A 72,089-nucleotide genomic window follows, 5' to 3' on the forward strand; every position below is an offset into this window, starting at 1 on the left:
AAATACTTTATTTATCCCCGAGGGGAAATTCAGGAGTCACCGCAGCATTTAAGAAAACAAAAGTAAGAAAGAGTATAGAAAGTGCAAAAAAAGTCCATAAGAAATTAGATGACAACAGCCCGTCCACCACTCGTCCACCGCTCTCCAGCCCAGCCAGTCTCCACCTCCACAGGGTCCAGGACTGAGCCTCCCCAAGAAGTCTGTTCAGTCTCTGTCTCCTGGATCCTGTCTGCTCACAGCAGGCGAAGCTCCTCCAATGTGGCGCCGGCGTCCGATGTCAGCTCCGTCAGCCACGTCCGTGAACAGCACGATGCCACTGGGTTAGCACAGCTAGCTCGTCCATCCCCCGGGGCTAGATGGATGGAAGGACAGGTCCACGTCGTCACCTCCCAGCTCACATCCGAGAACCAGCACGTCGTCCTCACCTCCTCCTCCTCAGCTCGAGGGAAATCATCAAGCCCTACTCTAGTTAGCATTGACATGCTACAGGCTGCTAACAGCTAATTTTGCATGTAAACAATGCAGCCATGGTTACATGTAGGATCTCCAGACAAACACAGGAGAAAAGTAGTAAAAAATATCGCCGAAACCACAAAAAGTTTGGTGTCCGTGACCGACAATGAACCATACAAAGTGATGATCCACTCCAAATACAAAGATTACGAAAAAGAGACAAAAAAATTACAAGAAACAGACAAAGACGAGAGAGCTGCTGCAACAGGCAGCTACTTGGGTAGCGCCTAGCAACGGAAAAGAGGGTTTCAGTCTTATGTTTACAGGGTGTATCTGTTGTAAAGTCAGCAACCAAATATTTTCAACCTGATGAGCTCATGACATGGTCCTGTACAGAGAGCTCCCTTCCCAGGAAGTAGTCAATCAGTGTGAGAAGTACTCAATCAAATTGTTCTAACTTTTGACTGTATAAGTTGGTCATTATGTTTATTGAAATTAAAACAGTAAATATGAAGCAATTTTTATTCACATTAAGCAGTGACGTAAGATGGGTGAGGTGAATGTCATCAAAAATATTTTATTTTACTGAACTGGAGCTGCTCAGAGCCAGTATCTAAGAGAGCAAGTGGTTTGATGGAGGAAATCAAAGATTTGTTTCTATTAAAGGTTGGCTTCATATGCTTTACATCAGGGGTGACGGCTGACGCAGACTTCATGCAGTTTACAAGATGTGTCGGTCAAACAGATGTCCAAACAGACGGAGGGCCAGATGGAGGTAGACTCTAAACCTACACTGCTGCTGCCTGAGGTAAAATGTCACCAACAGACTGTCGTGTATTTACAGAACCAGAGGTGGATGATTCAGCTGAGTACTGAATATGTGTCTTGGCCTTTTTGTTCTGGCAGAAGGTGAAGAATAATTGGTTGCCGGGCAGATGACCCTGACCTGGATTGGTAGGAATGTGCAGCATTGTGACCTGGTTCACTTTGGGTTGGTGTGACCTGTGGAAACATCAGGACCATTTCATGAGCAAACACCCGACACTCCTTCACCAACACAGCCTCACATGCAGCTACAGGAGCTGAGCTGCAAACATATACAGAAATATGATGTGGCATACTCTGTGACAAGGATCTAAATTAAATTCAACTCCAAGGATTGTTTCGATATGGACGGTGAAACATGTCTGTAATCCCTGATACAGACTGATTATAGGGATGAAATCAACGGGTGATGATAGCTAACAGAGACACACAAAACTGTATGATATGTTTTTAAACCACTCTGCCAAAAAAATGACTTCCCATTCATTCATTCAACCCTCTCCCTACATGGTGAACTGCACAGATACATCAAGCTGCTGCAGGCAGCCTGGACAATGACAGGAAAACCCTTTAATTTGCTTTCAAAATAAAAGCAGAGAGTTTACCCTTTGTGACATTTCTTTAGCTTTTAACCAAGGTTGGAAAAATTAAACACTGGCACATAAATATGTTAAGGTTGACACTTTTATCAAAATTAAGGACATGCTGCAGACTTTTTGTTTTGTGACATACCATGCAAATTTAAGGGTTCACCAAAGCCTTCAAGTCTGATATAATATTTTAGTAGATTTTATTCATTAAGATCTCTACCATATTTTTTTATTTTACTAATTTTAAAATGAATCAGGTTAACACTGAATTAATTAGTGTGTGTCATTTGACAGCAAATCCATGGTTTAACTTGAGGAATTTGTTAATTTGTGATTTTATTAGGTCATTTTGTGGATTAATATCAACCCCACAGAGATGCCTGAAGGTTGGGTGTAGCACTCTGATGCTTGAAATGTGTTTCTTTTTCCAGTTCAAGCGCCTTTTTAGCTATGTGGGCTGTTTCAGAGAGACTCGTCATTCAATTTCTGACCACCAGGAAGTTTACCAAGTTAAATTTACTGCATTCATTTGATAGCAAAATCAGGATTCTGGTGAGGATTGTTTTACATTGCCATAAAAATGGCTTAAAAGCTGTTTTTGAAATAATTTTGCAAAATAGTGGAATTTTGATAATATATTACGAGATAAGTTGGAATAAAACTATTTAAAAAGTCAAGCATCAATTTGACAGTAAATAAAGCAAACAATAGAATATTCTTTTATTTTCTTTTTCAGGAAGAAACACCCTTTGTATGGTAGCATGTGCATTATTTTTTTTTTACCAAAACTGCATTTTTTCTACTTTTATTGATCAAATGGACAATTCTGTCAGGAAAAACAAGATTCAGCTCAGACAGTAAGTAATATTTTTGTAAAATTATGTCAGAAGATGCAGATTTTATATTGGCAGGTCAGACCGGAAGCAGTGTCGTCATCTCTGCACGGTATCTTAATAATAAGAACCCCTCCCTTTCTCTCCATTCACTCCTGTGCAGTGTTTTATACTGAAAGGTAAAGATGCGAATTCACATTGCGCCTCGTGCACCAGTGAGCGGGTCCTCGTGCAGGCAGGCTGTCCCCTCAGCCTGTGTGAACACCTCCATGTGATGTGATCCCTTCATTCAGCAGCCGCTGACCGTGTGTGCAGGTGAGACACCCGTGTCGCCTGTTGCTCCTCTCTACCTGTCTGTGCTGTGTTGTGTCTGTGCTGTCTGTCTGCCACGGTCGCTGCCTCTAAGAACTGTTGCATGGAGGACTTAGTGTGGATTCATGTGAGGATGAACGAAAACAGGGCAGGTTTTTTTTTTTAATGCGCTGTTTGTTTTCTGCATTTTGCATCCTGGTTTTCCTCTCAGTTGGATGGGATGAAGCTTTGATTGACAGGTAGGCTGGTGCGTGGTGTTTTCACGGGAAAATCCCTCCAGACGCCCTTTGAAAGAAATGTATTTCTTTTGATTTTGGTTGTAAAAAATGTAGCACGACATGTTTCACTCTAATAAACATGCATTGTAAGCGTATGGAGCCACGGAACAATTCGGCGTGTTAAGATTCCACAGCAGACATTTATTTTCATGCGAAATACCAACTTTATTCCTCATTCAGCTGCAGTTTCTTTCCACCTTTTCAGTAAAAACGCGCCGCGGAGGGCGGGAGCGACCACTGCGAACTGTTAATAAAAGTTATAATACTACAGCAATGAACCCTGCAGGGTGTGTTCAGCGTGAGCCGACACATTAATTTGATTATTCGGATTAAGAATCGGTGTCTGATTTAATAAAAGCCAAACTGCTGCTCCCTGCTTTCTATGAATACATCCATATATCACATTTTCACAGTGGGTTTTGCGTGACGTCTCTAATTCCGAGGCGTACCGGGGCCACAGCTGAAGCATCGTTTGGTTTATTGGTCTGGAAACGCTGATAACATTACGTCTGTTGTTGAAGCAAATAGCTGTGTTATCTGCTGCTGTTTGCGCAGGTCATAGAGACAACAGCAGGCTGTGTTTGCACAGGCATGTCTGTCATATGAGAGCAGAGCTGTAAATGCATCAAATTCATGCGGCATTTAAAAAGCTGTGTTATGACAGAGGGGGGTTTCCAAACATGGGGGAACAGCTGGAGTCCCTGCAGAGCTCAGGTACAGTCAGGGTGTTTTTTAAAAATCTTTTTTTCCCCATGAATTTCAAGGCAGTAACCACACTCCTCTCAGACGAGGAAAAGCCAGCTACAGTCAGGCAATTCTGTCTGATTTGCATTCGGACAAACTCATTTAAATATCTCACTTTAATGATGCATTAGTTTGTCAGGCACATAATGAGTGCTCTGACCCAGAAAGGTTCAAGAAATGTCTTTTTTTCTTCTGATTTTTTGACGTATGATTATTACAAATGTTTCTAAGCATGTGTGCAGACTCCTTGTGCAAATTTTAAGATATTGGAAGAGCTGTGGATTGTTTCAAGGTGCCGATATTCAGGTTGTTTAATCAATTCCTTGTTTGGTCTTGAAACAGTCAGAAGTCATTAGCTTTACACTCAAATTTATGTCTTTAAATGCGCAGTTTTGTCTGGAAAATATCCAAAGCGTAAAGTTTCAACATGCAACCCTTAAACTAGGAAGCATTTTACATTTATTTTAGTGTAAAACTCGGAAACATATTCCGAGTAATTCCCAATTAGCATTCAACAACTGGTCTCACTGACATCTGTCAGCATGCAAAACAGCTGTAGGACATGATTTGTGCTGGATTGATTGTTTTCAGGTTTGGCTATTTATACTTGGTTCTATAATAGTTTCCCAACAGATTGGCAGCCTTAATGTATGTTATTTTATACCAAGAGGCTCTATTTCTATTTACTTTGTGTTACGAAAGATGCACAATCTCAATTATGTTGAACAAAATAAGAAGAGATAGAAACTATTGCACTTCACACCAATTTTTTTAAGCAGTTCGATACATATTAGTATGGAAGCCATGAAGGATCTTACTCTAACATTATTATGATACTGTTCATCTTGATAATGAAAGCCAATAATGAAAACAGCATCAAGATACAACAATAATTGATTCTGCACTGACACATGATCCATCACAGCATCTGATTAACTGGAGAAAGGTGAAGTGCAGGATGACTGTCATTAGTGCCACCAGGAGGGGCCATGAAGCAGCGAGGCACTAGAGCGGAAACATGTCCTGAATTTTGTATTATGTTATAATGAAAGTATTGATATTTTGCCCATTTAATATGATTTAGTGTCATTCCAGTGTTTTGTCTCATCTCTAAAAGGTCAGAGTGAGAGGAGACATGATTAGCATTAGTGTCCTATTCGTCTTCTCTGGATGACAATGATGACAGCAGTATCATCATCATCAGCGTAAGTGCAGGTTGAAAAAACATTAAACTGAATGTTTCTTTTAAGTATGAAGTCCAATCATTAGTTTGCTTTTCTGTGATTAATTAAGTGCTGCAGTCAAGTCACCAAGTCAGAGTCTTGTAGCCTAGCAGAATCAAGTCTGAGTCAAATTCCAAGTCCAAGTCTTTATTATTAGTTCTCTTAAGGAGGAGTGCTGTTTCACTCCAAATAATTAACTGTCTGGCTTCTCAGTAACAGTGTGGGACCTTTTGGTTGTGTACTTTTATTTTTTAATATCAAATTCTGTGTCTGCAGACTTAAATTGTTAACAAGGTTTCAGTGCTGTGCTGAATGTAGATGCATCACTCTCGATGGGGGGAATGCATTCGTTGAGTCTGTTGTAATGGGATCATAAGGGTGTTAAATGTTGCAAAGAAAAAAAAACAGCAGTATATTTACATATCCACATTGTGCAAGTACAAAAAGTTCATGAGTACATGCAAAGTTTGCGAATTGCACAGTCAAAAAAATTATGGAGGTAAATGGGGCCGATTTATAAAACACAGCTACTACTTGAAATCTGAACTCCTGCAAATCTTTTGTGCTACAACAGCTGATCAGAGTGAAGTAGGGCTCGGCGACAAATCAAAAAATAATCAAAACCAACATTTAGAGCTTCTGACCAGCATAAAAAGTCATTTTCCCCAGAAAACATTTTTATTCTAGCTGTTTTCAATCCCAGTGTTTCAACAAACAATCTCTAATCGTTCATCTGTGCATGTTCATTCAGTTACTTGTTTCAAAATTATACAAATATTTACAGAATTGATTGAGATGAGAGTGGGACAATTGTGCATTAATTTAATTGAGGTAAAAGATTCAACTGTAACTGTGAGGGGGCTGAGAAGATCCTTCACTGACAAAAAAAAAAATGAACTGACCGGCAGAGATTCATTCACCTGGAAATTACGAGACAAATCCACTGTATCCATGTGTGGCTTCCCTGGACTCGGTGACTCTACTAGCTTTTGTCATTACAGGAATATGAAGGAGCTCAGATTATCAGATAACTTGTGAACTTTTTTGCCGATCATTTTAGTTGAGCTGTAGACTGTACTCGTGGCTAGCACTGCCCCAAACACAATTGGCTTCATCAGACAGGAGTGGCATTTGATGGGAACTCCCCCCTTCTCTCACAACATTTGAATTTTAGAGCTCACCAACAGAGCAAGTTCCCAGGGAGGCACAAATTAAGCAATGAACCTAAAACATTCTGGTGAATCAGTATATACAAAACTCTTTTTTTTTCTTTTTTTCTCTGCATTGTTAACTGGACACACAAGCAATAAATCATTCTGTAATATAACCAACACTACTGTCAACCTATAAACTATTCTTTCCTCTAGGCCAGGCCTACATGTTATGATGAAATGAGATTAATTGATGCATGAATTGATCAAAATAGTATATCTTTATATAACTATTACAATCACATTTGAATATTGATTGATTTAACGTCAAGCCATGTTGATGTGTAATATAATCATCATTTATTACATTAAATACAATCAGAGAAAGAAACAAAGCGCTGCAGAACAAGAGGCCTGGTATGAACAATAATATAAAATAAATATGAATCCTCTCTTCTATAAATCTCACACTAAGTAAAGTGTAGAAATGTAAATAAGACCAAATCTCTGGCACAACCACTGAAATATGTCAACATGTGGAGTTCACATTTGTATAAAATGAAAAAGAAACACTGTGTGAACATTGATATTTAATGTTTAAAAATCTCACTGATGTCTCACCACTAACAAAACACAAAATAAAGTGCAGAATATGAATAAAAATAGTTTTGGCTTAACCACTGAGATATAGAAATGTGTGGATTGGACTCTTCAAATGCACCTCCAAGCTTTTTTTTTTTTAATTGCAGCCATTGTGATTTGAAAATTGCATTCTATTACAATGCGATGTCGGTTTAAATTTGATTAATTGTTCAGCCCTACTCATTGATACAGAAAAAAAAAGGCAAAGGTCAAGCCAAATCACAATCCTAGAAATGATTCAGACTTCAATCTGAGTCCTCGACTCAAGTACTACAGCACTGCATTATTCACAAAAACTTCAAATTTCCAAAGACAGAACATTTTCTGTCCAGGTTCAGATTTGATGCATTAACTGACTGCAGCACCTGATTAAGGTATTCTGCTCCAGCACCTCCACAGTCTGTGGGGATGTTTTGTTCCTTCAACCACTCCTGTAACAGTGCCAAAGCCTGTCCTGTGCTCCCGTCTGTGTTTACCTCTGAAATGTGGTCGACACATCATTCATTCAGCTCCCTGAGTCTTTCACCTTGAGCTGTTTCTGAGCTGCTCTTCTTTTATTTTCTCTGCTGCTGATTGTTCAGCCGTTACCCAGGAATCTGAATCTTTATCCCTTTCAGTTAACGTTAGATATGAAAAACATCCTCTGTGTTTGCAGATTCAGAAGCCAAGGTTTTAGCCACAGTGTCAACAGGTTGAAGAGAAACTTGTTGGACTGCTCTCCGCTGTAGTGTAACTGAGTTTAAAGCTGTTTATAGTTTGACAGTTTTTACATCAGGATAAATGTAACACATACTAGAGAGATAGTTTTTTCCCCATCTTTGTCGTTTTTAACAACCTCCTGCTGCTGTACAGATCAGGCAGATTTATCTTCTCCCTCAGAAATATCTCATCCTAATGAGGACATGATTTACTATTAATTAGTGAACAATCTCTTCAGATTATTTCCAGTGATCTCGCCTCATACCCAGTAATCCTCTGCACTGACGAGCTGCTGATTTTAGAGCTGCACTGATTGATTCTGTGTCTTTTTGCACTTTTTGTCAGTTAAGAAACGTGAAACATGACACATATTTAATCACCTCAGGAAGTTGTTATGATTAAAGTCTTCTTAGAGGAATATCTGTCTTTTAAGCTGGTAAAGCCACAGTTTTTTCTTCATCTAGCTGCTGATTTTTTCCCACTCACGCTGAGTGTTGGAGACGGACTGTGTCTGTTTCATGGGAGGAGAGAACAGCTTGATATGGACTTTAGTTTTTAAGCCTGGAGTTTTGTCTTTTGGTTGTTGCAATCTTGTATATTTGTGGTCAGAGGGGGCTGTGTTTAAGAGAAGTGAGACATTCTGCATCTACATTTCACTAACACTGAAATTTTAAAGTGGATGCTAATTTTGTGAGCAAAATGGGACAGTGATGCTAAGTCGCTGCAATCTACCACACACTATCATTTGACCCACTTTAGATGAATAGCTTTTGCAGATTTTAAGTATATGTTAAGTTGTGTTCCGCCACCAATGAAAAAAACATTTATGGGATGATTCACATTTAAAGTCATTCCAAATTTAAAAATGTGCTTATATTGTGATATGTGAAAATATAATCACTAACTGCTTTTTGCTTAATCTTGTTTGAAACAATCATTTTACATGATCTGAAGTCAGTGTACTTACTTGATAATACCTCCAAAATTTCCTCTTTAAGCTTATTAATCAAGTTAACACATCATCTGTTCAAGTTTATTTATGCAGCTTGACAGAGTAATTCTGTTATAGCGCTGCCACCTGGATAATCAGATACCAGATAAAGCAGTTTTGGCCTTAAACAACTGGTTTAGCTGGATTTGGCCTAAATTTATGTTCTTCCACCCAGTGAGATCTTGATAGGCCATACCACCTCTTGTAACACCTCAGAATTAAATAAACATCATGAAATGTACCTCATGATCAGGTGTCTGCAACCTTTACTTTCATAGCCATTTTGCCTCAGCTCACCAGAATTAAAGTCATTCCAGAGCCACGAAACCTGCTTTAACTTCACAATAAAAACTCAAAGTGTACACAATTCTTTACATTAAAGTTCAGATCTAATGATTATTTTTCTAAACAAGAAGTTTTTTGAATTAATGTAATTGTACATGTGATGTTGTAGCTTTTTTACTTTAAAAAATGCAAAGATTTAAAAATTGAAATAATAAAAGAAAAAATAATGATCTTAAATTGTTTAAAAAGGAAAAAATGAAAAAAGAAATTGGAAATTCCAAAAAATTTTAAAAGTTTACTTTTATTTTTATTTTTATTTTTTGAAATTTCAAAAGATTTGCAAAATTGGGAAAAAAAATGAAATTACAAAAATGTCAAGTTTATTTATTTCCCTTTTATTTAGAAAATATATAAAAGTTTCAAACAATTTTTAAATATCATAAATTAGCAGAAAATTTCTGTTGAATATGGCATTTAATGAATTTGCAAAATTTGCAAATTTCTGAGAGAATACCTAAATTTGTTAAAATTTATTAATTATATTGCTCAACTATTCATTTTTGAATCCATCCACAGAATTTAAATCTTTTTTTTTTTTTTTCCAAGATTTGTTATTTGTAGATATAGTTTTCTTATCAGGGTGTGAAATTTGAGGATAGGCACAGATGCATGGAAAGTTGGTTGGCTGTTGATGTTGTCGGAGGTGAAGTAGAGCAGTGGCAGGCTTTTATTGCAAGAGGTGATGCAGATTTAGTTCAACAAAATGTTAACCCATGATTTATTTTGTGTCTTTTGTAGAGCCGGTCGATTATAGCCTGTCACCGATTAATCAACATCGGCCAAAGTAGCCGATTATAAAAAATTTTTGCCCCGCAGAGATTCTGTCGCTCCTGCTCCTGTGTGTTAATTAATATAAGGCTACTACACAGAATCTCACTTCATAACTCCATGCAGGATTAACCTGGGCTTATCAATTCACAAGTTACTGTTTTGGTTGAAATAATTTTTGAAAATGTTTCATTGTATTTTGTTGTAATTGTATTTATTGCATGTTTTGAAAGCAGCTACATTGTTATTTAAAATCTAGTTTAGTCCCATGCATTAAATGGAAGATGGAACTTTTCAATAGCTTGTAATAATTTGTGTTCATAAACAGTATTTATCCTGTGTATATCAATGAATTTATTATATATGTCAGCCGATATATCGGATATCAGCCGATATATCGAATATCGGCCTATATATCAGATATCGGCTTCTTTTTGCCCCCAATATCGGTATCAACATCGGCCCCAAAAATCCCATATCGGTCGGGCTCTAGTCTTCTGTCATCAATACCCTCTGTAAGAAAAGTAGAAATTCTTTATTTCAATCAAATTTATTTAAGCTACAAGGAGCCAAATCAGTCAAAGAGCCGCATTAGGCTCCAGATAAATACCGGACTGCTAAACTAGCGTTCTCTGAAACCATGACTTAAAGGGCAACTCCGTTTTTTTGACACCTGGACCTTATTTATAGGTGTGTGCATGCTCATATACTCACTCAGACAAACATCATGCAGCTCGGAGTCCTTCAGAAGTTATTTGGATCCAACCGATTTTAGCCGCACCTAGCGGGGGCCACGGCGAGGGAGCTTCAGCGCGGGACATAATCTCTGCAAAATCGCTCATTTCAGCTATATTTTTTCATCCATCGCTATCCATCTTTATCACAAACACACTCCTCTTCTGTTGCCATAGGCGAACACTGTCCACAAGCGCATCACCAGTTTGCATTGAGTCGTGGACGTGCTCTTGTTTGTTGTTCTCGAGCCAGCTCTTCGTCTCTCTCCCTCTGCATCCTTCTTTCATGGAGCTCCTCGTCCGTGTACTCAGGCTCAAACCGGTAAGGACAACCATCAAACTCGAAGTCGTAGTCTGAAGACGGTAGACGAGCTGACTTTATGATAACACTGGCGATGGATGAAAAAATGTAGCTGAAATGAGCGATTTTGCAGAGATTATGTCCCGCGCTGAAGCTCCCTTGCCGTGGCCCCCGCTAAGTGCGGCTAAAATCGGTTGGATCTAAATAACTTCTGAAGGACTCCGAGCTGCACAATGTTTGTCTGAGTGAGTATATGAGCATGCACACACCTATAAATAAGGTCCAGGTGTCAAAAAAACAGAGTTGCCCTTTAAAGGCGGGACACATCTCCAGAATGATTCAGCTGCCCTGTCACAGCACCACATCAGGTTTCCACTCAAGTCAATGTGTCACTCACACTGGATCCGCTCCGTTGCAGTCTGGCTGCTTCCCTGCTCCGGCAGGTTGCATCAGATAATGCAAGCCTCCTACATTTTCCAGATGACAGAGCTGTGACATGTCAGTCTACAAAAAGGAGATCAAGTAAGACAGGAAGTCGTGCATGGAAACCACCTAAAACCACCCAGTGACTTTCAAAATCAAACAAACAATGACTGAGAGAACACAGTTTACACGGAGGAGAGTCAGATCTGAGACGCATCTGTATCCCTGACGTCACACATATCTACACGTATAACATGCTCTATCAGTGTTGGCATTGTGTGCGGTTATTCTGAGACAGCTTGATGATTCACTAATGTCCAGTGATTCCTGGTTAATGCAAGCATTTGTATTTTTCAGGAGTTTCAGTCTGGTTGTTCCCTTTGTTTCATACAGCACCTGTAAAGGTGAAACTTATCTACCCATGTTTCGTAAGATTCACTCGACACAGCTGCAATGGAGCAGGGAAGGGTTGGTCATGGATTTGGTGTGATTGTCTGTTAGACTGAAATCTTCCTCAGTATTGACTGCCCTGCAGCAGGAAGTTAACTTCACTGATCCGTTTCATCCACTGGTCTGTGGTGATGTGGTTGGCTGCTGTCATCAGTCTGATTAGCTGTGTGCCTAGCTCATAGGTGATAACTCTGTTTGTTACAAAGAGATGTTACCTTGTGCTTAATAAATGAGCTGTCTGTGAGTTTGTTAAAGTGAAATGAGCCTCTTAAAGCTAATTTTCCATTGTGATGGCAGCATTAGTGAAGTCTTTACTGTGATGTGCCAAAACAACAAAATGGTATGTGTTACAAAAAAAAAAAAAAAAAAAAAGCGGAAATAATGGATCAAAAACGCATCATGATAGATGTGTCAATACTGTCAGCTCTAATTGTGATATTTCCTAATGTGCACAGCAGGCTGGGGAGCAGGAGGCTTTAAGATATCGCTGCATGCATAATCCTGTATAAAATCAAAAGCTTCAATAAAACCCTTTTTATGAAGACATTCAGTGTTTTTCAGCACAGCCTAAGGGTTTCTGTGTCTGATGCTTGGTTATGCTTGATGGTGACATCTCTGTGTAACGTTAAGTAATCTTCCTGAGGAATACATTTTGAACAACAGGCTACAGCTGATGTGTTTTTTTTTCCTCCATTCTACTTGTGTAAGATAACTTCTGTTGTATCTGGCTGTATGGTTTTTCAGGAAAGAAACATTTAAAGAGGGGGTATTACACTTACCCATATTATAAACATGTATATTAAGTGACAGTGCTGGATGTTGACACTAAATGTGCAGAATTTCAAACCTCTCCATATGCTGTAGAAATCTTTGAATCTGTTTGTAAAATGATCAAAACAATCTGTTCCAAAAAATAGCACAAGATCTTCACGAGACTAGCTGAGCTAGTTCATGACAAGTTGGAGGAGAGGGCCTCAAAAGAGACACCAGCTAAAATATATTTCAGACAAAGGCTGAAACAAGGGTTTTTAAGACGTTAGTCTGAGAAAAAAGGGGAATATTTGGGGATTTGAATCATGTATAGCTTCTGCAGGGTACCAGAGAAAGTATAGAGCTGAAAAGAATCCCACAGTACCCCCTCTTTAAGGATGTGCAAACATTACATCACTTTAGGCAAGAAATACAAATGTAGGCACTGTGTTTCTGGTGTAACAGAAGACACTCTGGATCATTATTTGGGTTGTGGATCTTTGCATTATTCAGGAAAATCAATCGAACAGGCAGATTTTTATACCTTCACAGTAAATGTTTGGTTACTGTAGCTGGATTTTTTTTTATTGTTTATAGATACACTGAGCTTTTAAAATTGGGTTAACACATTAAGCATTAGACTCTCAAAGAATAGACTTGTTAAGTAAAAAGAAAACCACAGCCACTGATGGATATTTCCTCTAACTGATTTTACGGTGTGAAACAGGTCTGACCTGGTGGATTCACAGATTTCAGCTGCACCTTTTATCCTGTTAGCTGATCCACAGAATGTAATCCTTCATTCTCCCAGGTGAGGTGACCTGACCTCCCATTACTGAACCTGTATGAAGGTGAGGCAGCTTTCCTGAGAGGTTTAAGAGGTGACAGGCCTCACCTTGTTAATCATCCTGCAGAAAAAGAACTAAATAATGAAAAGGGTTCAGAGCAGAGGGACCACACCAGAGTCTCTCACCAGCAGACTAATGAGAGTGATTGGAGTGCCTCAGTGCACAGGGTAAACAGTCTGATTGCAAACAATTTCAGGGTGAATAGGAAGCATCTATTTTCCTATTAAAGCTGTCAGTCAGTCACTTACTACACACAGAGAGACAGAAAGCACCAGTGAGTGAATCAGACCTGTCCACTGTTCATTGATCAGGTTGTGTCAGTTGGTTATGTGAGGTATGTTGTAGGAAATCAGTGCCACAGACTTTCTGACTCCAGATGATCCTGATAATATTGTAAGGCTCGAACTTATTATTATTCAATTGATTAACTTTATTTATTTATTCAATTATTCATTCATTCATTCATTCATTTTGTAATCCATTTATTTATTTATCTATTTATTGATTTGTTTATTTATTTATTTATTGGACATAAAGAAAACATTTTTCTTCCAAATTCCCTTTATACAAAAACTATTTTTGAGAATGACAGTGACAAAACAGTGTAACAATAGTGCACACACAGATAGCAGGCCATTCCTTGAATGTCCCTTAGCTCTTGATTTAAAAGTCAAAATTAAACTACACCATAGGATCTCTACAGCATAAAAATGTCACAGGTGAGGTTTGATTTCAAAGGTCTGTCACGATGGCACAAGTATGTTTGACCTCACTTAGTGACTGTTTTTACAGGAATCACAGAAAGAAATAGTGGATTAATAGAGCTTTCATGTGTTACTCTAATGGCTGGTAAATATGTCAGTAAGAGCTGCTTGTCAATTCTTCATTTTCCTAAAATCAGATGTGGACTTCTGAAAAAAGTTTGGAAATGCCTGGCTTAAGCTGATCAAGTTTTACAAAGAGAAAGTGCAACCCAAATAAAACTAAATCCTAAACTTTGATGTAGCCCAGTGTCAGGAATGAATGATATGGGATAAAAGAGATTAGGGGGCAACTTAATAAAAATGTGTCCTCAAATGCGTTGATTTATCAGTTTTTATGGATTTTATGGATTTGTTGTTGAAGTCCCATGAAGTTTATCTTACCATAATAGTTTTCCATGATACATAAACACTCCTCTCTACAAAACACTTGTTCTCACCTGAGCCATGCACCTGTTAATAAAAATAATAATAATAATAATAATAATAATAATAATAATCTTTTGTATACCACTTTTCAATACATGTAACAAAGTGCTTCACAATGTACAGTAAAAAATGAACAGCAGACAGTAAAAACCAATAAAAACAAATCAGACAAGCAGCCATGCAATAAGGTAAATCAGTAGAAGCAAAAACAATGAAATGCAGGTAGAATAAGATAAAAATAAAAGATTTTCTTTAAAAATAAGACTTCAATTGAGAAATAGAAAAGGGACTGACTGTGTCTGAACTTCTCGGCAGGCTTTTCAGAAATCTAGGGGCTCTCACTGAGAAAGCTCTGCTGCCATTGGTCTAGAATCTAGATCTTGGAACAGCCAGTAGAGCCCTGCCAGAGGATCTCAGACTGCGTGGGGGTACATATGGGGTTAAAAGCTTGGAAGTATAGTGAAGTGCAAGTCCGTGCTGTGCCTTAAATGTGAGTAAAAGAATCTTAAAACCAGTCCTTAAAGCAACAGGCAGCTAGTGTAGGTCTGCTAAAACTGGAGTTTCATGTAATCTGATTTTCCATATCTAAGCCTGTACAAGTGTGTCCATAATCTAACACTGTGAATATTCAAACTTCCACAAGATGCTAACTCAGCTACCGTTAAAGAAGCTAACATTAATCATTCACTCAAAGTTCAATAAAAGTTACCCATGTTTAGTCTTTCTTTGTGGTTTTGTTTTCCACAGGAATGAAAATTCTGCACATTTTTCAGACAGCTCACTAAAAAATGCAAATTACAGATCTTTTTTTAAATACCTCTGCAACCTTTTCATTTCTCCTCATAGTGCTTGTGTCCAGGTGTTCTCTGTTTCACCCTGAGCTGTGAAGCTTGAGTAGTGGATTTTCAAAGTCTGTAGAGTCCTGAGTCAGGGAGACTCATATAAACTTTTTATCTTTTTTATTTTAGGGAAGTGAGTGTCATAGATGCTTTTTGTTTCAGGAATACCTCGAGCACCCCTGTATGACCTCTGGATTGCACTAAGGAGAAGTAATCCTCCTCCTCTGATGGATCTTGTTCTGCTCACTCCAGCCCATCCTGGGCAATCTGGCCGAGTTATATTCTCACATCCACCAAACAAGTGAACACACATCAACACACATTTCATCTTCCTGTCCGTTAGGTTTGATTTTCCCTCAGAGTTTAATTACACACTCTCCTTGTTTCTAGAGATGTCTGAAGATTTGAATGTGACAGTTACAAATACTGTTAGATGTACATTTATCTGGAGACGGCTCTTTTAACCTCTACACAGTATGTAATTATGGCTGGAAGTCCTTTTCCATTATGATATTCATAGAATAATGACAGACTACACCGAGGTATGAGTGATGGGGCTTGACTTGATTTCAGAGAGCACAAGAAATTCTGTTATTAGTTTAATTGAACACCCAGGTGAAATGTCTCATTTCTTTAACCATTTGTTCTCTGCCTGAGCCAACTATCTTTAACTTATCCTTCAGCCATGTAGATTTTTATCGTCTCATTTAGTTATCTTGTCTCAGTTTAGTTTGTTTTTTGTTTGATAATTTGCATTTAAGCGAAACAGCCAAAAGTAACTCCTCCTTACCTCATGCCATCCCAGAATACAGTCTTGAATCAACCTCATTTTTTCAGTATTTTTCATCCTAATCTTGGTTAAAGTTTTCGCTTATTCAGTAAATGAAAACAAACCATCCCAGTCCTTTATTTGCTATCCACAAAGTCTGATGATCTTACCTGCCCCTTCAGAGCTCCTCTTTATGAAATCCTGTCATGGATTTACTCTAACAAGTATGAACCTCTGGGATGTGATGATCTTGGCTCATATGCCCATCCAGTCATTACACAACAGGATCATTAGTCATAACGTGCTGTTATAGAAGGCCCATGTGTCTGCAGCCTTAGCCGCTTGCACAACTGCCACAAGTCGGCCAATTAGATAATTGCGCCTTGAAAGTGAGGCAGGTGCAGAGAATCATATGTCCAGGGAACATCCTGGAAAACTCCTGTCACTAAGAAAACAACAGGAAAAACAAACTTTTCTGCAGAAGAAATGAACAATTTATCAGACGAATACAGAATGAACAGCCGTTGTCAGCTCTTCATTTGTCAGAGATTGGCTTGAGTTTGGCTAAAGATCTCAGATGGGGAACAGACGGGACGGGTGTGGTATTTCCGAGCACTCAGTTTCAAAAATAAAGTTAGCAGCCTGAAAGTGGCTTGGGAAGGATTCAGTTCATACCCATAGTAATGCCAGTAAACTAAAGAATTTTTTCGTAACTCTTTCATGTAAAATAATATGCAGAATAGTTTTACTCTAAATAAATCAGGAGTATATGTCTACAAATTCTGAAAAAGGACATGAAATTGTAGAATATTGTCAGATGATAAACAACCGGTAACCCTGAGGGGTAGCTTATTAAGTAAAGAAAACAAATGAATAGACCTTTAACATGTTTACATTTACAAAAGGTTAATCTCCAATTCTGCTCTTCAAACCAATCAATCACTCAATCTAACTTTATTTATAGAGCATTTTTTCATACAAACGAAATGTAGCACAAAGTGCTTTACATGTCCAAAACAGCCCTTACCCATTCTCTACCCACCCACCAACCAACCCGCACACACACGCTCAAAGATACTGTGATTTTAAACAGGAAACGTATCTTATCATGGCACACGGTGTAGAACAAAGGGACGGGTTAGAAGACGCTCATTTGGATTTAAAGAGACACACACCAAACGGACCATTTAGTAACAGACCGTTTGAGACGGTTTGGATTCTCCTCTGGGCCCTGTTCTACGAAGCAGGATTACTGCATAGTGAGGTAGCTTTGAGGATAGGTTTCGGATTCCCTGTTCTACGACACGGGATCACTTCTCAGCGAGGCGAGTCTCCATGGCAACATACACAGAACGGCTAACCTGCTCCGGGGCAGGTTAGGTTCCAGATTGAACTCGCGGATTATAAAAACCCCACTCACTGACCAATGAGCCCTCACGAGAAAATGGCTTGTCCGTTCTTAGAGGATCCTGTGGACATCGGAGCCCGCATTGTCCAAGGAGCACTCCAGCATGCGAGAGTTTTCAGGGACCGCACCGACCCACTCTCTTTTTTGGATGACCACCTTTATGAAAGGTACCAGTTTTCCAGGGAGGGGTTGGTAGTACATGACACTTTCTAAAGGTAGTTAAAGGGAATGAAGAACTCTCATTGCTGTAATAAGATCTTCAACACTTCTGTTCCATGACAATATTTTATTGCCCGTATTTAAATTGTGACAGGAATTCATGTAGGGCTCATGTGGGCTACATATCACACAAAAAATGTAAACATGATAGGAATGAACAAATGAATAAATTAATCTAAGAAATAAATCAGATATGTTGCATGTTACAGTAAAAGTGCATGGTGAACAGTGCTATTTCAGGATGATAATGGCACAAAAGATTTTTCTTGCACTACACTTACACATTAAGGCTGTCAGCAATTTTCTGCCAGCACTCCTTCCGTGCTTAAGCAGCGGCGACGGTGTTGCTTTTAACGCTAATTACACGTTTCAGCTCGTCATACTTCCTCATGATCACCTCCTGCTCCTCCTGTGTGAAGTATGCGCTCCTTCTCTCCCCGGCCTGCTCTGACGCTCCAGGCTGCTCCATGTGCGCGATTGGTCAGATGCAGCGGGCTCCGCCTTATATGTGTGCGCGCGCTCATTGCCAAGCTGGATCCACTTATGAGGTTGATAACCAGCGTCGTAAAACCGTGTAGTGAGACCGCCAGCTACTGCGCTCAGTTCAGCGAGGTAGCTCCAAGGCTATCTCGCTAGACTGAACTTGCTTCGTAGAACAAGGCCCTCAACTCAACTCAACTCAACTTTATTTATAGAGCACTTTAAAACAGCCTCAGCTGAAAACAAAGTGCTGTACATAAAAGTAGTGCAGACATAAACGAGTAAATAAAACATTAAAACAAAGGTGCACATAGTAAAATAAATTGTGACATTGTTCTAAAAATAATTAAAACAATGAAACAATTAATTAAAAACTAAAACTAAAACAAACTGTAAAAACACTAAAACACGAGCAGAGTCTCAAGGTGGGTTAAAAGCCAAAGAATAAAAATGGGTTTTAAGACTTGTTTTAAAAGCGGACAGTGAGGGGGCTCGTCTTATGTGGAGGGGCAGCTCGTTCCACAATTTGGGTGCAGCTACTGAGAAAGCCCTTTCCCCTCTGAGCTTACGCTTCGACCTCTGTACCTCCAGGAGCAGCAGATCAGCTGACCTGAGGCACCGAGAAGGAGCGTGGGGATGGAGGAGCTCAGAGAGGTACACGGGGGCCAGACCATTTAAAGATTTAAAAACAAATAAAAGAATCTTAAAACGGACTCTAAAATGCACAGGCAGCCAGTGGAGGGAGGCCAGGATGGGAGTAATGTGCTCCCTCTTACGTGCTCCAGTTAGAAGCCGAGCGGCTGCGTTCTGCACTAACTGGAGACGTGCAAGGGAGCCCTGACTGACTCCCAGGTACAGTGCGTTACAGTAATCCAGCCGAGATGTAATAAAAGCGTGGATTACTGTAATAAAGTGCTGCTGTGCGAGAAAAGGCTTCACTTTAGCTAGCTGCCTGATGTGAAAGAAGCTGGACTTCACCACTGAGCTAATCTGACGATCCAATTTAAAATCACTGTCCATCTTAAAACCCAAGTTTGACACTGTTGGCTTTAAATAGTCTGCCAAAGGGCCCAAGTCAACTGGAGGGGGGTCACACGGGCCACTGGGACCAAACACCATTACTTCTGTTTTTTTCTCGTTAAAATTTAAAAAGTTCAAAGACATCCAGGCCTTGATGTCCTCAAGACATGCCAGAAGTGGTGTGACAGAGAAAGTGTCACTCTTTTTCAACGGCACATATATCTGACTATCGTCAGCGTAACAATGAAAAGAGATGCCATGCTTTCTGAGAATAGAGCCCAGCGGCAGTAAATACAAAGAAAAGAGCAGGGGCCCTAAAATCGACCCCTGTGGTACCCCATACGGCAGAGGGGCAGGGCTGGACTGTGAGTTACCAAGTTTTACACTCATGCTCCTATCAGCCAGATATGATTTAAACCACAGCAATGCTGTACCACCAATACCTACTAAATGGCTTAGCCGAGCCACTAGGGTATCGTGGTCCACAGTGTCAAAAGCTGCAGTTAGGTCCAACAGAACGAGAATGACAAAGTGACCAGAGTCATTAGCAAGAAGGATGTCATTAAAAACTCTTAATAAAGCTGACTCGGTGCTATGAAGAGTTTTAAAACCAGACTGAAAGACCTCTAAGACCTCATGCTCATCCAGAAAGGACTTCAACTGAAAGTGAACAACCTTCTCTAGGATTTTAGAGATGAAGGGAAGCTTGGAAATAGGCCTAAAATTGGCAAGCTCACTGTGATCAAGGCCAGGTTTCTTAAGAAGAGGCTGCACCACAGCATGTTTAAAGCTTAGGGGAACAACCCCAGAAGACAGACTGCTGTTAATGATAGCCAGAACTGACTGCCCTATACTAGGGAAAACCTCTTTGAATAGTCTGGGAGAGACAACATCGTGGGGGGACCCAGATGGCTTAATATGGCCAACCAGATCTTCTAAGAACGACAAAGACACAGGCTCAAACTCATTAAGAGCTGCAGAACAAGGAACAGGGTCAGAGGGATCAGATGCAGGAGCTATGATAAGAGTCCTTGCAGTAGCAACCTTATCAATAAAAAAGTGCAGGAAGCTATTACACAAGTCAGGAGATGCCTCCAAGCTGACAGGTTGTGGGGCATTAAGAACAGTGTCAATGGTTTTAAATAACACACGTGGGTTATGATGATTGGTCTCAATGAGGTTCGAAAGGTAAACTCTTTTGGTTTCTTTAACAGTGTTCTGGTAGCAGCGCCAACTATCCCTTAAGATTTGAAAAGAAACCTGCAGCTTGTTCTTCTTCCACCTTCGCTCGGCTCTGCGGCACTCTCGTCTAGCTGCTCGGGTCTCTTCATTAAACCAGGGCTCAGATTTAGCCTTTGGCTGCACAGTTTTTATTGGAGCCACAGAGTCCAGTATGGTTCGACAGGACAAGTAAAGCCAGGAGTTGAGCTCCTCTGTGTTAACAGAAGCAGGACAGACACAGAGCTGATCAAAAGCCGCAGCGAACCGACCGGCAGTTAAAGAGTTTAGAATCCGACGTCTTTGAACAGGAGCGCCAGATTTAACACCTGCACAGGAAAAAGCGACTTCGAACAAGACAGGCATATGATCAGAGATCACATCGTCACAGATCTCCAGATTTGATACAGTTAAGCCAAAAGAAAGGACAAGGTCCAAAGTGTGTCCGTGTTCATGTGTGGGACCGGACACCCACTGCACCAAATTAAATGAGTCAACAAGGCTTAAAAAGTCCTTCACCAACGGCTTATCGGGGCAACACACATGAAGATTAAAATCCCCAAGAAACAGGGCACGGTTGTACTGAGGCATGATTTCAGCCAAGAGACCAGAGAAGTCATTGATGAAGTCCTTGTTGTACTTAGGAGGTCGGTAAATGACAGCGCACAGCACGGGATCGGAGCGACCCACCTCAGAGATTTACCTCAAAGCTTGAGAATGAGGAGGAATAAGTGCGCTGTTTGCATTTAAAGTCATTTTTAAAAACTGTCGCCGTGCCTCCACCGCGACCCGACGCCCGCTGGGAGTTAAAATAAGAACAGTCGGCGGGTAAAAGCTCGACCAGAGCGCTGCACTCACCGGTACCGATCCAAGTTTCTGTCACACAGAGGAAATCCAGGGCACGGGAGGTGAAGAAATCCCTCAGGATAAAAGTTTTGTTCGCCAGAGATCTGGCGTTTACCAAGCCGATCCTGGTGGGGGCTGGGGCGCGTGGTCCGGATCTTGGAGCCCGAGGCAGCGTCCTCAGGAGCCGGTAGTTTATCCCGCGCTGAGCGAGCAGAAGAGAGCAGAGGCGGCGGGGCAGGACTACCTCAAGTGAACCAGTGACAGGTACCAGGCAGACGTCTATGGGATCGAGAAAGCGCCGGGGCACAGAGAAAGGGGGAATAATCCAAGTTTTGTCCGCGAGACAAACGAAGAATCCAACAGGCGGAGCTTCAGCTTTACCAGCCGACCACCGCGTCTGCCGCAGCGATGGAGACGTTTCCGCCGGGAAGGTAGGGCCGAGGCCCGGTACAGGTAAGGCGGGATCCCCGCCAAGAGCGGGGGCAGAGTATTCTGTCCACCTTGGACAAACACTCCTAAATCTCTTACATTGTGTCGAAGAGACAATAGAGACTGGCGATCGTATACCAACAGAGACTCGGTTTGTTCAGTGCCAAAGGTTAGAAATAACATAAACAGAAAGACAGAGCATTTTAGGAGCAGCAGACGTAGCAGACGGCTTGCCAAACACACCGGCGTCATCTTGAAACATCACCTGGTGCCTGATTCATAAAATATTTTGACGAACACATGGTGAGGACTTTTCTTTAAGATCACTAGGACTGTGTTGAATGATTGAAAATGATATGATAAGTCCCTTTAAAAGTCAAAATAAGCTGCACTGTTGTTGATATTAAAAATGCAAGTTTCCAGACCTTCAGATTCCTGATTAGAAATGACCAAAGGTTCAAATTCTGTTTCAAAGAGCCTGAAAAAATGTGTTTGTCCCCGTCTTTCCATCTCCAGATGACTTGTTCAGTCTGGAAATGCCAGAGTCTGAAAAGCACCATAAAGTATTCTTGTTCTACCTTTGACCTAAAGTCAGGGACCTTCTTGATTTGCATCCCTAAACTGCGGTCGGCAGGTGGATGCAGCCAAAAGATGCCAATCAAGAAGATGATTGGACAATGATGCGTCCAAAGTTCAGATCTGTTATAGACACAGTTTGGTTTACAAAATTGAAAAAAAAAGAAAGAAAAGTCCAAATAACTGCACAGTGCACCCAGCTGCTGCTGTGACTAGGCATGAAGTGCCAGAAACTCATGAGTAATACGTGTGCACAGGAGTCCCAGTGGATGTTCACACCTCCATCAGTCTGCACCATGGAATCATTAAAAACAATAAAATCTTTAAACTGTGTGAGGTAAGCTCTGCCATCGCTCTGTTGCTTCTTTAATTACTCTCAGAAGAGTTGTTCTCTGTCTCTGATTGGGACGTTGCAGTCTTTCTCCCATGCCTGCCTTGATTCATTAGGCGCTGTAATTGACTGGAACATATCAATGAAGAACAGTGGCAGGTTTTATAACCCAGGAAAGACAATCTTTGAAATACTGGAAGAGAGGAATTGAACTCTTGAGAAGGCGTTCTAGCAGAACCTCTGACCTGACGCTGGAGATTTCTCAGCTGCAAACGCTGCTTGAGATTCTGTGTAGGAACAGCATTTCCATCCTACCTCATAGAAACTAAGAGCATTACACAAATTCCTGAGTGAACAGGCTCCACTGTAACCCTCCTGTATTCTGTTAACGCTGTAATAAACTCTGGATGATGGAAGATGTCAGATGCTCAGGCATGGTTCAGTTTAAAGACAGTGCAGTGTAAGACTGTAGTTCAGGAGGTTGTGAAGATTTGTGTCTCTCGAGGAGGAATGAAAAGAACAGAGCGTTCACTTTCTCTCTCAAATTAAGAAAGACCTTTTCAGCAGGCACAGCTCAGCTTCCTTTAATGTTTAATATCAAATGCAGAGAGAGACAACTGAGGGAGCGCTGGGTGGAGGTCAGGCTTCCTCATACTGGGCTGGGATTTCAGGATTTCCCTGCTGCATCCCTTCTGCGTGGAAGAGTCTCAGGGCCAAGCTTAAAGGGGAAAAACCAGAGGAGAGATCTAGTTTGCATTTCAAAAAATGAAGTCCAAATGTCAGGCATTAGATCTACATTTTATAATTAGTGCTGGGTATGAAAAAAAGTGCACTATAACTTTAGATTTATTTCGCATTTATTTCGCAAAACATCCGAAAGTGGCCATGAAAATTTTGAGATCATTACACCAGGTATGGAAAAGCTGGTCCAGAGGAAGGAGTATTTCTTGAACATTAAGTCAGGTTTCAGAACTTGAACCAAAGCAAAACACGTCTTTAATTTTCTTAATTGAAGAGAAGAAACATGAATTGTCCAAACTATTACTCTGGATTTTATCGCAACAAGCACATGAAAAGGAGAGAACACAGGATGGCCCTGCCAACATGTAGAAGCTGCCCGTGCTGAATCGATTAAGACTCCTTAGAAGCTCTGCCAGAAGCTGGTGTCCAGTTATGCATCACATTTGCAGCTGCTTAAAGCAGAAAGGTGCTCTTCTACACACTTAAGCTGCTTTTCAAGAAAGGGTTAAATCCCTCAGAGACTACTTCGGACATTAAAAACTTCATTTCATATTTAAACTAGAGAAAACAAGTGCCAATATAAATTGCGTCAAGCTAGATGTTATTGTTTGATTTGTTTATTGCAAACAGCAGAAAATTATTTCATTTTTGCTTATGAACCTAACTTGCAATGGGGGTTGAATAATTGTTTGTGCAACTGTATATGCGGAAACACTCAACAGCCACTTGATTACGAACACCTGCTGATCAACTGCTCGTTATCGCAAATCTCTCATCAGCCAATCACATGGCAGCAATTCAATGCATTAAGTCATGTAGACATGATGAAGACGAGCTGCTGCAATTTAATCTGAGCATCAGAGTCTCCAGATAGCAGCAGTTCTGTGGGCCAAAATGCCTTGTTGATGCCAGAGGTCAGAGGAGAATGGACAGACTGGTTGGAGCTGATAGAAAGGCAACAGTAACTCAAATAACCACTGGTTACAACTGAGGTCTGCAGAAGAGCATCTCTGAACGCACAACACGTCCAACCTTGAGGCAGATGGGCTACAGCAGCAGAAGACCACACCAGGTGACCCTCCTATCAGCTAGGAACAGGAAACTGAGAATTCACACAGGCTCACCAAAACTGGACAACAGAAGATTAGAAAAACGTTACCTGGTCTGATGAGTCTGGATTTCTGCTCCACATTCAGATGGTAGGGTCAGAATTTGGCGTCAACAACATGAAAGCATGGATCCATCCTGCCTTGTATCAATGGTTCAGACTGCTGCTGCTGCTGGTGTAATGGTGTGGGGGATATTTTCTTGGCTCACTTTGGGCCCCTTAGTACCAACTGAGCATGGTTTAAAGTCCACATCTTACCTGAGTATTGTTGCTGACCATGTCCATCCCTTTATGAGCACAGTGTACCCATCTTCTGATGGCTACTTCCAGCAGGATAACGCTCCATGTCATAAAGCTGGAATCATCTCAGACTGCTTTCTTCAACATGACAACGAGTTCCCTGTACTCAAATGTCCTCCACAGTCCCCAGATCTCAATCCAATAGAGCACCTTTGGGATGTGGTGGAACGGGAGATTCTCATCATGGATGTTCAGCCGACAAATCTGCAGCAACTGTGTGATGCTATCATGTCAGTATGGACCAAACTCTCTGAGGAATGTTTTCTGCACCGATTTGAATCTATGCCAGCTTTAAGGTACCATCTTTGTGACTCTTGCACTGTGCTTTAGTATAACAGGCCTTTTCTCTCTGCTAACTCTGCCATTCATAGTGAAATCAAACGTTCAGTGGATGTTTTTCATCCCAAAGTCAGTCAATATGTTACATAACCGAGAAGGCAACACAGTATTGCATCAACTAACCTTCAAAACCCAAACAGATAATACTCTTTCCATCATATTTGAACGGTGTTGTGGGAAATTATTAAAGATATTTCTGTTTACACGCTCCGTGGATCCACTTTCAGATATTATTTGCATTGTGCTGCATCTCTCTCCGATGAATAAACCTAAGCTAACATGTTTTATGAGGTAGTTCCAGTGAACAACAATGAAGCAGTGTTATGTCAGCAGATCAGGTCTTTTTATAAACAAGGTGCAGCATAAAGCCTAATTTCATACAACAACAGGTTTTTCCTCTCGTGGCAGAGCAGCAGCTGGATAAACAGCTTGAAGTAGGAAAACAGATGATCCCTCGCCTCTCTCCTTCATCATATGCTGGTGTGAGACACATTATGCTGCCGTGTGCCTGGACAGAGAAATGTATGAGCGGTAGACCACCGTTCAGGGTCTGTGTGTGTTTCCTGGAACGTGGTGGAGAAAGACAGCAGGGCAGCTGAACTTCTCATTCTCGCCAAGGTCTCAGAAAAATCTTTTCAGCCTTTCATTCAGATAAAATATTTATATACGGATCAGTTTGTGCTCAGCCTACAAAACAGATCACCTTGAGGCCAGAAAAAAAGTGAGAAAAAAGTCATATTTTGTAGAAGTGATATCAACATGTTGAGAGTACTTTAAGTTGGTTATTTTCTTTACTGTTTTTTTTCTGCTTATCGATTAATTTTGACTTTTATTTAGTGTACTAAACAGTTTCTATGGTAACCAGCATTGTTTTCACATCATCAAGTTACCCATTGCAGAAGCTGTTGCTGATGCTTCAGTCCTTTCCTGTAATGCCTGAATGGCAGCCCACAAAATCAAAACAAAGTCATCAATGGTCTCATTTGGCAACGAGCAATGAAAGAAAAACAGTAAAGTAGTAAAAACTAGAGAAGTTGCATTTCCTTGCAGCAAATGCGTTGAAATGCTGAAGCTGGAAAAGTTTGAATAAAAGTGGAAAAAGCTGAAAATGTAAAATAAAGGAAAGAAAAAATGGTAAGAGAAATGAGGCACAGACAATGAGTGGATAAAGAAAGTGGATACAGTGGAAATGTTAATCAGCCTATAAAAGTTAAAATAAAAAGATAAAGAGAGAGAAACCAAACAGTGAAATCTTAAAAATGTAGAAGAAAGCAGAAATCTATGACTAATGTGTAAATGGGATGAAGAGAATAGGACCAGTTTAATGTGTGAACAGAGTCTCTAGTCAAAGTCTGCAAAAGGTAGAAGCAGTTGAAGTTGAAGGAGTTGCAGGGGATCAGAAGATTACTTCAGTCTCTGTTTTTGATGGTGAAATGTTTTAAATAAAGTTTAATCATTTAAAAGTTAAAAAAAGGGGGTTATGATGTGAAGTAGAGCTGAAAATGTGGAATGGAGAGAAGAAGTAGAAGAAATAGGGGAAAAAACAGTACAGAGATTAATGCAGCACTAGTAATAGAAGAAAAACCAGCAGTTTGAGAATTATAAGGTGTGGGAAAAAGCTGTATGAATAGTGGAGCATGTAGATTAAGACAAAGGGGGAGGTATGGTATTATAAGTAACTGAAGTACATGTGTGTCTTTGTTCCTGGATGTTTTGATTACTTAGTATAAACAGCTGTGTGTGATGAAAGGATGTCATGTTTGAATCCTCTGTCGCTTTGTCTCTGTTTTTGATGGTAAAATATTTGTGTGTGTGTGTGTGTGAGTTAATCATTCAAAAGTAAAGAGGGTAGAGATGTGAAGCCTACAGCATTTTGTGATATAAGTAGAAGAAGATGCAGTAAAAAGGAGCTGTGGATCCATACAGGGGTGAGAAGATTGATGGAGGACTTTAGAAATGGTGCCAAAGTCTTTAAAATGCCCAAACAGTGCAAACTGGTGTGTCCTGTGTGTGTGTGGTAGACTGTATCTACATGTCCTGTGACACCCAGCAGAGATCAGCTGTTGCCATGGTGATCACTACTTAAATCATAACGAGTAACAGATGTTAGGAACCCTACTCCTTCAACAGAAAGCTCTGGGATTTCTGCTGGGACACCCTCTGAATCTTCTGTCACAATTTAGTAACAGAGTGAGATTGGTAAAAAGCGAGCACATCCTATGAAAGCCAAAGCTTTGGGGAACATGTCAGTACAATTTTTGTACAGATAGACGTAAAAGAGAGAGGACAGTGGCAATTTCAAAAAGGGCCTCGAAATGGTTCTGACCAGAAATGTTCGATCAAAGTCCCATAGTATTACATAGGAGCAAAAGCCAAGTTAGGTCGACAGTTGGCTGCATACTGTCCAAATGGTACAATCTTTTGCTTAAATATCACCTTTGTTAGAAGCAGGAGGACTCAGGGAACAGGCTGATGCCTTTTTTGTTTGATTTGAGTCAAGTTTGAGAATTTTATGGCAGGTTAATCGGCAGTTTTTTTCAGTAGCAGCAGCTGCTTCTCCCACTCAAATTGAAAACATTCCGCCCTCTGAGAGCAGGAGGAGAGGTGAAAAAAGTGAAAAGTTTGTGTCGCTTAGACAGTGAAATCTCAAAAACAGTTGAAGATATTAAAAAAGTTATTACAGATATCAGTAGTGGAAAGATCAGTGAACATTTTAAAGCAAAAATGAAGTCTGTAAGTGGGAGTAAGCTGAAGTTAGAGCTTGTTGAAGTTGAAGGAGATTTTAGTCAGAGGAGCTGAAATTTCCCATCTGTTTAACATAGAGAAATTTTTTTGGAAAAAGCTGAATAAATCAAAAAGTTTAATAGTTAGAAAAGTGAAAAGATATAGCACACTATTCCTAAACAAGCTGAATAGTTTAAAAGTTGAACGGTGAAAATCGGACAAAATTTGAAGGCTGTGAAAAGAGCCAAAAAACGTACGGAAGAATAAGAAGAAGAAGAAGAACCTGGAATAACTAGAGAAGTTGCATTTCCTTGCAGCAAATGCGTTGAAATGCTGAAGCTGGAAAAGTTTGAATAAAAGTGGAAAAAACTGAAAATGTAAAATAAAGGAAAAAAAAAATGTTAAGAGAAATGAGGAAAAGACAATGAGTGGATAAAGAAAGTGGATACAGTGGAAATGTAAATAAGCCTACAAAAGTTAAAATAATTAAATAAAAAGAGAGAGAAACCAAACAGTGAAATCTTAAAAATGTAGAAGAAAGCAGAAATCTATGATTAATGTGTAAATGAGATGAGGAGAATTAGGACCAGTTTAATGTGTGAACAGAGTCTCGAGTCAAAGTCTGCAAAAGGTAGAAAGAGTTGAAGTTGAAGGAGTAGCAGCCTTTTTTGTTTGATTTGAGTCAAGTTTGAGAATTTTATGGCAGGTTAATCGGCAGTTTTTTTCAGTAGCAGCAGCTGCTTCTCTCAGTCAAATTGAAAACATTCCGCCCTCTGAGAGCAGGAGGAGAGGTGAAAAGAGTGAAAAGTTTGTGTCGCTTAGACAGTGAAATCTCAAAAACAGTTGAAGATATTAAAAACGTTATTACAGATATCAGTAGTGGAAAGATCAGTGAACATTTTAAAGCAAAAATGAAGTCTGTAAGTGGGAGTAAGCTGAAGTTAGAGCTTGTTGAAGTTGAAGCAGATTTTAGTCAGAGGAGCTGAAATTTCCCATCTGTTTAACATAGAGAAATTTTTTTGGAAAAAGCTGAATAAATCAAAAAGTTTAATAGTTAGAAAAGTGAAAAGATATAGCACACTATTCCTAAACAAGCTGAATAGTTTAAAAGTTGAACGGTGAAAATCGGACAAAATTTGAAGGCTGTGAAAAGAGCCAAAAAACGTACGGAAGAATAAGAAGAAGAAGAAGAAGTGGAACTAGACAATTTCCGCGGAAATCGTAAGAGGGGCTCGGGCAGCGGCCGGGCTTTTTGCATTCAATAAATTGTTAAGAAACACCGATGTGACCAGACCTTGTTTTGTACTGACTTCTGATTGAACAGGTGTCAAATTATCCCATGAACAATGAAGCGCGCTTCGCGCGCACACTTTCATATCTTGAAAATGTTCAGAAACACAGATGTCACCAGATCTTGTTTCGGACTGACATAGCGAAACACTCCTTAACATTTCTTATTTCTGATTCAACAGGTATTAAATTACCTCATGCACAATGAAGCGCGCTTCGCGCGCACACTTTCATATCTTTACTGTTCTAGCCCCAAAACATTATGTCACAAATATACACCTACATATCACAAGACATGTGAGAGTGGCTGGTTGCAGAGCCTTAACCACAGATAAGCTCTTGAGAACTTGTTAAATTACTTGTGTGTGTGTGTGTGTGTGTGTGTGTGTGTGTGTGTGTGTGTGTGTGTGTGTGTGTGTGTGTGTGTGTGTGTGTGTGTGTGTGTGGGAGAGAGGGAGAACTGTAAAGAGAAAAGAGAGAGAGAGGGACAGAGGACAGAAAGAGGGAGAGAAAGAGAGGGTGAGGGAGAGAGGGAGTATTGAAAGGAATTGGGGTTCATGTCTGTGTGTGTGTGTGTGTGTGTGTGTGTGTGTGAGGGAGAGAGGGAGAACTGTAAAGAGATAAGAGAGAGAGAGGGAGAAATAGGGAGAGAAAGAGAGGGTGAGGGAGAGAGGGAGTATTGAGAGGAAAATGGGTTCATGTTAGTGTGTGTGTGTGTGTGTGTGTGTGTGTGTGTGTGTGTGTACACACTTTCATATCTTTACTATTCCAGTTCCAAAGCAATACGTTACAAACATAGACTGCAAGCCAAAACACCTCCATCAAAGGCGCAGCCATTGGAAGCAGTTGTGCAGCCAGAGTCTGCGCAGTACAGACTGTGAGGGATTCTGGGAGAATCTGAGTGGGGCTTGGCAACAAAACTAATAATTTTATTTTTCTTTTGTGAGTCTAATCACTTCTTGACTCTACGCCCTTACATATTTTACAATCCCAGAAAAAAAATACACAAGAACGGCAGCCGTCAATTATCATTAGATGTGACATAGTACCTTGTTTTTAACCTCTCACAACTAATGGAAATGTAACTGTTCAGAAGAGAAAAAAAAAGACTTGAATACAAGGCAGCCAAATGATATCTTCAAAATCATGCACCTGTGTGTGCGTGAGGGAGAGGGAGGGAGAGGGAGGGGGACAGTAAGAGAGAAAGAGACAGAGAAAATTGAGAGAGAAGAGATGGGGGTTTATGTGTGTGTGTGTGTGTGTGTGTGTGTGTGTGTGTGTGTGTGTGTGGGTGTGTGTGTGTGTGTGTGTGTGTGTGTGTGCCAGCGGTATGTATGGGTTGGCTGTGTGTGTGTGTGTGTGTGTGTGTGTGTGTGTGTGTGTGTGTGTGTGTGTGCGTGTGTGTGTTTGTGCGCGTGCGCATGTGCACATGGGTGTGTGTATGGGTAGGCTGTATGTGTGTATGTGTGTGTATAAGAGAGTTTGGGTTGGCTGTTTAGGCATAGTAAACAAAAACCTGTGTTTCTCTGTCCCTCAATGACCTCATCAGTCAGTAGACACAGCTGTGTGGTTACCATGGTGATCATAATGATGATGTCACAGTGAGTGTGATATGTCAGTTACACTTTGGAACTCCTTTGTATCCACTGATCTACAGCTTGAGTTTTGGGCTAGACATAGGTCCGAACAAACTGCATTTATGCTGAAACCCTAAGGGCTAGAAGAAAAACAAAAACATTGTGAGAATCTGGAGACTCTGATGAACAAGATGATGTGCGTCCCACGATTGTAGGATTAAAATAGACCGCACGAGGGCGATTTGCAAATGTAGTTAGGAATGAAGTTGATGAGAAATATAGGTCAGATTTTAACATTACTTCAGATTACAGGGATGTGACGGTTTCACTCACACTGGGGCGTATTTTGGCAAAACAGTACATTTTTGGGGTAAAATACTCCCTTTGTAAGAAGTAGGAGATGTCAGGGAACTTCAAAATGTAGTTTTTATTTATCTGCTGTGAAGATTTTGGAAGTTATGACAATTCATTGGAGAATGCTGCAACCTGTCATCAGCCGCCTCTCTCACTCTACTTTCAGACATTCCGCACTGGAGGAGCTGAGGTTTCAGGGCAAAAACCAAAAAGTTTATGTTGCTTAAACAGTCAAATCTCAAAAACTGTAATAGATATCAGAAAAGGAAGGTCATACTCGTAGAGCTAAAAGATCAGTGAACATTTTAAAGGAAAAATGGTGCCTGTAAGTGGAAGTATGCCAAAGTCTTAGCATCTCAAAGTAAGTGGAAATTTTGGGCAGTGAGAGGGAGAGATTCCTAGGTTCCCCATTCATTCTCTATGAGGGATTTTTTGCCGTTTTTGGCCAATAAGTCGGCCAAAATTTGGCGAATTGGTGAAAAAAATAATAGCACACCATTCCCGGCCGAGCCGCACATTTTGATGTATAATTTGTGGGTGTTTTCTCAAAGCCCTTGGAGGAGTAGCGAGCCAAAGTTTTGTCCGGAAGATGAAGAAGAAAAAAGCGACGAACGGAAGAGCATTAGGGGCTCGTGGCTTCGCCACGAGCCCCTCTCCTGCATAGCTTGCTATGCAGGAGAGGGGCTCGTTCGAAGCCCGAGCCCCTAACTAGAGAAGTTGCATTTCCTTGCAGCAAATGCGTTGAAATGCTGAAGCTGGAAAAGTTTGAATAAAAGTGGAAAAAACTGAAAATGTAAAATAAAGGAAAAAAAAAATGTTAAGAGAAATGAGGAAAAGACAATGAGTGGATAAAGAAAGTGGATACAGTGGAAATGTAAATCAGCCTACAAAAGTTAAAATAATTAAATAAAAAGAGAGAGAAACCAAACAGTGAAATCTTAAAAATGTAGAAGAAAGCAGAAATCTATGATTAATGTGTAAATGAGATGAGGAGAATTAGGACCAGTTTAATGTGTGAACAGAGTCTCGAGTCAAAGTCTGCAAAAGGTAGAAGCAGTTGAAGTTGAAGGAGTAGCAGCCTTTTTTGTTTGATTTGAGTCAAGTTTGAGAATTTTATGGCAGGTTAATCGGCAGTTTTTTTCAGTAGCAGCAGCTGCTTCTCTCAGTCAAATTGAAAACATTCCGCCCTCTGAGAGCAGGAGGAGAGGTGAAAAGAGTGAAAAGTTTGTGTCGCTTATACAGTGAAATCTCAAAAACAGTTGAAGATATTAAAAAAGTTATTACAGATATCAGTAGTGGAAAGATCAGTGAACATTTTAAAGCAAAAATGAAGTCTGTAAGTGGGAGTAAGCTGAAGTTAGAGCTTGTTGAAGTTGAAGCAGATTTTAGTCAGAGGAGCTGAAATTTCCCATCTGTTTAACATAGAGAAATTTTTTTGGAAAAAGCTGAATAAATCAAAAAGTTTAATAGTTAGAAAAGTGAAAAGATATAGCACACTATTCCTAAACAAGCTGAATAGTTTAAAAGTTGAACGGTGAAAATCGGACAAAATTTGAAGGCTGTGAAAAGAGCCAAAAAACGTACGGAAGAATAAGAAGAAGAAGAAGAAGTGGAACTAGAGAAGTTGCATTTCCTTGCAGCAAATGCGTTGAAATGCTGAAGCTGGAAAAGTTTGAATAAAAGTGGAAAAAACTGAAAATGTAAAATAAAGGAAAAAAAAAATGTTAAGAGAAATGAGGAAAAGACAATGAGTGGATAAAGAAAGTGGATACAGTGGAAATGTAAATCAGCCTACAAAAGTTAAAATAATTAAATAAAAAGAGAGAGAAACCAAACAGTGAAATCTCAAAAATGTAGAAGAAAGCAGAAATCTATGATTAATGTGTAAATGAGATGAGGAGAATAGGACCAGTTTAATGTGTGAACAGAGTCTCGAGTCAAAGTCTGCAAAAGGTAGAAGCAGTTGAAGTTGAAGGAGTAGCAGCCTTTTTTGTTTGATTTGAGTCAAGTTTGAGAATTTTATGGCAGGTTAATCGGCAGTTTTTTTCAGTAGCAGCAGCTGCTTCTCTCAGTCAAATTGAAAACATTCCGCCCTCTGAGAGCAGGAGGAGAGGTGAAAAGAGTGAAAAGTTTGTGTCGCTTATACAGTGAAATCTCAAAAACAGTTGAAGATATTAAAAAAGTTATTACAGATATCAGTAGTGGAAAGATCAGTGAACATTTTAAAGCAAAAATGAAGTCTGTAAGTGGAAGTAAGCTGAAGTTAGAGCTTGTTGAAGTTGAAGCAGATTTTAGTCAGAGGAGCTGAAATTTCCCATCTGTTTAACATAGAGAAATTTTTTTGGAAAAAGCTGAATAAATCAAAAAGTTTAATAGTTAGAAAAATGAAAAGATATAGCACACTATTCCTAAACAAGCTGAATAGTTTAAAAGTTGAACGGTGAAAATCGGACAAAATTTGAAGGCTGTGAAAAGAGCCAAAAAACGTACGGAAGAATAAGAAGTTTAACTAGAGAAGTTGCATTTCCTTGCAGCAAATGCGTTGAAATGCTGAAGCTGGAAAAGTTTGAATAAAAGTGGAAAAAACTGAAAATGTAAAATAAAGGAAAAAAAAATGTTAAGAGAAATGAGGAAAAGACAATGAGTGGATAAAGAAAGTGGATACAGTGGAAATGTAAATCAGCCTACAAAAGTTAAAATAATTAAATAAAAAGAGAGAGAAACCAAACAGTGAAATCTCAAAAATGTAGAAGAAAGCAGAAATCTATGATTAATGTGTAAATGAGATGAGGAGAATAGGACCAGTTTAATGTGTGAACAGAGTCTCGAGTCAAAGTCTGCAAAAGGTAGAAGCAGTTGAAGTTGAAGGAGTAGCAGCCTTTTTTGTTTGATTTGAGTCAAGTTTGAGAATTTTATGGCAGGTTAATCGGCAGTTTTTTTCAGTAGCAGCAGCTGCTTCTCTCAGTCAAATTGAAAACATTCCGCCCTCTGAGAGCAGGAGGAGAGGTGAAAAGAGTGAAAAGTTTGTGTCGCTTATACAGTGAAATCTCAAAAACAGTTGAAGATATTAAAAAAGTTATTACAGATATCAGTAGTGGAAAGATCAGTGAACATTTTAAAGCAAAAATGAAGTCTGTAAGTGGGAGTAAGCTGAAGTTAGAGCTTGTTGAAGTTGAAGCAGATTTCAGTCAGAGGAGCTGATATTTCCCATCTGTTTAACATAGAGAAATTTTTTTGGAAAAAGCTGAATAAATCAAAAAGTTTAATAGTTAGAAAAGTGAAAAGATATAGCACACTATTCCTAAACAAGCTGAATAGTTTAAAAGTTGAACGGTGAAAATCGGACAAAATTTGAAGGCTGTGAAAAGAGCCAAAAAACGTACGGAAGAATAAGAAGAAGTGGAATAAAGTCACAGGATAACAATATGTTGAAATGCTGAGTCAGCATTTCAACATAACTAGAGAAGTTGCATTTCCTTGCAGCAAATGCGTTGAAATGCTGAAGCTGGAAAAGTTTGAATAAAAGTGGAAAAAACTGAAAATGTAAAATAAAGGAAAAAAAAAATGTTAAGAGAAATGAGGAAAAGACAATGAGTGGATAAAGAAAGTGGATACAGTGGAAATGTAAATCAGCCTACAAAAGTTAAAATAATTAAATAAAAAGAGAGAGAAACCAAACAGTGAAATCTCAAAAATGTAGAAGAAAGCAGAAATCTATGATTAATGTGTAAATGAGATGAGGAGAATAGGACCAGTTTAATGTGTGAACAGAGTCTCGAGTCAAAGTCTGCAAAAGGTAGAAGCAGTTGAAGTTGAAGGAGTAGCAGCCTTTTTTGTTTGATTTGAGTCAAGTTTGAGAATTTTATGGCAGGTTAATCGGCAGTTTTTTTCAGTAGCAGCAGCTGCTTCTCTCAGTCAAATTGAAAACATTCCGCCCTCTGAGAGCAGGAGGAGAGGTGAAAAGAGTGAAAAGTTTGTGTCGCTTATACAGTGAAATCTCAAAAACAGTTGAAGATATTAAAAAAGTTATTACAGATATCAGTAGTGGAAAGATCAGTGAACATTTTAAAGCAAAAATGAAGTCTGTAAGTGGGAGTAAGCTGAAGTTAGAGCTTGTTGAAGTTGAAGCAGATTTCAGTCAGAGGAGCTGATATTTCCCATCTGTTTAACATAGAGAAATTTTTTTGGAAAAAGCTGAATAAATCAAAAAGTTTAATAGTTAGAAAAGTGAAAAGATATAGCACACTATTCCTAAACAAGCTGAATAGTTTAAAAGTTGAACGGTGAAAATCGGACAAAATTTGAAGGCTGTGAAAAGAGCCAAAAAACGTACGGAAGAATAAGAAGAAGTGGAATAAAGTCACAGGATAACAATATGTTGAAATGCTGAGTCAGCATTTCAACATAACTAGAGAAGTTGCATTTCCTTGCAGCAAATGCGTTGAAATGCTGAAGCTGGAAAAGTTTGCATAAAAGTGGAAAAAGCTGAAAATGTAAAATAAAGGAGTGGATTAAGAACGTGGATACAGTGGAAATGTAAATCAGCCTTTAAAAGTTAAAATAAATAAATACAAAGAGAGAGAAACCAAACAGTGAAATCTCAAAAATGTAGAAGACAGCAGAAATCTATGACTAAAGTGTTAATGGGACGAAGAGAATAGGAGCAGTTTAATGTGTGAACAGAGTTTCAAGTCAAAGTCTGCAAAAGGTAGAAGCAGTTGAAGTTGAAGGAGTTGCAGGGGATCAGAAGATTATTTCAGTCTCTGTTTTTGATGGTAAAATGTTTTAAATAAAGTTTAATCATTTAAAAGTTAAAAAAAGGGGTTATGATGTGAACCAGAGCTGAAAATGTGGAATGGAGAGAAGAAGTAGAAGAAATAGGGGAAAAACAGTACAGAGATTAATGCAGCACTAGTAAGAAGAAAGGAAGGAAGAAGAAGAAAAACCAGCAGTTTGTCAATTATAAGTTGTGGGACAAAGCTGTATAAATAGTGGAGCATGTAGATTAAGTCAAAGGGGGAGGTATGGTATTATAAGTAACTGAAGTACATGTGTGTCTTTGTTCCTGGATGTTTTGATTACTCAGTATAAACAGCTGTGTGAGCTGAAAGGTTGTCATGTTTGAATCTTCTGCTGCCTTTTGACGGTTTTGGATGGTAAAATGTTTGTGTGTGTGTGTGTGTGTGTGTGTGTGTGTGTGTGTGTGTGTGTGTGTGTGTGTGTGTGTGTGTGTGTGTGTGTGTGTGTGTGTGTGTGTGTGTGTATGTGTGTGTGTGTTGGTCTGTGTGTGTTTGGGTTGGCTGTATGTGTTCGTGTAAGACAGTTTGGGTTGGCTGTTTAGGCATTATAAAGAAATATATGTGTTTCTCTGTCCTTCAAAGACTAATCAGTGATTATCCACAGCTGTGTGGTTACCATGGTAATCTTGCTGATGTCATAATGAGTGTGAAATGGCAGTTGAACTTTGGAACTCCTTTGTATCCACTGATCTTAAGCTGGATTTTTGGGCTAGACATAGGTCCGAACAAACTGCATTTATGCTGAAACCCTAAGGGCTAGAAGAAAAACAAAAACATTGTGAGAATCTGGAGACTCTGATGAACAAGATGATATGCTTTACAAGATGATAGGATTAAAACTGACCGCAGGAGGGTGATGTATAAAAGTAGTTAGGAATCAAGTTGATGAGAAATATTGGTCAGATTTTAACATTACTTCAGATTACAGGGATGTGACGGTTTCTCTCACACTGAGGCGTTTCTTGGCAAAACTGTACATCTTTTTGCTATAATACTCCCTTTGTAAGAAGCAGGAGCCTTCAGTGAACCATTTAATGTACTTTTTATTTTTCTGCTGTGAAGATTTTGGAAGTTATGACAATTCGATCGAGATTCGCACAACCTTACTGCAGCAGCCTCTTTCACTCTATTTGAAAACATTCCGCAGTCTAGCAGCCTCGATTTTAGGGCAAAGTGGGAAAAGTTTATGTTGCTTGAAGAGTGAAATCTCAAAAACAGTAAAAGCTGTTTAAGAGCAGATAAAAACCTGAAGAGAGGAAAGATCAGTGAACATTTTAAAGTTTAATTGAAGTCTGTAAGTGGAAGTAAGCTGAAGTTAGAGCTTGTTAAAGTTGAAGGAGATTTAAAGGAAGGAGCTGACATTTCCCATCTGTTTAAAATAGAGAAATTTTGGGGGAAAAAGCTGAATAAATCAAAAAGTTTAATAGTTAGAAAAGTGAAAAGATATAGCACACATGTCCTAAACAAGCTGAATAGTTTAAAAGTTGAACGGTGAAAATCGGACAAAATTTGAAGGCTGTGAAAAGAGCCAAAAAACGTACGGAAGAATAAGAAGAAGAAGAAGAACCTGGAACTAGACAATTTCCGCGGAAATCGTGAGAGGGGCTCGGGCAGCGGCCGGGCTTTTTGCATTCATTAAATTGTTAAGAAACACCGATGTGACCAGACCTTGTTTTGGACTGACGTCTGATCGAATAGGTGTCAAATTATCCCATGCACAATGAAGCGCGCTTCGCGCGCATACATTCATATCTTGAAAATGTTCAGAAACACAGATGTCACCAGATCTTGTTTTGGACTGACATAGCAAACACTTCTTAACATTTCTTGTTTCTGATTCAACAGGTATCAAATTACCTCATGCACAATGAAGCGCGCTTCGCGCGCACACTTTCATATCTTTACTGTTTTATCCCCAGAAAATTATGTCACAACTAGAGAAGTTGCATTTCCTTGCAGCAAATGCGTTGAAATGCTGAAGCTGGAAAAGTTTGCATAAAAGTGGAAAAAGCTGAAAATGTAAAATAAAGGAGTGGATTAAGAACGTGGATACAGTGGAAATGTAAATCAGCCTTTAAAAGTTAAAATAAATAAATACAAAGAGAGAGAAACCAAACAGTGAAATCTCAAAAATGTAGAAGACAGCAGAAATCTATGACTAATGTGTTAATGGGATGAAGAGAATAGGACCAGTTTAATGTGTGAACAGAGTCTCTCGTCAAAGTCTGCAAAAGGTAGAAGCAGTTGAAGTTGAAGGAGTTGCAGGGGATCAGAATATTATTGCAGTCTCTGTTTTTGATGGTAAAATGTTTTAAATAAAGTTTAATCATTTAAAAGTTAAAAAGGGGGTTATGATGTGAACTAGAGCTGAAAATGTGGAATGGAGAGAAGAAGTAGAAGAAATAGGGGAAAAAACAGTACAGAGATTAATGAAGCACTAGTAAGAAGAAAGGAAGAAAGAAGAAGAAAAAGTAGCAGTTTGACAATTATTAGGTGTGGGACAAAGCTGTATAAATAGTGGAGCATGTAGATTAAGTCAAAGGGGGAGGTATGGTATTATAAGTAACTGAAGTACATGTGTGTCTTTGTTCCTGGATGTTTTGATTACTTAGTATAAACAGCTGTGTGTGATGAAAGGGTTGTCATGTTTGAATCTTCTGCTGCCTTGTCACTGTTTTGGATGGTTAAATGTTTGTGTGTGTGTGTGTGTGTGTGTGTGTGTGTGTGTGTGTGTGTGTGTGTGTGTGTGTGTGTGTGTGTGTGTGTGTGTGTGTCTGTGTGTGTGTGTGTGTGTGTCTGTGTCTGTGTCTGTGTGTCTGTGTTGGTGTGTGTGTATTTGTGTGTATGTGTTTGGGTTGGCTGTATGCGTTCGTGTAAGACAGTTTGGGTTGGCTGTCCAGGCATAATAAAGAAACATATGTGTTGCTCTGTCCTTCAAAGACCTAATCAGTGATTACCCACAGCTGTGTGGTTACCATGGTGATCATCATGATGTCATAATGAGTGTGACATGGCAGTTGAACTTTGGAACTCCTTTGTATCCACTGATCTTAAGCTGGATTTTTGGGCTAGACATAGGTCCGAACAAACTGCATTTACCCTGAAACCCTAAGGGCTAGAAGAAAAACAAAAACATTGTGAGAATCTGGAGACTCTGATGAACAAGATGCTGTTCTTCCCAGAACTGTGGGATTAAAACTGACCGCAGGAGGGTGATGTATAAAAGTAGTTAGGAATCAAGTTGATGAGAAATATTGGTCAGATTTTAACATTACTTCAGATTACAGGGATGTGACGGTTTCTCTCACACTGAGGCGTTTTTTGGCAAAACTGTACATTTTTTTGCTAAAATACTCCCTTTGTAAGAAGCAGGAGCCTTCAGTGAACCATTTAATGTACTTTTTATTTTTCTGCTGTGAAGATTTTGGAAGTTATGACAATTCGATCGAGATTCGCACAACCTTACTGCAGCAGCCTCTCTCACTCTATTTGAAAACATTCCGCAGTCTAGCAGCCTCGATTTTAGGGCAAAGTGGGAAAAGTTTATGTTGCTTGAAGAGTGAAATCTCAAAAACAGTAAAAGCTGTTTAAGAGCAGATAAAAACCTGAAGAGAGGAAAGATAGCTGAACATTTTAAAGTTTAATTGAAGTCTGTAAGTGGAAGTAAGCTGAAGTTAGAGCTTGTTAAAGTTGAAGGAGATTTTAAGGAAGGAGCTGAAATTTCCCATCTGTTTAAAATAGAGAAATTTTTTTGGAAAAAGCTGAATAAATCCAAAAGTTTAATAGTTAGAAAAGTGAAGATATATAGCACACATGTCCTAAACAAGCTGAATAGTTTAAAAGTTTAACGGTGAAAATCGGACAAAATTTGAAGGCTGTGAAAAGGTCCAAAAAACGTACGGAAGAATAATAAGAAGAAGAAGTAGTGGAACTAGAGAAGTTGCATTTCCTTGCAGCAAATGCGTTGAAATGCTGAAGCTGGAAAAGTTTGCATAAGAGTGGAAAAAGCTGAAAATGTAAAATAAAGGAAAGAAAAAATGGTAAGGGAAATGAGGCACAGACAATGAGTGGATAAAGAAAGTGGATACAGTGGAAATTTAAATCAGCCTATAAAAGTTAAAATAAATAGATAAAGAGACAGAAACCAAACAGTGAAATCTTAAAAATGTAGAACAAAGCAGAAATCTATGACTAATGTGTTAATGGGATGAAGAGAATAGAACCAGTTTAATGTGTGAACAGAGTCTCTAGTCAAAGTCTGCAAATGGTAGAAGCAGTTGAAGTTGAAGGAGTTGCAGTGGATCAGAAGATTATTTCAGTCTCTGTTTTTGATGGTAAAATGTTTTAAATAAAGTTGAATCATTTAAAAGTTAAAAAAAGGGGTTATGATGTGAACCAGAGCTGAAAATGTGGAATGGAGAGAAGAAGTAAGAGAAATAGGGGAAAAACAGTACAGAGATTAATGCAGCACTAGTAAGAAGAAAGGAAGGAAGAAGAAGAAAAAGTAGCAGTTTGTCAATTATAAGTTGTGGGAAAAAGCTGTATAAATAGTGGAGCATGTAGATTAAGTCAAAGGGGGAGGTATGGTATTATAAGTAACTGAAGTACATGTGTGTCTTTGTTCCTGGATGTTTTGATTACTCAGTATAAACAGCTGTGTGTGATGAAAGGTTGTCATGTTTGAATCTTCTGCTGCCTTTTCACTGTTTTGGATGGTAAAATGTTTGTGTGTGTGTGTGTGTGTGTGTGTGTGTGTGTGTGTGTGTGTGTGTGTGTGTGTGTGTGTGTGTGTGTGTGTGTGTGTGTGTGTGTGTGTGTTGGTCTGTGTGTGTTGGTCTGTGTGTGTTGGTCTGTGTGTGTTTGGGTTGGCTGTATGTGTTCGTGTAAGACAGTTTGGGTTGGCTGTTTAGGCATTATAAAGAAACACATGTGTTTCTCTGTCCTTCAAAGACCTAATCAGTGATTATCCACAGCTGTGTGGTTACCATGGTGATCTTGCTGATGTCATAATGAGTGTGACATGGCAGTTGAACTTTGGAACTCCTTTGTATCCACTGATCTTAAGCTGGATTTTTGGGCTAGACATAGGTCCGAACAAACTGCATTTACCCTGAAACCCTAAGGGCTAGAAGAAAAACAAAAACATTGTGAGAATCTGGAGACTCTGATGAACAAGATGATATGCTTTACAAGATGGTAGGATTAAAACTGACCGCAGGAGGGTGATGTATAAAAGTAGTTAGGAATCAAGTTGATGAGAAATATTGGTCAGATTTTAACATTACTTCAGATTACAGGGATGTGACGGTTTCTCTCACACTGAGGCGTTTTTTGGCAAAACTGTACATTTTTTTGCTAAAATACTCCCTTTGTAAGAAGCAGGAGCCTTCAGTGAACCATTTAATGTACTTTTTATTTTTCTGCTGTGAAGATTTTGGAAGTTATGACAATTCGATCGAGATTAGCACAACCTTACTGCAGCAGCCTCTCTCACTCTATTTGAAAACATTCCGCAGTCTAGCAGCTTCAAATTTAGGGCAAAGTGGGAAAAGTTTATGTTGCTTGAAGAGTGAAATCTCAAAAACAGTAAAAGCTGTTGAAGAGCAGATAAAAACCTGAAGAGTGGAAAGATAGCTGAACATTTTAAAGTTTAATTGAAGTCTGTAAGTGGAAGTAAGCTGAAGTTAGAGCTTGTTAAAGTTGAAGGAGATTTAAAGGAAGGAGCTGACATTTCCCATCCGTTTAACATAGAGAAATTTTTTTGGAAAAAGCTGAATAAATCCAAAAGTTTAATAGTTAGAAAAGTGAAAAGATATAGCACACATGTCCTAAACAAGCTGAATAGTTTAAAAGTTGAACGGTGAAAATCGGACAAAATTTGAAGGCTGTGAAAAGAGCCAAAAAACGTACGGAAGAATAAGAAGAAGAAGAAGAAGAAGAAGAAGAACCTGGAATAATAAAGTAGGATAACAATATGTTGAAATGCTGAATCAGCATTTCAACATAAATATACACCTACATGTCATGAGACATGGTAGAGTGGCTGGTTATAAAGCCTTAACCCCAAATAAGCTATTGAGAACTTGTTAAAGTACTTGTGTGTGTGTGTGTGTGTGTGTGTGTGTGTGTGTGTGTGTGTGTGTGTGTGTGTGTGTGTGTGTGTGTGTGTGTGTGTGTGAGGGACAGAGGGAGAGCTGTAAAGAGAAAAGAGAGAGATCCAGAGAGAGGGAGAGAAAGAGAGAGGGTGAGGGAGAGAAAGAGCGTATTGAAATGAAAGGGGGTCCGTGTGTGTGTGTGTGTGTGTGTGTGTGTGTGTACACACTTTCATATCTATACTATTCTAGCCCCAAAGCAATACGTCCCAAACATAAACTGTATAGAGTCACAGCGTGGCTCCGCCATTGTACAGGTCTGAAGCCAAAATACCTCCGTCAAAGGCGCAGCCATTGGCAGCAGTTGTGCAGCCAGAGTCTGCGCAGTACAGACTGTGAGGGATTCTGGGAGAATCTGAGTGGCGCTAGGTATCAAAACTAATAACTTCATTTTTCTTTTGCGAGTCTAATCACTTCTTGACTCTACGTCCTGACATATTTTACAATCCCAGAAAAAAAAACTGTGTGTGTGTGTGTGTGTGTGTGTGTGTGTGTGTGTGTGTTTGTGCGCACGCGCACGTGTGTGTGTGTGTGTGTGTGTGTATGGGTTGGCTGTACGTGTGTATGTGTGTAGAAGAAAGTTTGGGTTGGCTGTTTAGGCATAATAAAGAAACACATGTGTTTCCCTGTCCCTCAAAGACCTAATCAGTGATTACCCACAGCTGTGTGGTTACCATGGTGATCATCATGATGTCATAATGAGTGTGAAGTGGCAGTTGAACTTTGGAACTCCTTTGTATCCACTGATCTTAAGCTGGATTTTTGGGCTAGACATAGGTCCGAACAAACTGCATTTACGCTGAAACCCTAAGGGCTAGAAGAAAAACAAAAACATTGTGAGAATCTGGAGACTCTGATGAACAAGATGATATGCTTTACAAGCTGGTAGGATTAGAACTGACCGCAGGAGGGTGATTTATAAAAGTAGTTAGGAATCAAGTTGATGAGAAATATAGGTCAGATTTTAACATTACTTCAGATTACAGGGATGTGACGGTTTCACTCACACTGAGACGTTTTTTGGCAAAACAGTACATTTTTGGGGTAGAATACTCCCTTTGTAAGAAGTAGGAGAGTTCAGGGAACGCTGTAATGTAGTTTTTATTTATCTGCTGTGAAGATTTTGGAAGTTATGACAATTCATTGGAGAATGCTGCAACCTGTCATCAGCCGCCTCTCTCACTCTACTTTCAGACATTCCGCACTGGAGGAGCTGAGGTTTCAGGGCAAAAACCAAAAAGTTTATGTTGCTTCAGCAGTAAAATCTCAAAAACTGTAATAGATATCAAAAAAGTAAAGTCATACTCATAGAGCTGAAAGATCAGTGAACATTTTAAAGCGAAAATGATGCCTGTAAGTGGAAGTATGCCAAAGCCTTAGCATCTCAAAGTTAGTGGAAATTTTGGGCAGCGAGAGGGAGAGATTCCTAGGTTCCCCATTCATTCTCTATGAGGGATTTTTCACCGTTTTTGGCCAATAAGTCGGCCAAAATTTGGCGAATCGGTGAAAAAAATAATAGCACACCATTCCCGGCCGAGCCGCACATTTTGATGTATAATTTGTGGGGGTTTTCTCAAAGCCCTTGGAGGAGTAGCGAGCCAAAGTTTTGGCCGGAAGATGAAGAAGAAAAAAAAAGAGGCGAACGGAAGAGCATTAGGGGCTCGTGGCTTCGCCACGAGCCCCTCTCCTGCATAGCTTGCTATGCAGGAGAGGGGCTCGTTCGAAGCCCGAGCCCCTAATAATAAAGTAGGATAACAATATGTTGAAATGCTGAATCAGCATTTCAACATAATAAAGTCACAGGATAACAATATGTTGAAATGCTGAGTCAGCATTTCAACATAATAAAGTCACAGGATAACAATATGTTGAAATGCTGAGTCAGCATTTCAACATAATAAAGTCACAGGATAACAATATGTTGAAATGCTGAGTCAGCATTTCAACATAATAAAGTAGGATAACAATATGTTGAAATGCTGAATCAGCATTTCAACATAATGAAGCCCATGCGGAAATGCTAGAAGCGTGGCTGTTCATCGAAAATCTGCTTGAGGCTGGCTGCAGAAAGACCAGAAGTCACGTACACACCCAGCCATAAAAACAGACTTTTACGGCATTAAAAAACACATTTACAGCCTGGTTCAAAAAACAGCTTGGGTCTAAAACGCTGATTTCACTTTCAGCACATACTGTACAGTGAGTGAATTTTTTTCTAACTCTGTGGTTAAGAAGTTATTAGGATAATTTGACTGTCCAATCAGAGGCACAGCTCAGCTCACGTGACTAGCAGACACCCTGTAGCTGCTCGTAGAAAAACTCACAGCCTGCGTCATAACAAATGTGGCTGTGCCTGTGGATTGGCTTCATTTCACAGTTTCAGGAACAGACAGGTGACGTCCCGTAGACTACGTCCATGCTTTATACAGTCTATGGTAAGCACACCAACAGTAGACCTGGTGACTTTCTCAGCAGATTGCCACGTCAGTGATGGGGCTTGATCACTTGTTCCAGTCTCAAAGGGAACTTGGAATTGCCTGTGGTTATCACTGCAGGAAAGCCTGTGAAAGACATGGCCATCACTGAATTCGTCATTCTCATCGAAAAAGTGGAGAAGCCTGAAGGAAAAGACAAAAACAGCTTTGAGAAGGGCTTTACTGAGACACAGGAAGAAAGAGAGGTTCCTTCCTATGAGCCAGGAGCTTTCTAAAGTGGCCAAAAAAGAAATGAACCTTTTATATCCATTTTTCTCAAATTCTACATTTCAACAGTTTTATGCGCCATGAATTGTGATTTTTTTAAGACTATAAAAGAGCAGAGGCTGGAACTTTTGAAGTGTTTTTGACTCTTAAATCTTGAACACATGCACTCTACAAGGTCTGATAGAGCATCTCACCACTTGATCCTATGCCATCTCACAAGGAAGCAAATGGGCACAAGAAATGGAGCCTAGTGTGGTGCTGCTGACTTTAAGCCATATTTGCAGCGAGAAAAGGAAAAAGAAAATAGAAACAATGGATTATGGAGATAGGGAGAACAGTCTGTCTCTGATAACACCTGATCGTTTTTGGGGTTCCTAGTAGGTGGCTCTCTCTGATTGGCTGTTGTTGCCCTCAGTGAAAATGAGTGGCATAGCCATTCCAACAAATATCAAACAGGTTTGAAATTTACTGAAGCGTCTGTGACAAGTTTGTGCGCTGATTGTGGGGCTTGAGACTGATCCATCACCCGCCCACACCAGAAGATAATCTGGGCTGAACATCAGGGCCGACCAGATTTCTCTATGGAATGTCGAGGAGGCCGAATCAGGGTCAAACTGGCCCGAGAATCCTGTAGTGTGAGTCAGGCTTTTAGTAACCAAAGAGTTATGAGGATTTGTGTGAAACTAGTTACGCACACATTTTAGGGTAATTATTTTTGTACCATAAAAATTGAAATAAGTGCAATAATAAGCTCAGAGTGGCAGGCAGCACAGTTCTGCCTATTACCATTCTTCTAGCAAAATTTGAATAATGTAGCAGTTTTCTTTCATGAAATTATTCTTTACCATAAATCAAGGTTTCAACCACCTCAAAATGGATGTGGTCATTTTTTTAAGTGTGATTCCTCAGGAATTTAAGGTATTAAACTATAATTCTGCATATGAAAACTTGAAAGAGTATGAAACAAAAATTTTGTACGGAGAAAAATTTACTGAGTGTTATTCAGTTGAAAAAAAAAAAAAAGTCAAAATCACCATTTTTGCCTATGAAGCCACCTCAATAACACATCAAGCTCTTCTATGCTGGCTCTATGCCCCGTCACGGCTTTCATCCCAGGTGTGTGTGTTAGCTGTGTGAGCTGCTGCTGTCAGCACGCAGAGTTTTCACAAGTTCTACTCAAATTCACGGCCATCAGGATTCATGGCAATGTTTTTTTCTTCTCAGCTAGAGAGCTTTGTAAGTGACTGGATTCACAAAATAACTGTCCTGAAGTACTGTCTGAACAGCAGGAGTGTTACCTTGGTTTTATTTTTACCCCTGGGATAAATTAGGCGAGCCTCCCGCTCTCTAGATTTCCTGCATGTGAGGAGCAGAGACAGACTGATTTATCAGTCAGAGGATAAATCGGGACGATTTATGCATTTTGAAATAATTGGCGTCATCCGATGTCTGCCCTCAGGAGGCTGATTAAAAAATAAATAATGTCTACGGACGCTGCAGGCAGCCTCATCAGTGTTTCCTCTGGTCACTGGACAGATAGTGTGTGAGCAGGCTGTGCCATAGGAGTTATTTCTCACTGCGTTTGTATTTGCTCAGAGCAGTTATTTAGCTTGTAACAGAGACCGTCAGCAAATGTAAACAAACCTATAACACACAGTTTGTAGAAGGTGGAGATAAAGTTGAGCGCCTTATGCTTTTACTATAGCTCTTATACATCACTCTGTAAATGTTAGTCTAAATGTCCTCAGACACCATCGTCTTTCATAGAACAGATAATGTAGCTGAAGTATCAGTCACAACCTGAAATCCAGAGCAACCTGATGTATTTCTGTTTCATGAATCAGTTCAAAGTCCATATCTAATAATGGAACTGCATTATCCTCAATGACTGCTCCTCATTTGTTATTAAAATGCTGTGTGTTGTCAAACAGTGTGACATCCATGTTATCAGCTGACTTCCTCTTCAACTATCAGCATCCAGCTGTCATAACACCAGCAGACCACTTGACTGAAGACTGATGTGTCAGCACACACGCTGAAATGTAGATGAGGCATTAAATACAAGGCATATAAACCTTTCAACGGTTATTTCTGGATACCACCCCCAATCTTAAAGAGAGGGTATTGTGCTTTTTTTTTTTTTTTAAGTTTTTATCCTGTCGTCTGGTACATCATAGCTTTACATGATTTACAGCTCAAAAAATATCTTATTTTTCTCACACTGGTGTTTTAAAACTTTTATTCTGGCCTCTGTCAGTAACACTTAATTTTGGCTGCTGTCTCTTTAAGACCCCCTGCTCCACAAACCCCTTTCCTCTGATTGGCCAGCCCTCTGGAGACCTGTCTAGGGCAGAGCTATTGTCAGACCTTGGTCTTTATAATGACATCATTATTTTAGCAAGTCTTTTAAAGACCTCTTGGAGATGTCAAGCTGTTTTAAGAATTTCAGGTGTTTCAGCTTTTTTCCTTTCTTTTTTTTTTTTGTTAGTTTTGTTTACTTTTGTTTTTATAGTTTTTTTCCTCATTTTCAAAAATTGCTCTCTTTAAAAAACGGAACAAAACAATCTGAGTTTGTTACCTGTATGAAACTTAAAGTCAATGCTAACTTTGTGCTAGCTAACATCCATCTGATGAGCTGCACTTTGTTGGCTTATCGGTGTTAGCTTTAACTCATGGTTCTTCAGTGATCGATTGTTCTGTTTGACATAAAGTGCATATTACTCCTGATGTTTCGCAAGATTGAAGGTAAATGTATGGTGTCCTGAAAGAGTCTAAATTGCAGGCAATAAATTTTTTTTTGGTATCTTCATCAGACTGCTATATAAAGCTAACCGACTCAATTGCTCCATCAGTTGTGAGTAAAAGACTCTGCTAGCTTAAGGCTTTGTGTAACTTTGGCCTTTGTCTCTTTATAAAGAGCTAATAATTGTATTTATCTCAAGTATAGCCGTGATAGAGTTTATACTGTGTCCCCAGCGTGTGTACTAACCTTGTGACTCCTTCTGATCTATCACTCTCAGTATAAATGTGTTTTCTTTTTCGCTGTATTGAGCTGTGATTGGGAACACCATTGGGTTTTCACAGTGTTGTCTGTTACTGCTCTTTATGCTGTCTTGTGATGTGCTGTTAGACTGTGACTCACTTAAACAGTGTGAGATCAGTGTGAGATGAATGAGTCACGTTGGTTAATCTCTTATGAATCATTATTTCATTCCCCACATTTGAAAAGTTCAGGCGTGAACGATACAGTGTTAGAGGACTATGTGCAGGTGTTCTGAGTAAATCTCAGCTCTCGCTGTACTTGTCACAGGTAGACAGTTGGAATTGTCTTTATCTAGTATGCATAATGTATAAATAAATAATGGACGGGGACGTTTTTAGATTAGAGCAGTCAGACAGTCACCCAAGGTTCCACCTGCTGGAGCCGGCTCCAGAGGAGAGGAATGAATTTCAAATACCTGATCTATTTTTAAAAGTCTGTGTCCCTGATGCCTGGGCATACTGTGCATTGTTAACTAAAGCTAATAGCGCTGCTACAGGAACATGATTTTCAGAGCTTTCTGCAGACAGACTCATTAACTGAACCTGCTGGGTGTCACTTATTTTGTGGAAAGGAACTCCGCTCGTGTGCTGCGAAAACTCAAGGGGAAGGAGTTGTTATGTAAGTTATAATTGCTGTATGTGGAGCTATTCAGCTGTTCAACATTTCTATGTTGCTATTAACGCAGGTTTAATACAGGCTAACTGCGTGCTGCAACAACAGTGTTAATAAAGTCAGCTGAACTATCGGATCATAAAATGCTGTGCGGACATCATGAAATGTTCGATACACTTCTGCCTGAGTTGAGACCAACGAGTCTGACATTTGTTCAGGGGTCATAAAACTCTCTCATAGCATGGAGGCAGAGCTGCAGATTCTAAGAAGTCATCTGAGGTCGCCTCAGCATCTTACACAGATGCCTCCTGGCCTTTTGAATTTTAACAACAATGGAGAGTAAGAGAGCGTTTCCAAACACAGGTCAGATTCAGGTCTCCGACAAATCAAGTCATCTGTCCACCTTCATTAAGCCCCACGCTAAGAATCCATGGCACTGCTTCAACTTTTGACCTTACTCTTCTGATAAACAAACTGCTTTTCAGCTCTGAACCTTTTCCAAATGAAAACCCATCCTCTCCTTCAGTGATGTGGTAAAAAAATAATCTATACATTCATGGGTTCTTGGCTCAGTCATTCCCCTCGCCGCTGCAGCCAGGTTTGAGTCTGATTTCAGACAGAGGGGTCGAATCAGTCCAGTTTTAGCCTCTCTTCACTGCTCATCTCATGATTGATGCCTTGATGTTTGTGTTTAAAGCCTGTGTCAGCCTCCGGTGTTGACAAATGAAGCTGATGCAGACTGCCAAAAACTGCACGTCCTCAGGTTTCCACCTGAAACTCACAACAGAAGCCAAGAAATCCTCATTGGGTCCTGTTTTCAACCGTCCATTCCAAGAGCGGAAATAAACATGTTTACAGCCATGTTGGCTCATGTTTTTTTTTTTTTTTTAACATATCAAATATAGGCACTCAGAGCAGTTACTCACTAAGTTAATAAACACGTTGTTGTTTTTTAGTCTGTGTTTTTAGCATCATTATGAAGTTTTTTTGGTGGTTCCTTGTGAGTGTCATTAACAAAAAAGTTGAAGGAGACAAATACGTTTACTTAATATCAATCAAAACGGTAAAAGTAGCCATAGGATGAAATGGAGAGTCAGTCTACTGTGAAAACAATAAGGAGATAAATGATAAGTAACAAAGGCTTATAAAAAACATCAAACTCAATGTAGTTATTCATAACAAAGCTACAAACAGCAATACCCTGGGCCCGTATGCACGTTCAGTCATTAAACAAACAGGACCATTAGTCCTAACGTTCTGTATGGTACGTCCCGTTTAGCTGCAGCACCAGCCAAATGCACGACTGCAAATAATCAGCCAGGTAACTTTTTACACCATGAAAGAGACACAGGCGCAGATTACGTCATAATTAAGGGGAACCTCTTGGAAAACCCCATAAAAAAGTGTAAACTGTGTATGTCTACCTCTCATAGACAGGAATAAACCTGTCAAGTGGTAACAATGTCACTGAGAGATGATCAAGAAAAACAATTTTAGCCGGAAAAAATTGAGGTAAACAAAGAGAAAGAGAAAGTTTGGTGATCTTGAACAGAGTAAATGTGTGTGGTATTTCTGAGCGCACAGTAGAAAACCTCAATAATAAAATCAGTAATATGAAAGCTGCTTTGCGGAAAAAGTGCTGCAGCAATGCCCCAGTACCTGAATACCTCTTAAAGCAGTTTATGAACTCCGACATGTCATCACACGTCTCTTAGAAGGACCCAGATGTTTAAAAGCAAAGAGCAAATCAAACTGGTAAAACTGACGGCAGGAAGCCCCTTGGCTTTGTCTCCCTTATCTCATGTGTTCACTGAAAGAATGTGTCTCCTAAATCTAAATTCGCTGTATGGCTACACATTGCCACCCTTCCAACGGATTGTCCACTGTCTTTGTATATTTCGTCTAAAACAATCATGCATCACTCAATGTCTGCCTTTAAACAGCCAAACAGACACTGTAAACCTGCCGTTAGCACCTGTAGTGGTGGGGTATACCTTCATTAAATCTAACGCTCTCTTGGGCCGTTAACCAATGCATACAGGCCCAAGACTCTAAGATGTTGTTTTTTTAATGGGGAATTTTAGCAGCTAACTGTGGGGCATCAAATATGAAACATGTTTTAAATTTTTGTTTCTTTGCATGAATTTGAAAGAAAGGAGTCGAAATTTTGCAGCCATCTGGCAAAATTAGAAGGCTTTTGTGTCTGCTGCAATCTGCTGGAACAGGGACACAGCTGGACCGCAACAAAGTGGATCCAGTGTGAATTGGCTTCAATAGAAATCTATCTGATCTGGTGCTGTGACAGATCAAAGACCCATCTGGTGTATTATAGCTGTTTTCACTTGTTCAAGTCACTGCAGACAAAAAGGATTCTGTTAAAACCTGATATGCAAATATGCGGCTTATTTCCTGTATTTTGGGTGCTTTTTGTAGTCTTTTTGAGTCACTTTTTCTCCCTGGTGCCTTGGTTTGATGTGTGATGTCTTTTGTTCACTGTACAGCCCTTTGCTTAATGGCTGGTTAATCTCTCCTGGCATTAATCTGTACTAACCTGGAATAAATAAAGATCCCACCTTAACTTGGGTAAAGGTTTAACCCTCTTCCAGACAAGAGAAATTAAGAATTCTTTCTAACCAAAAACAGTTGCAGTGTTGGCAGAAAATAATGAATGAAAGGATTAAAAACAAGCTTACTGGCTAACCCTGTCTCTCTGTGTTTGTTTGTTTCAGGCCTCAAGGCAGCATGGTAACATCTGTTCCATTATCTCCAGTGGGCAGACAGTGAGGAAAAGTTGCCACCATGCGATGTGCTTAAAGGACCAGCAGGGGTGTAGTGGCCCCGGGCGGGATGCTGCTGACGGCCAGTCAGTATGACTCTGCTGGACTTGTGGCTGTCACGCTCCATCCCCATGTGCCTGCTCCTTCAGAGCCTTGTCCTCATGGCCCTCTGCTTCCCCTCGGCCAGCATGTGTCCAAAGGGCTGCATCTGCCGCCGAGACCCCCACCTCCACGGCCTCAATGTGTCCTGCAGTCAGTCCCGTCTCAAAGAGATCCCGCCCAGCCTTCCGGTAGACACTGTCCTGCTGAGGCTGGACCACAACCAGATTGGCACCGTGCCCGATCAAGCCTTCCATGGACTCAGGCTTCTGAGAGAGCTCAACCTTTCCTACAACGCAGTGGAGACTTTAGGGGAGGGGGCCTTCAGTGGCATAGAGGCAACATTACAAGTGCTGGACCTTTCCCACAACCGCATCACGAGCGTACACAAGGATGCCTTCGCCCGGCTCAAAGCTCGCATCATTGTGGATGATAACCCCTGGCATTGTGACTGTGCTCTGCAGCAGGCGATCGGAGGGATGGCTCACAACCACGAGGCTGCGGCCCGGGTCCTGTGCAGGAGCTCAGAGCTTCGCGACCAGGAGGGACGACCATTCTTGGCCGTGGACACTGACCTTTGTAACCTGGCCAAAAGGACCACAGACTACGCTATGTTGGTGACCATGTTCGGTTGGTTCGCCATGGTCATTTCATACGTGGTGTATTATGTCCGTCAGAATCAGGAGGATGCCCGGCGCCACCTGGAGTACCTCAAGTCTCTCCCCAGCAAGCCCAAGAAACCTGACGAGGCTGACGACATAAGCACTGTAGTCTGACAGCCGTCCTAAAAGTGACTGTCCCAAAATACCCCAACACCAAAATGTGTACGTAACTGGACCCTTATTTATAGCGTTTACGATTTACAGACTTTAGCTGATGTTAGCATCAACCTGCAGAGATGTCTTTGTACTTTTTGAACTTTGTCATTGTTCCTAACCAGGGTTTGTTCGAGCTGAGAATAGAAGGGAGGCAAGAGTCTAACACCAACACCACTTTTCTACAAAAATTGCATAGGAACTTTTAAAAGCTAAATCTCAGGTTTAAATATTGACATGATAATGGGTTTTATAGATACAATTTGGAATATCTTATAAGAATATATCTTTGTAAGACCTTATTTCCCAGAGTCCTCATTTTGTTATCTCAAAGCTTGGGGTGGAATGCACAGAGTTTTAGAAACTCTAACTGAATCGACTGCATCTCACATTCCCCTTGAAATTTAATTCAAATGGAAAGATTTACATTAACTAAACCTACAAAAATCTCAGTAAGAAAACATGGCGTCTTTATGGAGAGTAAACCGTCCAAGTGTGTTATATTTTAGATGATGAGATGTTGAGTCGTCGTCCTGCTTGCCTTGAGCTTCTGTGGCCTGTTTTTGTGCACTGAAATCACAATGAGGACTAATGTATACATGGGTGGGGATAGATGAGGATGTATACACAAGGTTACTCATTAACATTTCCTAAAATACCTTTAAGAACAGTTACCAAGAACTGAGAACTACGGTAGCCCGTTTGTGCCAACACAATGAATGAATAAAGGGTACAGAAAAACTTAAAAAGACAATCAAATTTTGGGGTCACATGTTTTTTACCAAGAAATTTTGACTCCCTATGGTTAGGAAATTATCATTCTACATAACTGAGTATACTTCTACTGAGTAAGTGGAAATATTTGATGTTCTCATGTTATTTCTAAACCTTATTTGTTTCCTGACAAACCATGCGGCTTAAAGAAAATGTTAGTAAGCTTTAGCTAGCTCCCAGCTAAGAGCTTTGATACACTGGCCTAATTGTTTCGTGCCATACCTAAGCATGATTGCCCCCCACCCACCCCAGGCATGGATCCCAAGTCTCAAATGGTTGTATTCACCCAACAGACTGGCCTGAGTCCCTAATATGAAAACCACACTAAGAGGTGGATTGATGCGTTCTGCCTTGCAGTGGATTTTGCGTCACCAATACCAGTCCGAAACTCACGTTTCTACACAACCAGGAAGATGCCCCCTGACACTGACATGGTCACAGTGGCAGGTAAATAAAGGTCATGTGACTAAGTGAGGCAACCAGATTGATCGAACCCTGCTTCTCTGCCACTCTCACCATCCAAGGACCCCCCTACTGGTGTCATAGTGGATGTTAGTGTTAACATTTAAAGTGATTGTGGCTTAGGTGGATTTGACTTGAGTCCAGAGCAACAGTGATTTGCATTTCCATACCATCTTGGTACTCCACAATGTTTGATTTAAAGGAGTGGGCTTTGTCTGTCACCTGGGTTTCAAAATGAATACTGCTACTCCTGACAATCTCGGCCATCTTGGATAATTCAATGGTAAACTTGATCCATTACTTACAAACTCTTCCCAATGTAAGTCTCTGGTTATTATGTTGTTGGAAAAAAAATATTTTGAAACAGCCACAGAAAAGTGGCGTTTTTTAATCAGCAGTTACTTTATTCCTTTGCAGTAAAATAATGCAAATGTCCTTAATACAAATTGAGATGCAGTAGAGAAACAAAACTTCAGGTCACACAGATTCAGTCTGAAGACACGGCGTACTGAGAGCTGAAAACACAATGACCTTTAAAAACGTCTTACTCTGTTCTCAGGCAGACATCAGTTGAACAAGAAAGAGGGTTGTAGCAAATGAACATGCATTTATATGTGTGCTCCCCCTTTTTTCTTTTTCTTTAACACCCAAGTAGAATACCATCACAGCAACATTTTTAAAGAGTCCATAAAATTTTAGGTCATGTCACCCATCCCATTATAAAATTTACTAATGAGTTGATTCTTGGAGAGTTTGATGTAGCAACTCACAATACGTCTCTTATTTCTATCGCATACCTTGACCCACTGTGTCTACAAATGTTTGTGATTCTTTGTTTCATTTTGAGCCACAAATGGGAAAGGACTTTTTTCCTCTTAAGAGCAGGTGGTGTTTCTTCCATGAGCCATTAACTGCAAATGGATCCCACAAATTCTGGCTTTCTTGATTACTCTGATAGAAAGACACACAATTTGCTCTGACGGAAAAAAAAATATTGGTAAGGGGTAGTCAATAAAAGTGCAGAATTAGACCCAAAACTAAATTTACCTTGAGCAAAGCTGTTCACTGAAAGGCCTTGAAAGTAGTATTGCTGCAAACAATGTAAACTCAAAGTCATATGAGGTTTCTGCAGCCTGTATGAGCAAAGCTTTGGAACAGGTGGTCTTATTAGTGATGGCAGGTAGTGTTCAAATAAATTAAAAATGGGACTTGGATCAGAGTCTAGCAGTGGGCTGGATTTAAACTGGATCATAGGAACAAACAGAAAAAATTGAAAATTGTTGAAACAGTACCCTTGTTTTTTCAGATGGTAATTTACAGATTTGAAGTTATTTTGCTGCAAATTTGATAGATGAGGTCAATATTGGGGCCGTGAAATAATGATCTTTGTCAGATTTCATTTTTTTTCCAAACAATGTCAATTTAAAACAATACTAAAATAATGATATAATAAAAAAACATTTATTTGAAGATTGCTCTTTTTAGAGCTTTAGTAATCCAGATTGGCAGCCTGTAAATGTTTAAAGGTTAAATAAAGATGATCCAATCCAGCTTTCTTGAAAAACCAGGGCCTGTATACACGTCCAGCCGTTAGGATGAAAACAGACCATTTGTACTAATGATAGAAAAAAAGCATTAGCTGTAGGCATGAGCCAGGTTAATTCCCAAACAGAGCATTAAATTTAATGGAGGTAGACTCCACCATTACTTGCGCTAACAGCAGGATTACTGAATCTATCAAGCTGTTTAAAGATGGCAAAATATGTAAGAACATGCATAGAGATCAAATGAATCCTTTGAAAAAGTACAACAGTGACGACACATAGCAAATTTAGATTTAGGAGACGCAATATTTCTCATGTTTATTGCTGTTTATGTGGCATGAACATGCACAATACACATTTGTTGGGTAGGGTTTTTCCAGGAACTTCCCTGGACATTTGACACTCTGCACCAGCCTCACCTGCCCACGAACACTGCAGCCAAATGGGCCGTCCCATAACAGTATGTGATGACTAATGGTCCTGTTTGTGTAATGACTGGACAAAATAAACTAGATTAATTAACCTGGCTAGCAGGAATCAAATTTTATGAATTTATTCATATATAAACTGCCAGGTGGGAACCCCAGGCGGCATCTGATAATCTGTATTGTCCATCCTGGTCTCATAATTGTAAACGACCTGAAAGCACCAATACAGCCTTTTCTTTCTTACCATGGTCATTTTATTAGAGTGAAGCAAACTCACTCTGCAGAATCCTTGAGGTGTTGGTGATGCTCTGGAAAAAGTGAGTAAGCTTTCCTTGAGTTGAAGGTCCAACATAAGGATACTCTGAGCTGTTTACAGCCTGTTCCAGTTAGAGTCGTTTGCAAAACATCAGGTAACACGTAACTTTAGAGGTCCACAAATTTCATCACACTTAGGTAATGACAATTTTTTTTCTTATTTCTTTAAAATTAGCACATAACTTCTTTTTAAAAAATGTCCAAATTTATTGTCACATGTCACAATTGGTAGGTTACTGTTTTTTTTCCAGTTTTTTTTTTTTTTTTTTTTTTTTTTTTTTTAGAAGGTGACGATTAGCAAATAATGTATTTGAAATAAAATCACAACCCTTCATAAAATGTTTTTGGAAGTATCCCAACGTTTCAGCTATTTCCAGAGAAGCAGGTGATAAATAGCTGCTTAGGTTTTGAAAATAGAAGTTAGGTTCATTGTTTCCTCTGATAATATGATAATTACCTTTGAAATGTTAAGTGAATAATTCAGTTTCCCAACAAGCAGTTGATAGTTAGCTATTTGTCATTTAATTTCACTAAGTTCTTTAGTACCCAGTTTGTTGATATGTACAATTGAGATCACATGAAATGATAAACCTTTATGATTAGGCCTATAATGTTTTACATTATACAACTGAAGGCTTCAAATGTGATATTCATCAAGAGTGGGGTTGTAAATTGGCCTTACCTGATTGTGATAGACACTGTGAGTACAGGCGCATTGCAAAACAGAATCTGGCCAGAAGTTATGTGATAATTTTCACCAAGTTCTCATGAAATTTCAGGGGTTATTTCAAAGAAAAAAGAAAAAACTTTGTCCAATTATTACCTTAGTGCGATTAAATTTGCAGACCGCTAAAGTAAAGTGTTACCAAACATCACAAATTCAGCATCTGAGATAGGCAGTAAGGTGGAGACCATAGCGGTTATACAGTATGTAGAAAAACACCTAAACAAACACGGGAAGCACTCCAGGAGAACTCCTTTCCTTACCAGTCCAATGTGTCTTTTCATAAACTGTGAATCTTTCCACAAAGTGGGGACACTAAGTGATGACAGGTCGCCTGCTGTTGGGTAACAAACCGTAGGAACAGATCTGTCTATGAGGGTCGGTGTCAAAGCAAACTCAGTTTTGTAATGACCATGGTTGTTAAAGCAGTCTGAAGTCAGGTGGATGACACAGACGGATAAAGCACCACCTGTAACCGGCATGTTGTTGGTAAATCAAATAGTGACCACTGGTGACCTTCTTTGGTCCTTGCTGGACAGAATGTACAGTCGATGTTTGTGTTAGTTTGGCAACCAATGACATGTCTGGCTCTGGTCCTGAACATTTTGACCCTCCATCAAAACTAAAATAGCGTAGGCAAAAAGGGGTTTGCTTAAGGAGTGGGAGAGGTTTTTGCATGCCTACACAAATCACTCATGTTTCTACGTCACAACAGGGCCAAATTTAGATCTCCTGCAGAAACCGTTTCCACTTTTCCATTCTCAGGGTAGCTTGGCTGGAGGATGACTCAAATATGAGATGGAAAAACAAATTTTCTGTTATGTGGACCTTTAAAATTTTGTAGTTTGAGGTTTTTCATCTGTGGGCAGGCTGCTGTGTTGTCCGTTTTGTCTTTCAGTTTGCAAGCTCTTTGTTTGTTCCTGATGTTTTTAGCCTGTTGTCAATGTCAGAGAAAGTCTTTGTATATTTGTCCTTAGAGGGAAAAGCACGAGTTCAATGTCAGTCAAGAATCAGATTCTTTATGCTGTTGTTTTGTCGTCGATGTAGGTCTTCTAAGTCAGTCCTGTTTCCTGTAATTTCTGTGTTTAGTCTTTACTCCTTATTACCCACTTCAGGCCTTCACTGGGAGGACAGACGTCTCACAGGGGGCGGCAGACTACGCTACAATCTCAGCTTGATCCGACAAATCAACACAAACATTCCTGCTAAAGTCAAGCTGCCAATGCATGCATCATTTCCCTTTAATATCACTGAGCGCTGTAATGTTCCCACAGCGGGCGAAGACAAAATTGATGCTGTCATTTTCTCAAATGACTTTCCTGACACCAACACGGCGGGGGGCTCACTCAGTCATAGGACGAGAGACAGCCAGTGAACGCCACATGAAAGACAGGATTGAGATGGAGAGGTACAGGAAATTACATTTTCACTCAACAGCTCATTGTGGGAACTACAAGCTACTTTAACCAATAACCTGAAGACACACTGCACATAATTGGAGACATGCTGGTGTTGCTGATATCTGGTGAAGATTCTTGTTTTGATTGTTTGTTGAAGAATTTGTATTATACTGTTTGTTAAATTACATCGTAGGGGATATGCACTGAGATTATGTAGTAGAGAACATTAGGACATCTTGTAAATAGGACTGTAGATGTTGTGTGAAATACTTGAAATCCCTTTAATTAGTTCATGAATGTGCTTCACCCCTTAGCCTTGTCTTGTAAAGGTAACCTCATGCCCCTCCCCACAGGACCAGGATAGGGTAAAACTGCATGGACAATGTGATGAAGCACAGTGTAGCCAAGGACTCCAGAGTATTTCTAAGTGCCTGAATATTTCTGTCATTGATTTATTTCTTATCCACGTCTTCTCTCTCCACATCTGGTCTCAGCCCTGACTCACAGGATGCTTTCTTTAGTGGATATATCAATTTAGGGTTTAATCTGCAGGTTAGGAAAAACTGGATCAACCATGCTAATGTATAGAGGTGTTAAAGTGAATTAATCTGTACCATATCACGGTTCTCCATGCACAGACAGGGTGTGATGGACACACAGCTGAGGATGAAATGTAAGCACTGACTATCCTGGTGGTGTTGTAATGGCATGACATTCAGAAATAAAGAAGGTATGCATTGGTGTTTTGTGTCTGCTTTCTTTGCTCTTTTCAAAACAGCTTTGAGCAGTGAGTGACTCATACATTACTGTGCTGCTACAGCTTCACTAGAACAAGCTGTGTTCCACATTTTCACTGTTTATTTTAAAAAATGAACCGCAGGGGATCCTTTAGTTCTTTACGGCTGGTATGACATATAGTGAGTAGGTAGTCACGCCAAGAAGAGGGGTGAGATAAGAAGCACTCACTCGTAAGGGACTCTACTTCAAAAAAACACCCACTCAATATAAAAATCCAAATATTTTGGACACTTTGTAAAGTTTGATGGTTTGCAAGCCATTTAAACAAAACATCTGATTATCTCTTCTGATAAAATACATACAGCAAATGGAGCTCCAAATTATTATTGTGTAAAGTCAAATAAGACTGTCCGTTATTGTCCCATAATGAGGAAATTTACAGTAACAGCATCAAACAAGGAGGTTTACTGTACAAACATTTAGGGCTGCAATAACAAATCAATAAAATCAATAAATATCCATTAGTAAAAGCGTCAGAAACATTTTTCCATAATCAATGCACTGTGCTGCATCATCGCTGTATTAGTTTGTCTCATAGACTGTATAAAACGTGGATGTAGTCTCTCTGACGTCACCCGTCTGTTTCTGAAACGGTAAATGAAGCACATCGGCTATAGCGGCCATATTGGTAGTGGCAAGGGCTTTGCCTACAGCCATAGGGCACCTGTCGGTCACGTGACCCTCAGCGGTGCCTCTTACTGAGGGAGCTCGCGATCTAAATATCCTCCGAACGGCAAAAAATGTCTTTTTTTGGCTTGGTGTGTGGAGAACACTCCAGAAACAGCGGAATTTAGCACTTCCGCATTGTCTCATATTCCTAGACCAGAGGTTGCCGCTTGGTTTGTCTTCAGTTTATTTGTCTTCTTCCTTTTTGTTGGATTATTTAGCGGTTGGCAACTATATGAAGGTGCATTACCGCCACCTACTGGACTGGAGTGTAGATTACCTGGGCTACGGGGTTGTATGTGTCACATGTAAACAGATCAGCGTGGCGGAGAAGGAGCCAAGCCAGCAGGTGAGGGAAATGAGTAAATACGCAAACAATAATCATCAACTAAAATAACAACACGTTAGGTTTTGTGAATTTTACTTTTAAGCATTCTCATCCTTTTGTTTTCCAATCATCATAAATGTAATGGTCAGAGTAATCGATCACTAAAATAATCGTTAGGTCCAGTCCTACAAACATTACAACAGAAAAAATAATGTACAGGATCATTTAACCATGAAAATTATGTTAAGAGCCCATATACAAGCATGAAATGTGCACAAACTGATAACATAAAGGTAAAAGTCTTCTGAAAGGAGTGAGACATGTTGTTCATCAGAGACGACAGCTTGGTCATCATTCTCCTGTCAGCCTTCACCTCCACAGGGTCCAGGGAGCAGACCAGGACTGAGCTGGCCTTCTTCACCAGGCTGTTCAGTCTTGCTTGTCTTTGTCCTGTCTGCTTGCAAGAAGGTGAAATCTACGGTGGCTGGTTGGTGTCAAGCGATTTGCAAATACCACTTTATGAAGGCAAATGCCAAAACACAACAGAAGTAAAGCCACAAAAAAATTAAGAGGTCACTTATGACACAGAAAATTTGTGAAAGTAAGTAAAATTTTGTTTTCTTTTTTAACTTCAGTTATTATAGACACAGGTATCCTAACATTATGGCATGATTGATTCATTAAGCTAAATATAAGATGACAGATTGATGGTAAATACAGAAGTATAAGTACCAAGACGGACATCCCAGGGTGACACTACGGTAGCCCTGAAGGCCAATGGGAAAAAAATATTTTAAAAAGTGCAAAATAAATTCCAGAAGCACTAATACATTTCACAAACCACCAGCATATTTCAGAAACCACAAATACATTTGACAGAAAGCAAATCAAAATCACAGATCACAAAATAAATTTCACTGATCACTTAATAAATTTTATGAAACCATAAAGGGTAGGACTATGCTCCTTGTCTCTGATTGGCTTAATTGAAGCATGTCAGCCACATCAGTCATCTATCATTTCCTGTTTACATTGGATACCAGCTGTAGCAGAGCCATAGCAAAGTTTAAAGGGGACATATCATGCTTGTTTCTCCTTTTCACTATGCCAGACTAGGATGCCTGTAAAGCATTTCTGCCCTCAGTACAAGTCATTTAGTTCCTTCATTGCCCCACAATAGTGTTCTCAATATCCTCATTTTATGCCATTCTGAAGATCTTGTTGAAACGCTCCGTTTGGAGAATGACCTCCAGTAACCTCGCAACGTCACAGCCCTTTGTGCTCTGATTGGTCAGTTCTATCAGAGGGGTGGAGGGGGTAGAGCCAGGGGGCGGTTTTTGCAGCATGGCAGTATTTACAAAATCGCCATATTGGATGGGGCAGACTGAGCGAGTTTGCTGTTTGCCAAAACTTCACGGTAAGGCATTGATAGCAGTAATAAAATGGTAGAGTGTAGGATACGTCCTTTTGTATTAGACCCCGAGTCAGACCCGGACAGTTCTGCAGCTTAGGAGGAAGAAAATCCACCTCAGTGTGGTGAATCAAACCAGTACTGTAACATGTATAGTTTATACGTTTATACTTGGCTCTTAGTGGGTGTATCCCTCGGTGGTGGTTGTGTGACTAACTGACATCACAGAGGAGGAGCTGCTTTGTCAGATTACTCCAATAAAAAGAAAGGATCCTCGTGTCGTCACAAAGGTCGAAATCTTGCAGCCAAATGGCAATGACCTATTTTCGGAGGCATCAAATCTCGTTCTAGGATATCAGAAAAAATGCAATATCTCATTTTTTGAAAATTCAGGGGTGAAAGGTCTTGTTTTCAAATTTATTATATTATATGTAAGTATTAAATCAGGGATCAGCATGATATGGCCCTTTTAAAGTGTCTACCAGGATGGAAGAGGAGCTTGATTTGATAGTGCAGTACTTCAACAAGGAAGTTTTTATATTTTTCTACTCTCATCTTCCCTCTTAGCTCATGAAAAGTCAGCCATTAACACACATCTCTAGTGTTGCAATCTCAAAATAAACGATGAACAATACTTAAAACACTGTTTATGTTGACTAAATATGTCAGAAACTAAGGTTTTTGCTACAGCAGGACAACAAATTATTCTGGTTGTCTGATATTGATTCCAGACTTCTTATCCAAAGAGCCCTTATAAAATCTCATCAAGATGAGTTTCATGATTTGCAACCATTCGACACAGAGGTGAGCAAGTTATGTAACTGCTCTGAAATAAAATACGTATTCTCTCTGTGGGCATGTTTTTTTTCTGGAGCAGACGGCTTTTCAGACATGCAAAGTGTCACTATGAATAAATCATGTGCTGGTGATGACAATGCTGACAAGTGCTGCTCTTCAACGTGGACAGTAGTGTTTAAAGAGACCAGGGGGCACTTATTCCAGAGCACTCACTCTCAGCAGACAGACCTGATCAGACATCTACAAAATCCTCAAGTTACCTTAACAGAATCAGACAGATATTTGGACACAATAATACAGGCTCAACCTGATAAAGTGGCAGTAACTTGCATGTTTTTTCACATTTCTTTTTTTTATTTATTTATTTTTTTATTTTCTGTTATAATTATTTTTTTAAACAAATCAAGAGATACATCAAAACGTGCAATTATTCAATTTTAAAGGTAGAACACAGGTAGATTTCAAAAAGAAAAATAAGAGCAAGCCAAAAATAAATAAATAAATAAATAAATAGATAAAATAAGATAAAAAATAAAAATTGAAAAAATAATTAAAAAAATAATAATGAAAAAAAAAAAATTAACCCTGTCTTCACTTCGTCACCCAGATAAAATCTGGCTTTGCAGGTTAAACATATTGTATTCCATTTGGGCCAGATTCTGTAGAAAAACTTTGAACCTTGAGAAAGAATGAATGCTTCTTCAGAATATGAATTTGATATATTATTTCAATCCAGAATATAAATCTGATCAATCCATTCATTAATATTTGAAGGACCAGGTTTCAGCTACTTCCTTGCGACAGTTTTTTCTTTGCTTGCTGCCAAAAGAAGTTGTATTAACTTCTTACTTCCAACCATCACAGAAAAAGTCATCCATATAGATTATGTTGCAACTAAAGGGGTTATTACCTCTGAAAATATTACTGATGTGTCTGTGGATTTCCTGCTAAAAAAAGGGCGTAATAACTGGGCAATTCCAGAATAGGATGATTGGCAACATTCATTCCACAAAGCCCCCAGCAACAACAACCAGTCCCTTGATGCCTTTTTTGCAGCGATGTAATAAAAAAACCTGACTACATTCTTCCCACCATGCTGTCGAGCATGTTGAGTTCCACTGTGTGTGACATATTTTTGTTCAGCCTTCCTCATTTACATAAAGTTCCCTTCTTTCTCCCATTTTTCCTTAATTTACCATGCATTTTCTGATTTGGATACGAGTATGCCGTTATATAGTTTTGATATGATCTGACGACATGATTCACATTTTGTCACATTTTGTCACATTTTTAGTCACGGATAGAATAGAATAGAATAGAATAGAATAGAATAGAATAGAATAGAATAGAATAACTTCACTAATTCCTGTAGTCTAACTGAAAATCACGTGATTTGTTTAAAACCTTTTTGGTTCAATTTGACTAAAGCAAAACCCAATCTACCTGGTTAAAATTAAAGTAAATCATTTCACTGAAATTGCATTTTCACTTCAAACAAGTGTTTTTTCATGTCATGTGACCATATGACATCACCAGTATTGTTGCTAGCTGCGACCAACTCTGTAGGACTTCTGTTGCCGCCATTACTCTGCACTTTGTCGGACTTTGGTTGTAAAGAAAATCACTTCTAAGAATGTGAAACCCTGTTATGTGGTGTCTTCTTTTTTCTATTCTGTGTGTGTTAGCGCATGGATCTCCCACCACTGACATCAATAACTTTTAGTGAGGTATGTTAGTTTTGGAATTAAATGGAGATCGGGTTGAAACAAATTTTCTTTGTTCAAGAGAACTTTTCAGTGGGTTAAACTTGCTGAGGTAAAGTATTTATCAGTACAGTTCTGTAGCTATGGTTTGAAAAGTGACACCAAGTAAACATTGTAGCAGCCAGCTATATGTAGCGCTGTTGGCAGCTTGGTGCTCTGACGTATCTGTAGGCTAACGTGACAACAAGCAAACACTGCCAGTTTTTATGTAGTTTAGTAGCTGTTAATATTTAGCCCAGCTGGCAGCCCGGTGCTCTAAGACAAGTCTGCCAGTCATCTACTAAGCAGAGCCAATGTAACCTCCCTCTTCATTTTATTGATAGACTCTCCAGTTTGAACAGACCACTGCAGAATAACTGCTGACTGTGGGTTGGAATCAACATTACCATTAACAGTTTAGCCCCTGTTTTATAGAGTGATACAGCACGAGCTAAAGGCTAATTAGCTTTTAGCTTGAGTTCTTTTTCTCTCCTGTTTGTCTTTCTTCTGCTCTTCTGTCCTTTTACTGTCTGACAGTTAGGCTCCAGTGTCCACCATCACTACAAAATTAGACACAGAAATCAGTTTTAGAAATGAAAAACAGATCCCTGTGCTTTTCTCCTCTCACTTCTGAACTTCATCAGCCGGCGTGGTGTTGTCATAGAGACCTTGACGTATGGTAAATGAATCTGGTCCTGAACGACCCAAACTGGAAGCTAAGAAGTAGCAATTTAAAATAACCTGTAACCAGCAATATTGGCTGTAAATAATAATCTCATTTTTAAGTGTGGATTACGATCAGGCAGAGATCGAGAAGGGAGAGTTTTTTTTTAAGATCACTTTCAAATTCTCTTAGCCCCTTTAACAGAGGGCACATTGGAAAGCACATTATGACCAGTGTCACATCCAGACAGCAGGGGGGGCTCTAATGGTACGGCCACACGGAATGCGAATTTGCGTCGAGATTACATACAAAGTCAATGCAAAGACGCGTTTAGACGCTGATTCGCCCCGGACAGCGCGTTGTACGCGTTTGCTTGGCGGGTTTGAGGCGTTGTCGCATTTGGAACATGGGCCCTTTTGGGCATCAGACACCTCTACCCTTGAGTTGAAAATATTGAACTTTCGACGCAAATTCACGTGAGGCTGTGCCCTGGCAGCCAATCAACGATGACATTCCCCCACGATGTCATTGATTTGATAACGTTGGGGGGGACCCTCCTGCTCTGACTTCGACCCTGCTGGAAGATGGGGGAGAAAATAATCTGTGATATGACGTGTGTACTTTACAGAGACTGGAAAAAAAGGAGCAGGCTTGGGTGAAAGTCGCTGAGGAGACAGGTTTTGAAAGTAAGTTCTGAAAATATTCGTTTCAAGCTGGATTTACCTGTTTACCTCTTGTCATGCTGACGCGCGTTCGAGTCTGGTGTGGCCGTGGCATTAAACCTTTGATCTCATTGTCTGTAATCACTTAAAATGTCCTGTTTAGCACAGTTTATGGTCCCAATGTGGGGACTGAATACAAGACATAATGGCACTGTGTCTGTGTGTGTGTGTGTGTGTGTGTGTGTGTGTGTGTGTGTGTGTGTGTGTGTGTGTTCGTGTGTGTTCGTGTGTGTGTGTGTGTGTGTGTGTGTGTGTGTGTGTGTGTGAGACTGTATTGAAGAAACTGCTTTCTAATCGACGTGAAAATCAGCGAAGTGAAAACAGAACCTTTTGTTCTTTGTCCATGACCTGAAATTAAATTCCAAGCGTCTCTTTGACGCGCGTCAAAAGACACTTTTTCAGCAAAGTGCAAAGAAATGTGCTCTTAAATTTCCCTCTGGCTGTCATCAAATTATGACTGAGTCATTGGAACAAATGCTTTTTAGTTTGTACAGAAACACTGACCTTCACTCACACTCCTCATTGTGTTCTTGTATATAACACAAAGAGAAGTGTGTTTGTGTTCACTTCTCCTTTTGAAATTCTTCTGCTCACTGTACCCGATATTACCTTCCTGCTTTGCCTTCTGTCTCAGCCAACAAGATAAGGATGTCTCTCTGGAGAAAACCTGGTCCTGTTTTTAATTTTCCTCGGCTTCATCAGAGGAAACTAAATGTGCTCTTCTATCTTTTCTAAATTGTGCTTCAAAATATGATTTTATAAGAAGTCTACAAAGTAACATTTCATTTTCTGCAGGTCCCCTGAGATCTGTTTATCTTATTTCAGACCCTAACTTTGTCTGAAAGTAGGTGATGAAATGAGAAGCTTTTTTAAAACGGGGAAAAAGAAGTAGAGCGTGACTTCTAAAGTTTGTTTTATAATCCTCATAAGGAGATTTTTTTTTTCATTTCAGTACATTTTCTATTTCAAGTGACTTCTTCTTTGTTGTATGCAGCTCTCTCTCTGCTTGTTATTGAGTTCAGTGCAAGAAAGCAAACATTAATATTGAATACAGAAGCTTTCTGGTTCTCAACAGCAATGTGGGCAAACATTCATTGTTCTCATTTGTCACGAAGATGAAGCGCTGGAGCAGATATAGAGCTCTGAAATATGGGGCCGATAGCTGAATAGGATGGATCTGAACCCACAAACAAAAACTGATACTTTAGTTTGTTACTGTTGAGAGGCTTAACTGTTGAGTATATCATGGAATTATTGGACAGTATGCAGTATGGTGCGTCTCCATCTCGTTGAATTACAAAACAGTGGAGCCATAGTCAACTTACAGATAAAACTCCAGAGCTCCCTCAGTTGTATCCAGTTCATAGCAGAACAGAGTCTTGTGTGGGTTTAAAGGAGACTCTCACAGTTACTCCTGTGTGTGTTTGTTTTGTTTCCTCTCACAGCTCCCCTTCTTCTCCTTTAAACACAATGCTCGCTGTTTTTAAGAAAAGTAAACTTGCTGGGGATCGATAAAGCCTCTAGATCAGTCCAGAATAAGTAAATGTAGAACCCAGAAAATGCTCTGGTGGAGGGTTATACTTCAAGATCGCTGATTGGCTCATTTCACTGTCAATCAAAGAGGGATTCGGCCTCAGACAGATCATCCGATCATCATGTAGAAGCCCAGCGTCCAGGCCAGCCCACTGCCTCATAGACCCCCAGAGATGCTGAGCATCCGATGGTTGGGACCAAGCCCACATTTATCCAATGACTGTCCAGTTTCCACTGTGGAACAACCCACTCTACACTTCCCCGCTGAAGTCAGAAGACGCTCAACGTCCGACTGTGTTTAAAACACTGAGACGCTGCGGGGATGAATGAGAAGGAGGTGGAGCCAGTTACCTGTGATAGGTAGCTGATTCTGAGCAAAAGATGAAGGAATTCTAGCTCATATTTTGTCAATGAAATGTACACACAGCAGAACATATCACCACTTTTTTGGGGACATTGTAGGGGAAGCTGAGCTTCAATTGCAGTCTAAGAGCAATCGCCACTGTTCAGTACCCATCCCCAGCCTTAAGTGACTTTTTGCCTTATATTGACCCCTTGATACCTGTTTTCACAAATTTGCGACATACCCTGTCAGGTCTTGATGCAGCTATAATGACCTTTGTATCTCATTATTACCTACTGATTCATACTCTACACAAACCAAAGATTGAATCAGATCCACTATTGTGACATAGTGGTGAAACTGTTGCTGTATCAGCCAATAATGGCATAATCTCACACCGATCACTGATAAAACAACAGTTTGCTACTGTATGAAAATGGTGTGGAAATGTGTTATTTTTAAAGGCATTATTGAACTGGCTCGAGTGGGCCAGTGGAGCGCGCAGTCAGCTGACCTGGAGCCTTTCAGTTGCACTTTGAGCCTGCGTTTGTTGTCTGTTGTCCGGTCTCTTGTAAGGGGGCTCTCTCTCTCTCTTATCCTCAGTGAGAATGAATGTTGTAATCACCTAGATAAATATCAAACATTTTTGAAAATTATGGGGGTGGCTCTGGCGAGTCTGTGAGACGATCGTGGGGCTAAAGATTCATCTGTCAACCACTCACACTAGAAGATAATCTTGGCCAAATGTCGGGGCGTTCATTTATGAGGGAAATGTGCCAGCTACACTTAGTAAAACCATGTATGTGTGTGCTTGTCACTTTACGGCCGACTGCTTTTCCAACTTTGGACAGTACATCAGAGGGCTAGCGAATAGACTGGTCCTGAATCCAGGCTCATTACCAACCATCCGCCAACAAACCTGGGACCCTGGAAATGTGAGTATTTTAAATGCTGTGTGCTGTGGAGCAGATGTAAGAGCTTTTCCTCAGTGTCCCCCCTGTCTCTGTGTTAGCTTCAGGATGCTAACTTTAGCTGCAGTTAGCCTGTAGTTTAAGCCTGTAATGTTATGGTGAAAGAACTTCGCTGTTTTCTAAACATTGTGCACTCAGAGCTTGTGGCGCTGCTCTCAGTGATGCGGAAGAGCAGGGCGGTATCAGCGGTGGCTCATTTACATATGAAGGCCACGCCCACTAAATCAGACCGTTCTGAACAGAGGGGCTATGAGAGCCTGGAAACAATGCTGCTGTGCTTGATTTATTGGCTTTTTGGACCAAAACATGTTACGACTATTTCATGAGGACATCAATGATCCGTATTAAACCACAGACAAGGAGCATAATATGGGACCTTTAAAAAAAGTCAAGTCATGAGTTTTAACTTGTTTTTTCTTGATCTGTCCTGTTCTGTGTTTCTGGTTTAGTTTCACCTCAAGCCCTTGTGTGTTTCCCCTTCTCTTCAGTTGCACTCATAATTTTCACCTGTTTCTCTTTTCACTCCTGTATTAATTTACAGTCTGTCTATAAAGTCTCTGTTTCTTCATGCCCTGGTCAGTTTTTCTCCTCTTCCTTCCATGTCATTTTCTTATCCATCTTCTGTGGCTTTGTTTACCCTGTGTGAGGGGTGTGCGTGCCTGTGTGTATGTGTGTTGGGGGAGGGGTGGGGGCTGTTGTTGTTGTTGTTGTTGTTTTTTAATTTTCTCTGAGTTTGTGACAGTTTGGATTCCTTTGGATTTTCTGTTTTATTATTATTATTATTATTATTATTATTATTATTATTAAAGACATTGGGTCCATCCTCTATGTTGCTGTTGCAACAACCTGGCAGTGAACCCCAAAGCTAATGACCTCTCCTAGAGCTAATTGGGGTCAGGAGTCAGCCAACCTGGAGTCTAATCAGTGAGACAAGGTTGGAGGTGTTGGTTGAAGCCGCCCTGCTCCATAAAGAAAAAAAAAAAAGAAAAAGAAAAAAGCATACAGTAGCTTCCAGTTTGCTTTTCTCAGGAATCATTGCCAGGTGTGCAACATGCCTCACACAATAGAGGTTTGAGGAGACCTATGATGAAGATATGTTGACTTGCATAAAGCTGTAAGATTAACAACAGTATCTCTGAAAGCCTCAATGTGCATCAGTCTACTAAAGATGACTGCAGGATTACAGTGCAGAATCTCTGTTGATGAATCTACGGTGCATAAGACACTACACAGGAAGAGTTTATGCAAGGACTCCACAGAGGAAGCTGAAAAAAAAAGAAAAACAGAACAAAAACATTGCTGCATGTTTCAAGTTTGCAAAAGAGCACCTGGATGTCCCACAGAACTACTGGCAAAATATTTTGCTGGACAGACAAAACCAAAGTTGAGTTGTCTGAAAGGAACACACAATACTGTGTGGAGAAAAAAAACACAACATCAAACCTCCTTTCCACTGTGAAGTTTGTTGGAAGGGTTTTTATGGTTTGGGGCTGCTTTGCTTCCTCAGGGACTGAACAGATTTTTGTCAATGACCAAAAAATTAATACACAAGTTTATGAAGATATTTTGCAAGAGAGTCTAAGACCATCTATTCACCGGGTGAAGCTCAACAGAAGAGGGGTGATTCAACAGAACAATGACTCAAAGCACTGCAGTAAATTAACAACAGAATGACTTTAATGGTATAAATCTACTTATCTCTGTCTTATTGAGATGGTGCAATTCACACCAGACATCACAAGAGTATTGCTAAACTTAGGCAGTTTTGCGAAGAAGAGCAGTCCAAAATTTCCTCTGTACTGTCGTACTGAGGACATAGAGAGATAAATGATGTCGTGGACTGAGTGGAGAATGTGCTTCTATGATCAGAACAGTGGAGCGATTGTTGAAGATGTCCTTGAAGCCTCATGCAGATGTTTCTGCTTTCAGTGCAACCTTCCTCAGCTGACTCACTGATGAGCCTGAAAGCAGAGCAGCTGCATGCAGCAAACTGGCTGTATAAATATTGTATACTCTCTATACTGCACCGAGACTCAAACCTGCATTGAATACCAAAATCAGAACATAGGTTTGATGGTCAGGAGAACTTTCTGTACTTACATACTCAGAGAGGAGCTGGCTTGATTGAACCTGCAGCCATTGTGAACCCATCAGCTGTCGTCTGGTGAGGATGTTTACATCTGAGAGACACCAAGTTTCAGGGATCAAGGTGGCAATGAATGGTCAATATACAGACTTGTTTTCTCTGTTCATGCAGCGATGTTTACAGCCCAATTGACTACTTGAGAACCGACTGTGTGTTCACATCAGAAGTGAGACAATTTTGCCCCTTTAGATGTGTCTGCAATTTAACACCCTCATGTTTAATTCTTGTTTCATGGTGCTGCATGGTGGAGCAGTTATTAGTGTAACACTGTCTGATTCCCCAGTTGAGCAGTTGCCTTTCTGTGTGTGCGTAATCTCCTTGTGCAGGTGTTCATTCTCTCAAGGTACTCTTTCTTCTTTCCAAATACTCCAACCTTAGCAAATCACTTTACTTACATATGATGTGGAAAAAGATACTTCAAATAATGGTCTTCATTACAAAAACTAGTTTGAATGGTCAATCCGTCTTTCGCTTTGACAAAAAATACATTTTTTTTTTTTACTTGTTTTTATTAATTTATTTTTGTTTGTAGTGGTGCATCTAATTAAATTAGAATACTATCAAAAAGTAAATTTCTTTCTTTCTTTCTTTCTTTCTTTCTTTCTTTCTTTCTTTCTTTCTTTCTTTCTTTCTTATTTAGAAAGTGAAAAATATATTACACACTACAGACACTGTATCGAAAGAGTGAAATGTTTCAATGAATTACTGCATCTCTGTGGTGTGTCATGGAGATCAGCCTGTGGCTCTGAGGTGTTGTTAAGCTTATTGGTGTTACCGAGTCTGGGTGTCTCTCGTGTTCCCCTTAAAAGTATGTCATATTTTGCTAGCCAATAAAACACGTTAATATCACAGTCATTGAGCTCTTGGTCCTCTTGGCGTTGTAGACAGGAGCCAAGGTAAAATGAAATCAGCATCTTTATAAAGCTTGTCAGAGGAAGGTGGCACAAAGTGCTCTAAAGTTTCCTGATTAATGTCTGCATATAATCTGGACTTCAGAAACTACAGTGGACCAACAGAAGCTGAAGACATGACGACCAAAACCAGCACTGACTGTGGAAACTTTATTCTGGACTTCAAGCACCTCAGATCCTGAGCCTCTCCGCTCTTTCTTCAGACTCTGGGTGAAAAATGACTTTCATGTAAAAAGAGGACTTTGTATGACTAAGCCCAGGTAAGACTCTTCAGACTGGTTCAGGGCTGGCTTTAAATGACTATTTTACTTGGTCCACCTGTGTGTCTTGGCTCTTGATGCTCTGACCAAACCTGCCAACACTCCCTTTTTCTGTGCCAGTCTCCCGTTTTTTTAACCTCCCGCTGAACTCCTGATTTGTAATTTCTTCAGATTTTTTCCCAGACTTTTAATGTTGATACTGTGAAAGACTAGATAATTACTCTTAAGCTAAATTATTTTATGTTTAGAAAGGCTCAGTGAATGCATTGATCAGCAGTTCAGCAGTCACAGTCTCTGTCTTTTGTGTGTTTTCTGGGAGAGGTGTGGGTCATGCTCGTCTGAGAATTGAATAGAGAGCCAAGTCTTACTTAATGTTGTGGTGACGGCCAACAGTCACTGGTTCAGTGGTCAAATGAACCATTAACATCATAACCTGGATTAAGTCTCAGGGTCTCTTTTGCAGATGCTACATTACTACAGCTCGTTCATAAATACTGTGTAGGATACAAGTAAATGCTTTTTTTTTTTTTTTTTTTTTTTTTTATAACTTTGTTTATTAGAGTTTTTTCCAATAACAAGAAAAGAACAGATCTGTACGATAAGTTATATAACATAAGTCAGTAAAAAGGATGGAATAATTATAAGAGTAATAACAACACAAGACAAAACAAAAGATAACCTAAATATACAACAAATAAGCTTCAAAAACATAGGAAACAAAAACAAGGAGCAAACCACATAAAATGAAAATAATAAAAATAATAATAATAATAATAATAATAATAATAGTATCACTGTTATAATGGTAAATACAAACAGGGTCTTCCGATGCATAAGAGCTCATAAAATAAAGAGTATGGTGGATAGACAGACAAGAATGTAAGAAAAAAATTTGTTTGACACTGACTAAGGGACAGCAGGCAACTGAACCTTTTCCTTAATATAATTCAGAAAGGGACTCCAAATTTTATAAAAATTCTTTGAAGATCCTCTAAGTGAGTGCTTTAGTTTTTCTAATTTCAAGAAATAAAG

General features: G+C 39.7%; 1 protein-coding gene across 2 annotated transcripts; it reads left to right on the plus strand.

Annotated features, from left to right (window-relative positions):
- The first annotated feature begins 2,869 nt into the window (after positions 1-2,869).
- Positions 2,870-58,505, plus strand: lrrc3b (leucine rich repeat containing 3B). Of its 2 annotated transcripts, none has more exons than XM_074687333.1 (2): positions 2,870-3,016; positions 51,156-58,505. In XM_074687333.1, the coding sequence occupies exon 2, from the start codon at positions 51,296-51,298 to the stop codon at positions 52,076-52,078; it is 783 nt and encodes a 260-aa protein (XP_074543434.1). In that variant the 5' UTR covers positions 2,870-3,016; positions 51,156-51,295; the 3' UTR covers positions 52,079-58,505. The 2 variants fall into 2 exon arrangements, with proteins under 2 accessions (XP_074543434.1, XP_074543435.1); XM_074687334.1 differs by lacking the exon at positions 2,870-3,016 and adding an exon at positions 3,130-3,252.
- The last annotated feature ends 13,584 nt before the right edge of the window (positions 58,506-72,089 follow it).

The sequence above is a fragment of the Halichoeres trimaculatus genome, unplaced genomic scaffold, assembly GCF_033239565.1.
Source record: "Halichoeres trimaculatus isolate MK-OKI-2021-1 unplaced genomic scaffold, fHalTri1.1 fHalTri1_scaffold_14, whole genome shotgun sequence".
Taxonomy (NCBI): domain Eukaryota; kingdom Metazoa; phylum Chordata; class Actinopteri; order Labriformes; family Labridae; genus Halichoeres; species Halichoeres trimaculatus.

What these genes read in the sequence shown, in the direction of transcription:
- lrrc3b (XM_074687333.1), top strand. Translation starts at nt 51,296, where the DNA reads ATGACTCTGCTGGACTTGTGGCTGTCACGCTCCATCCCCATGTGCCTG.